The sequence below is a fragment of the Micromys minutus genome (genome assembly GCF_963924665.1).
Source record: "Micromys minutus genome assembly, chromosome: 31".
NCBI classification, from domain to species: domain Eukaryota; kingdom Metazoa; phylum Chordata; class Mammalia; order Rodentia; family Muridae; genus Micromys; species Micromys minutus.
This window is the reverse complement of record NC_137966.1, coordinates 19087314-19159402: the sequence shown is the minus strand read 5'-3', so window position 1 is coordinate 19159402 and position 72089 is coordinate 19087314.

Here is a 72089-nt window from a genome sequence, read left to right as displayed (position 1 = left end):
ACTATACATACACTTTTTCCCCTTTTCTATTGGCTATTCTCTGTATTTACACTTCAAATGTTATTCCCTTTCCCCCAATCCTATCCCCCATCCCCCTTCCATTACCTCCATGAAGGTGCTCCCTCTCCCACCCACCCTCCGCCCTCAACACCTTGACATTCTCCTACACTGGGCAAATGAGTCTTCCCTGGACCACATACTTACCCTCCAACCATACACACCTGTACCCATCTCTAACACAGGGAACTAGCAGATTCAGTCAAGAGTCTTGTGGACATTGTCCCTGGCTTCCACTCGCTTTCTTTCTACTTTTCACTGAACATATCATAGAAAATGAAAGCTCTGCCTGTGCCATTAGAGACCCAGCATTTGATTATTCAGATCCAATATCCCTCATGCTGTGAGCTGCGCCAATAGTTCTCCTGGTGATTCAGCATGTCACCTCCTAACCTCTAATTATCATCATAGTCATAAAACACTGATAACCTTAACCATCATCTTCTCAGTGACCTTGGATGCATCTTCTGTCCCTTGTTACAGATGAGCAAGCTGAGGGTGGAGGTAATGTTATGGGTTTAGTTCAGGTCTGCTTCAGTCAAGGACCCAGGGGCATCTTGACCTTACACTCCACAGGCACAAGGCCTGTGGGTTTCCATGTACATGGGCTTGTCCTGATTTTGAACCCACAGCTTCCTTTTGCGATTTATTTATTTGCATATATATGTATACACATGCAGGTGTGCCTTCAAAAGCCCAAAGAAGGTATCATATCTACAAAACTGGAGTTACAGACTGTAGTAAGCTAGAAAATAAGCCCAGATTCTCTGCAAGCATAGAAAATGCTCCTAGCCACTGAGCCATTTCTCCAGCCTCTACAGATTCTGTTCAGATCAGATATGCCCTTTAAAAGAAAGATGTTCAAACCCCACAAAGAAAGCATCAGGGATGTCCCAGGAGCAGTCCACACAAAGAAAGGCATCCGTGTGTGTGTGTGTGTGTGTGTGTGTGTGTGTGTGTGTGTGTGTGTGTGTGTGTGTGTGTGTGTGTTTGCTTATTACCACTGCATGCTCAGGTTTACTTGTTGGTGCTTGTGTGTTTGTGTGGAAGACAGACAGCAACCTTGGTTGATATTTCTCAAGCATCATCAACCATTTTTTGAGCCAGGATCTATCATGTGTCTATAAATCACCATGTAAGCTAGACTGGCTTGGTCAGGGAATCTCCTTAGAGATCCACCTATCTCTGCCTCCCTAGTGTGGGATTATAAACATGAACCATCACACCTGGTTTTTCAAACATGTTTCCTGGGGACTGCAGCTGACTGTGTGTGATGACAGATTAAGTACTTTAGAGCTGGGCCATCCCTCCAGCCCTTAGAAGGGGAGTTCTTTAATCAAGCCCTACAACTCACTGCTCTGTGTCTTAACCTACCTTGTCTAGCAATGTCTCTTTCTCATTCTTCAAGTCCTCCTTAGAGACTCTATCCAACTTGTGTTCTCCTGGAGACACAGGGCCCATCTCCATGAGCTATGGCCCATGGACCATGTAAGGAGAGCCTTGTATGTGCTGTGTGATATAAAGATAGGGAAACCAGAATCACCACACACTGCCCAGCAATTTTCAATCAAGCACTTGGAGCAATGTTTCAGGATAATTAGATTCATGGCCTGCCATAGGGAACAATTTCTTCTAACTCATCTGGACCACAGATACAAGCATAAACACCCCAGTGGGGCCTCTAAATTCTGACCCAAACTTGAGCTGAGCTGGCTTTCATCTCATGTAAGAAGTTTCTCTCTGAATTATGGCAGGCTTTCTTGCTTCTAGCCTGAAGTAAACAGGCCTCTGGGAGTTGCAACATCCGCTTACGAATTTCTGATGCAGATATACAGGAGGAAAACAGCGGATAGCAGAAGAGAGAAAGTATAGGGGGCAGATATAGGCACACAATGAGAACATTTGTGCACAGGAGGGAAAGACAAAGGTGGGAGGAATATATGATAAGACACAGGGAAATTAAGAAAATTGGTGGGAAATAGATAAGTCTGGAATGTATTATAATGAACATGGTAACCCAGACTTTGAGAGACGAACAAAGAATATCCTGTCTTATACATGTATCCTAGCTTCTAATGTGCACTTGTGTGTTTGTGCACCTCTGTGTTTTTCTGTGTGTGTGTCTGTGTGTCTATGTGTGTGTGTGCATTTTGTGCATGTGTATGTGCATTTGTGTGTATGAGTGTGTGTGTGTGTGTGTGTGTGTGTGTGTGTATGTGTGTGTGTGTGTGTGTTCATGTGTGCTAGCATGCACGTGCACTTATGTGGGAATGAATATAGGCACAGCCCAGGAGAGTAGAAAAAGAGCCATGAGAGGAGAAAAGCAGAGGCTTTAAGGGGAAAGAGTCAGCTGTTGGCAGAACACAGATGATATCAGAGCAGAAGGAGGAACGCTGGGCATGAACAGGTTTGTACAGGATGGGAAGCAAGATCCTGAAGAGCAGGGAAGGACCAAGACAAAGCATGTCTACGTGAAAGTACCACAAGGAAGCCTGGGAGCCTGGGAACTAATTAAAAACTTTGTAGAAGGGGGGGGGGGGGGGTAAGTCAGCTGTTCTTAGCTGCTTGCTGGTGTAAGTTAGTTATCAGAATCTCGATCAATTACGTGAGTCCATTGGATTGGTTCGTATGAGAGGACATCTATTTTACCTTTTGACATAAACCCTGGTTTTATTAGTGTGTTCCATCAGCTCTGTTAGAAACCTGAATCTTCAAAGCATCCCCACCACCTGACTGGGTAATAAAAGAAAAACCACAATGGATATTATAAATTTAAATAAAGTTGAGGAAGTGTGAAAATTATTTAGAAACCCTCGGAATGGCTCCTCACATGCAAGAGAGGCTTATTAGCATAAAGACATTCAACCATCTAAATTAAAACTTTTCTCCCTCTTTTGAAGGGAGCAATTTCTGCATCATCTTAAGCTCCTCAAGGGTTCTGAGAAGGAGCTGCAGCAGAAGCATAAAGGGTGGGGCTGTTGGGTGATGTCCCCTCCCCACTCCCACATCCTCCTCGGCAAAGTCAGAGGGACAAGTGAGCCCTAGAAAATGAACGTGCTTGAGTCTACTTCCCACCCACTCTGTGTTTCTCTGGCTCACAGAAGAAACTTGTTAGTATGTCTCCTCTTCGAGCAAACAGCTCAGTTTCTAGGCGGATAATCACTTGGGCTGAGAGCTATTAACTAGAGAAGACAGCATAGATTACACAAAGACTGGGGAGTGGGGGATAACAATACAGCTCTGCAAAGGAAACAGTTTCCAGATTTTTGATACCATAGGAGGTACAGGGATACCATAGGAGATGTCTGCCTTGTGGCTTGCAGAGAGAAGAGCAAAGAAGAAAAGGAAGCTACTGAGTTAGAAGCAACAGCTGAGCTGTCAAGACAGCTCTGCTAGTAAGCAACAGCCTTGTAGCGTGAGGATTGGAGTTCAATCCCTGGAACCCATGTAAGAGTTTGGATTGGAGTAAGTGACGCACACTTATAATCCAGCACTGGAGGCTGAGGCAAGTGAACCCTGGGGCTCACTGGCTAGTCAGTCTAGCCTACTTGGTAGGTGCCAGGCTGATGAAAAGGTCCTGTCTCAAAGGACAAGTAGATAGTTTCTGAGGAATGACACTCAAGATTGACATACATATATACACACAAACACACACACACATACTCACACACTCTCACACACTCATGTGCATTCTCATATGCACACTCTCATTCACATTCACACATTCATGAACACACACACACACACACACACACACACACACACACACACACGAAACCCAGATCTCAACACCTGTATCCTGTACTTACAACTTATTTGTAAACTTCATAGGAGACCCTTTGTCTATACGTTTCCTGGGGAATAAATATTCTAGCTATCTAAGGGGAGAAAGGACCCTGAGATAGCTTAGAGGGACTGGGAAGACCAAGAGACAAATGCAGGAATAAAGGTAGCTCGGCCTTATGTCAAACCAACTAACTGATCGTTCATGGGAAAAAAAATCTAGGCACGGAAAAGCAATCCCTCATTCACATACAGAACTGCTTGAGAATTGGTTCATTGTGTGCTAAACATGGAGTTGCCTCCTAGTTATAGAGCAATGAACTTGAACTAGACAGTTGCTCTCACTGCACACTAGCGACTGGTGTCCCTGGAGACAGGGAAAAGATAATAACCATAAGATAATTTCAGATGGATGTAGTATGCCGTGCATGAAAAAGAAGTAAGGACCGAATAAGGAGAAAGAAGTGACATCCTCTTTCAAGGTCCCCAGCCACTGGGAGGAGGAGGAACTCTGAAGGAATATGTCATCGAGTGCAGGAAGTAATCCTCAAATGTTAATTTTTATAGTAAAGAGATAAAGTTCTAGATGCTGAGGTTCCAGCCTTTCTTGGGCAGTGTTTATCTGTTCCTCATGACTCCTACCATTTTATGCTAGCCCTGGATCTCTCTGGCAGCCCTGACAGAGTGAGGCAGTGGAGTTCTTGGCCTAGTGAAATACTACAGCTTGCAGGGCCACCTCCGTCGTGGGGTACTTACCCCAGAAACACGCATGCCCTCAAGATCTTCCTTGCAACTCTCTCTGACCACACTTTGAATATTCTCCCAGAATCTTTTCTGTCAGCCTCAGCTTTTCCTTCCCATAAGCCAGAACTGTTCTCAGACACCCCGTGCCCTGCCCACCCCAGAGCACAGGGCAGAGTGTTGAGCTCAGTCTTCAGGCAGAAGGAATGTTCACATGTAGATGCAGCTGTGGATTTGAATGCCAAGAACTCATCAAGCTTTGACGGATTTCTTTATCTCCACCTGCGCCACAGTTACTGTTCAAGAAATCTTTTGTTCGGTGCACATAATCAGGACGTAATTTGTACGGCAATTTTCATCTGGTGAAGTGCTTTCGTGGAGTTTCTCATTTCACCAAGCTATTAGGCCGTCAATGTTCTCCAAATACTTTTTATCCTAGCGTTGCTCCAGAGCAAGTGTGAAGCCCTTCTCCTGTCTCAAAGACAACGGTGCCTAAACTCCTTCTCTCTCTCAAGCAGCTTATATGGGAAAGCAAGCGAGCAAATCACAGGTATCTGTGCTCTCAGTTTTGCCCAACAGAGGGGAGCAGAAACTGCACACGGCTGATCAGATGCGGAGGCAAAAACAACGAATGGGTGGAGGGATATTAACAAGTGGCCGTTGCAAGCTCATCACATCAAACGGAGCTGTACAACTTCAGAGGCTAACGCAAAATGAAGGAGCAGGATCTGCGATTAGAAGATGGTTTAACGGGTCCAGCTGAAATGTCAAGCCAAGCTGGGGTCATTCTAAAAACAGAGATGTGGTGCGCCTTGTTGGGCATGCACAGTGAGCTGCACCGTCTCCGTCTTACCCGAGAAGAAAGGTTATGGCATTTATCCAAGGACAGCCAGCTAATAAAGAATGCAACAGACCGTGAAGTCCGGGATTCTGCCCAATCTATCTCCTGACTCTATAAGGACACACACACACACACACACACACACACACACACACCACCTAACAAAATGAGAAGTCTTAATGACTTCATGCCCCTTAGAACTGCTAAGTATGTGTTTGTATTTCATTAAGTTTGCAAAGTAAAACTTGATTTAAAATTCCAAGGCCCCATTTGAATGATCAGCATTAGAGGCTCCAAGGCAATGGTTGGAACAGATGAAGGGGGGAAGGGCCCCCTTTCCTTTTTTCTTTACTTTCTGAGCCTTGGAATTTTTTAATGAAAAAATTTCATGGCTCATGAGTCATTACTTGGGGGGAGGAGCTTGATCCTGAGTTCATTATTGAATTGTAAAACTCCTTCATATTCCATGGAATGATTCCAAATGCCAATGGATGCCATCCCAACTCAACCCTTAGATAATTGATAGGCATCTCTCCATTAGATACAGCAAGACCCTTACAACACCCCTTACTCTGGAAATCTCCGGCTCTACCTGTCTTCCCTTCTCACAGTGCAGCTCCAGTTCTATTATCAGAATTTTTCACAGCACAGTCACTAGATGAGGAATTTATTCAGAAGGCTGCCATGTGCAAAGGTCCTATGCCAGGCATAGGGCTCTTTTCAGCCCTAATCACATAGGCCTCTTTTATCTGTAGTACAAAAGGATCTGGGCTGGGGAGAGGGAGAGAGATCTCGGTGGGTAAAGTACTTGTCTATAAAATCCTTGGGGAGTGGGACAGAGGAACTCACTTGCCAGCCAGTCTACTATGGGAATCCAAATCTCTGAGCTTCAAGCTTGGTGAGAGGCTGTGTCTTTCACATTAGGGAGTGGAAGTGCAGGACGATATCCAGACATCAACTTCTGGCTTCCACATGAGTAGACACAGGTGAGAGAAATAACGCACAAGCATACACAGATTATACACACACATATACAAGCATAAACGTGAACACAACACTTGCATGATTATTCTTGTGTGCAATCCCAGTTTGAGAGAGGTTGAGGCAGGAGGATTACCATGAGTTTGAAGGCAGAATGAGATACAAAGTGAAAATCTATAATCTGTCACAAAATACAGGTATGCATTCATATATGTGTATATAAATATATACATATACACACAATAATACATACATAAAAAGAAAGCAAGATTTGATCCAAGGCCTGAAGAACCACGAGACTTCCATGTAAGCAGCTGAGCTTGGGTGTTCAGGAAGCTTGGGAAGAACAAAATAGAGGGCTCAAACAATTTTGGTGACCTTGAGGAATGGACAGAAAGGTGAACACAGAAGTATTATCAGTCAACTTTCTGTAGCTGTGACCAAATACCTAAAGAAAAGAAATCGGCTTGAAGGAAGAATTCTATATTTTAGCTCACATATCAGAAGTGTCAGTTCACTGGACTGACCTTACTGATTTTAGGATTTTGATGAGGAAGGGCAGCGGGCTGAGAAGAGAATTGTGGGCCAATACTGCTCACATTGAGGCAGCCAAGAAGCAGAGGAAGAAGAGGTTGCACATAGTGAGTCTGGGGCAACATGACACATCCTCTCTGACCCAGATCCTCCACCTTCTAATAGCTTGCTCAGGAATGAGCTTGACCCTGGATTCCTTACCTGTGGTTAGTGCCTTCAAGCTCTAATTACCTTTCAATGAAACCAGCACCTAGGAACTCAGATTTCAACTCCATATCCAAAGCACAACAAAGAAGAGGAAAGCCTCACTAGCAGAGTGGTAATTGGGAGACTCAGTGTTCACCTAGCAGCCCGTCAGCCCCTGGGGACAGGTAGAGGAACAGATCCAGAAGTTGGAAGCATTGGGAGACCTGGAAGTAGATGGGTGTGGGAATGCTTCTTAAGGTGAAAATAGTGGGACCCATTGACACACTGGGAGGGGGAGACATGGTCAGGTGATAAGGGCCAGGTGATAGCCCAGCAACTGAGTGGGTGGCAATGCCACATGAAGAACTGGGGATAATGCAGGGCTGCACACAGGGGCTTCTAAGTCACACACAGCAGACAAGCATTTTATAGACCCTGTTGTTTCTCTATTTATCTCAGACCTGGCTCCAAGTAAAAATCGTTCCCTTCATGTCTTTTTTGTTGATGCCCTTGCTTGGGTTCACTTAGGATTTAGGCTTTGTTTTATTTTCTTGTCCATTTATAGTGTAAAGGTGTGCACATGGGTTCATAGCCATGTAGACACACACGTGTGTAGATAAAAAGGGACACGCTAACAGGAAGCCATACTGCTGTATCTGGGGGTCATGAGCCTTGTTTCATGAGGCACACTCTCTGAATTTGCCTGGAGATCACCAAGTAGGCTGTACCAAGCAGGCTTCTCAGTGTACTCTTAGGACCCAGTTGTCTTACCCAGCCCAGCACCTGGATGACAAGCTTGTGGCACCAAACCTGACTTTTATCGACTGGGTTTTGGAGACTTAGGTCTTATGAACAAATACTTCTCTGACTGAGATACCACCCTAGACCCTTGAAGATTTTATTTTAAGTTTCTGGGGATTCTTAGGGTTTGGTGGCCAAAGTTGAACACTTGAACATGCGCGCGCGCGCACACACACGCACACACACACACACACACACACACACACACACACACTTTGATACTCCTTAGAATACTCTGGTTTATGAAGACTTCTACATATTTCTGTGCACAGAGAGTGTAGATTTCTAACTTAGGTTAAGCCAGATTCCTATATGGGAAGGGCCATCCTGCCATGACTCTGGATTAAAGGGAACAAGATGGCCAGTATTTATGAATGTGAAATGGGGTATTCTGTCTGCTCCTGTCCTACAGCACACAGAGCACCAGACAAGGAATTTGGCACAACAAGGATTTAGTAACTATCTCTTGTCACATGAGTAAAAAATAAGAGGGGGGGTGCTTCTGTCTGTCTGTCTGTGTCTGTTTGTCTGTGTCTGTCTGTCTCTGTCTCTCTGTCTGTCTCAATCTCTCTGTCTCTCTCTGTCTGTGTGTGTGTGTGTGTATGTATGTGTGTGTGTGTTCTATGTATGTGTGAGGAACAGCACCCACACACACAGACATGCTTATGTAGAGGTAAGAGGTCAGCATCAGGTTCATTTCTTTCTCTCCACCTGATGTCTTGAGACAGGGTCATGCACTGAACCCAGAGCTCACTAATCCAATTAGATCCACTGGTCAGTGAGCTCCAAGAATCCTCCTGTCTCTGCACCTAACAGCGTTGGAGGTGAAGAGATACACAGCCACATCTAGGTTTTCACAGGGATCAGAACTTGGGTCCTTCTGCTCGTGCTCCAAGCACTCTATCCACACAGCCAACTTTCCAGTTCCCAATTCTGGCTTCATAAGCACCATTGCTCCAATACATCACAGTCCCTCATGAAGCCAATCTTCTCAGCCCTATCAAGTAGCCTTGGACTATCATCTAACCTTCAAGCCTGCTACAGAGCAATACACATCCTGGATCATGGAGGACACCCCAGGACAGAGGTCATAGGTCAAATAAGTGCAAATTCATCCTAAGTTCGGTGAAAAACAAGTCAGAATGCTTGTCCCCAGAGTGAGCCTCTAACCAGAGCCACACACAAAGTGCTACAATGTCATTAATTACTTTAAAAATTACAAAACCAGCTTGCCAAGTGTTATTGTCTGTTTGTAATTCTATTACTGTGTCCCCCCTGAGGTTTCAAACAACAGATGTATGTCAGCAACCTTGACAACGGGCAAGGCACAAGAGGCTCCCATTTGCAGGTGAAAGAAAAAAATGCTCAGGTTCTCTGAGAAGAAAACTGGCTAGCTTGAACCTAAACCAAACATCGTGAATAATGTACAATGAGCTATATAAAACTCAAGGCCTCATCTCCCGGGCTCATACACATGATGCCCTGTACAGCTCTGAGTTCCTCCACTGGGAAATTCACTTACCATAGCATATAGCTTTTGTTCCAACAGGCAATAGACCTAGTAGGGGCCACAGAACAAGGGAGGCCAAACTCTATATTCTACCAAGTGCTTACACAGAACGAGCTGCTCACAATTTGTTCCAATAAATATGTGAAGTCAAATGTCAAGCATTGAAAACATTTATATGAGCTGTTGGAAATGAAGGGACCCATTGTTCAGGGGACTGTGAATAATGGAAAATACATCAAGGCCATACAAAGAGATCTCTCTGCCCCCACTCTACAACAAAAGCTGACAATATGCTTTTTCCATCACAGGGTGATGTGGGGCTGGGGATCGGGTTTGAGCCATGACACATTTCATCTCCCTGGGCTACAAAGGTAGTAACAGGAAGTTACATGGACTTCCATCAGAAAATCAGAAATCCAATTAGAATCTCACTTTATCACCATAATTCCTCGGTACTGTTCCAATCTCCTACAAATGAAAATCCACATATAGCTCTGGAGGCTAATGGAAGGCAGGACATGTTTGTTATAATTTTAATAGCTGTGCTGGGAGATTTCCTATTAAAACATACTTTCAGGAGAGTAATTTGGAGAATCTCTGGATTGAAAGAGATCTTCAGGCATTCACCAAAATAATAGCCAGAATTTTGTACAAAACTGATGAACTTTGTCCATTTCCATGACTAAGACACATTGTGAAGTACCTTAAACCCAAGACTTCAGATAAAAATAAGAATTGCCTAATTATGGTGTCCACATGTTTAGGGTATTAAATCTCACTAGTAGAGGCTAATCTGAACCACATTACATAGGGTGTGATGGGTAATACTGACGGTCAGATGGACAGTATCTAGATATGCCAAAGAGTCAATTCTACCAGCTTATCTATAAACAGTTATCCAGATCTGGTTAAGTGTGCTAGGAAGGTCCACTCTTAATATGGGCATCACAGCTCCATAGGGTGAAAAGATGCAGTGCGTAGAAATGCATCTGTTATTTGGTGCTGGCTGAACCCCAGGGTAGGATTAGAGTCTGTGTTGGCGTACCGGCTTCCTGTTGGAGGCACTACTGCAATCTTGATGAGAGCCACTACACAACAGGGTCCCTTACAGCCGCAGCATACCAAAACGCCACCCGCGACGACACTCAATGCTCCATAAGAGTTGTTTAATTTTTATTAGCAGTATGTAGGATGTATGCATGATTGGAGGAATTAGCCTCCGAATGAAAAATCAGAGTAGGCTGTGTGCCTGTGGTGAGTATCCTTTTGCTAAAACCCAAGAGGCTCCATCTCAAGAGCAGAAGGAAGAGGCATGAGTCTACAGAGCCATTTTCTTCCACAAACAAGAGCTGCCTTCACTGCGTTAGCACTGGAACCAGTTCCTGCGAGGGAAGCACAAGAAGGTATTGAGATTTGATGAAATAATACTCCAGGCCATCAATCTGACTTATGAGCGTAATGGTATGTTAAGATAAAGCACTTCTTGTCGAGTACACAAGCCCATCTATAATGGCTGAGGAAATGTTTTCATTAAAACATGCGGGGATAGAAAAACTCTGAACTCAACTCTGTTGCCATAGCAACCTGCAATTCAACTTTCCAGTGTGCCTGACTACAGCTCCTTTCTCTTCCATGTTACTCCGAAAAGTGTTGGTAAATAATAAATGGTAGAAGGACAGCTAGAACAAAGTGTAGCTCAGAGCCGGACTAAGTGCAGCTTAGCCTCTCTGCTTTCATCTGTTCTCCCTAGCTCCATGGTGTTTGCCTTATTAATTCACCTACTTACCAGACTGGAAGTTGAGGATCACTTATCTAAAATGCATGAGTCCAAAGGTTCGGGTTTTAGGTGTTGTAAGAGTTAGGAAGGTTTGCATATTTATGAGATAATGTAGGGATAGAACCCAAGCCTAAACATAAAATTCATTTATGTTTTATGTATTTCTTTCCCATTGTGGTCTGAAGGAAATTTCATAAACCACTCATCCAAATTTTGTGCATGAAACTACTTTCTGTCACATAGAAATTCTCATGGCAGCTTCACACTGGGCACAAAAGTGTTGATACTCAGAAGGAGCCTCTTTTCCTTCCCCTCCATCTATCATTTTCTATTATTCTCCATCTTTCCAATGCTGGGGACCAATCCCTGGTCCTCACGTCCCTGGGCAAGCACTCTAGTGATGACTTAGTCTTGGGACTTCTGAGTGAGAGGTGCTCATTCTGTGCTTATTAAGTGTGGGGCGTGATCCTGTTATCAAATGTTGCCACAATTTTAGATCCAGAACCAAAAGAGACTTAAAGAACCAGAGAGGAAGAAGAATCTCGTCCACTTAGACAATTTGAAGGGCATTTTTGAGGAAGCAATAAAAATGTGCTGGGTCCTGAATGACTGACACAACTCATAAACAAAATGAGAAAACTTTGGGCAGGTAAAATTCAGTAAAAGCAAATAGGAAGGAGGAAAAAAGACCAGAGAGATTGGAGGAAAGACAAGGATTTGGTTAGATTCCATCAGGAGTTAGAAGAGAGGAATGAATTCACCACCTATACACGAAGTCACTTGGCCACTTATTTATGTGCTCAGTAAGTTACTCACCCATGCACTCCTTCATTGATTCAAGCACACACTCATTCATTTGTTCATTTACCCACATGCTCATTCATTTTCTTGCTGCTTAAGAAATAAGAGGGCCCCCCCACTCCATGCACAGGGTTGCTAGGGTTAACACTAATATGCCTGACATATTTGGAAAACCCTTGGGTGTTAAGTGAACAGGGATGGAAAGCTGTAAGGACACAGTAAGAACACAGAAACTGGAAGATGTAAAAATTGAGGTGAGAGATGGCTGAATGGTAGACCAGTAGCAGAGCGCTTGCCTAACATGAAGGAGTCCCTGAGCCTCTACTCTTAGTAGTGATGGATACGTTAAATGATGACAGAAATATACTGTAGAGCATGGGACACCCAAGAAAACACAGGCTGACTGCAGATGGAAGGGCCATGCCTGTGAGTGTGGTCTTAAGGGTAATTTCTTAGCAAGTCATGCCATTGGAGCTCTGAAAAGACAACCATGAGCATACACCAGGCTATGTCTATAGACATGAAGGCAAGAGATGAGCTTCTCTCTTCTGAAAGATGTCTCCTGTGAAATGGTAACCATTGGCTTTGTCTAATAACGAATTGCAGAAGGTCAAAGGTGTTGTTGTAAGCAAATTGATATTAATAGATGCAAATTGAGAGTCTTTCAAAGAAGCCATATTTGGTGAGGGGCCAAGATGCTCACTGAGCAAGCCAAAGAGGTATTCAAGTTAAGAAACATATTTCATAAGGATGCCCATGCCTCAGAAATAAAAATTTAGGATGAAGAAATAATTAGGAAGGAGTCAAAGGTAACACACAGCCTTGGCTTCATGAAAAACACAAAAAGGAAGAAGCTGTAGATGCTGGGTGGGTGAATGTAGAGAATGTAGAAGTGAGTGCTGGGATGAGCCAATGATCACAGAGGAATCCCTTATGTACTTGAGGATGGCCTAAGAGTGATAGGTAGAGAATCTGAATAAAGGGACCCATACAAACATTACAGACATGGTAACTCAAACCACAGTTGGTGTGTCCAGATGCCTGAAAGAAGAGTAGCTGAAAAAACCCAAGACTCTCATTACAGAGGAAAGAGCTGCTGGACACAAGGAGAGAACCACCAGAAGGAAGGAGGTTGACACAGCCTAAGAGAGAGAGGATGATAAAAGTGCCAGATTGTGATCACACAGTGCTCAGCTCTCTTCCTCCTTTTTGTTTTCTTTTAGATTACTGCTCCTCTCACCAAATGAATGGTTATCCAACCCAATGGAAAGAATATATTTAAAGATTTGGGTGAATGTATTTCTGCTAAGTCTTACCCCTAAAAGAGAAGTTCACAAAGTCAACAGAGAGCAGAGGTTTAACAGGGGCTGGATTAGAAGAGATTCTCTATTGTAAGTAAACAATTATAGAACTATATGCCATTTAGATAATTTATCAGTCCCAGGAAAAGGAGGAAGGAGCCACTTGGGAAGACATTAGAGAAGTGGCCATTTTGGAAAATGTTAGAGAAGAAGCTAGCCATTGGAATATACAAGCTAAGAAGGGAGGGAGAAGAAAGCATTCTGGAAGACTTTAGAGGAAGTCAGAACAGTTTTGGAAGACAAGTTAGATGATATGGCCATATTGGATGCAAGTTGGAGGAAGTAATCACTTTTAAAAGACAAGAAGGGTATAATTTTTTATTTAAAAAGCTATTACTTTATCCCCATCACTATCTTTGAAGAGCCTCCTAGATGTGCCTGCCAAGGCCTTGTCTACTTAAGATACTGGATAAACTGTGCTCAAACCTGCCCTTAGTTTGTCCTCCCTTGCTTCCTTTCTCCTAACTGAAAAGAGCGCAACAGCTATCAGAATAAACATAGAGAATGTGATAAAGGAAAGAGGGATGAAAGAATTACTGAGTGGAGGAATTAGGAAGAAAGGGGACTCTCTCCTCCACTTGAGCAAGATGCCCAAAGGAAAGACGGCCAAGGAAAAGAAGGTGGCCCGGCCCCCACCATCATCAAGAAACAGGAGGCCAAAAAGGTGGTCAATCCTTTGTTTAAAAAAGGTCCAAGAAGTTCAGCATTGGGCAGGATATTTAGCCCAAAAGAGATCTAGCACACTTCCTCAAATGGCCCTGCTACATCAGGCTTCAGAGGTAAAGAGCCAAACTCTATAAGCAGCTCAAAGTTCCCCCTGCCATTAACCAGTTCACCCAGGCCCTGGACAAGGGAACAGCTACTCAGCTGCTTAAGTTTGCCCACAAGTACAGGCCAGAGACAAAGCAAGAGAAGAAGCAAAGGCTACTGACCCATGCTGGGAAGAAAGTTGCTGGCAAAGAGGACATTCCAGCTAAGAGACCACCTGTCCTCCAAGCAGGAGTCAACACAGTCACCACTTTGGTGGGGAACAAAAAGGCTCAGCTGGTGGTGATTTCCCAGGATGTAGACCCCATTGAGATGGTGGTTTTCCTGCCTTTTCTGTGTGGAAAGAAGAGGAAGTCCAACCACATCATCAAGGGAAAGGCCAGGCTGGGGTGCCTGGTCCACAGGAAAACATGCACCACTGTTGCCTTCACATAGGTTAACTCAGAAGACAAGGTGCTCTGGATAAGCTGGTGGAAGCTATTAGGACCAATTATAATGACAGATACGATGCAATCCATTGCCACTGCCTAGGCAACGTTCTGGGTCCTAAGTCTGTGGTTCACACTACCAAGCTGAAAAAGGCAGAAGCTAAAGAACTTGCCACTAAACTAAGTTTTCTGTACATAAATATAATTACAATTGTTTTTTAAAAAGGAAGAAAGGGGAAACAGAAAATGCTGGTGGGGAAAAGGACAGACACATTCATGTCCTGAAAAATCTAGAAATGCATGGGTTCTAGTTCCTTTGCAGACAAGGTGCCACTGACTGTATTTTGTTGCTTTGTCTCAGATTCCACTGAAAGACTGAAACAAGGGTTCTCTAGAATCTGCAATGTGATAGCACTTTAAAAAAAAAAAAAAAATATATATATATATATATATATATATATATATATATATAGTCATTGTACAAAGTGATAGGTTTTCTAATGACATTTTTATTCAAGTATGTCACAGAGCCTGGCCATATTCCTTGCCCCTCCCCAGTTATACTCCCTACCTTCTCAGTTCCTTCTAGTCACCCATTAAATTCCAAAGAGTGGCCCTTCTCTGGCTGAGCTGTGTTGAAATTGTTCGCTGCAAGTAACCTTAGCCTTAATGTAGCCTCAACCCCCATAGACTGTCAGTCCAAAGCCCTACAGCATTCCTGATAAGGGTATGACTTGGAAGAGACCATAGGAAGAGGAATTGATAGAACCAGGCTGTCACCTGGGTTTATGTGACACTAAGTCCCATGTTCCTCATCATTTAGACTTTATTGCTTCCTGGACCGGTCAAATTACTCAGGAAATAACAACAATCGCCCCGTGGTTAATGGCCCCGAGAAGTGTAAATTCCAGTGCCCAAAAAGAGCAATCAACCTTGGATTCAGGCCTCCGAACCTTTATGGCTGGCTGCACTTGTGAATAAGTTAGACATTCGAAGAGCTCCTGGCCCAGCCTGGAACACGGGAAGTGTCACAGGAGGGCCTAGCAACGTTGACAATGATAACCACAACAGTGCATGCAGAAATATGACATGACAATTGCTACACAAGGGACTCAAGCGCGTCTCTCCATGACCTTGACCTCTCACCTTTCACACACTGTCTAATCCTCTACTAGTGAGGGGGAGGGGCAAGGCCTCTGTCGTGCTTCTAACTGATAAAGCATAGCATAGTTGGCAGATGCTGCCCCTGCCTCTTCTGCCTCACCTTAGACTCCACCTTGTTAGCATCCTTGCTTTTCTCCTCTTCCTTCATGGCTTTGGAGAAACAACATGCCTTGCCTACAATCACAAGGAAGTGAATGCCAGGATATGAGGAGAGAAGCAGACCCCTCACGAGACAAACTCGGATGTGACCCAACCCTGCCTATCACCTCGATTCATCCGTATGATATTACAAACGGGACCTACCTAAGTTGAATACAGACTCCTGAACACAGAAACCGCAGGACAGGGAATAAACAGACCTGGATACTGTGGCACTCTCTGGAATAGCTGCAGAATACTGAGAAATAAAGGTTTCTTGCTCGAAGCTAATTTCAAAAATCTGAATGGCAAATGCCCTTCCGACATAGGACCCAGACACATTGTGTTCATCATTAGCCAATGACATCTTGCCAGCAATTTGTCCATTTTAAATCTGTCTGAACAGCAGAAATAGATCTTCCATACTTCAGGGGCCTTGGAAACTCATATTGAGGCTCAAAGAATAAAACATGATGTCCCCAGCCAGACTCCATAGGTCTGAATCCACATCCAGCTCCAATTAGCTGGATGGCCCTGGAGTGCCAGTATACTTGAACATCAGATTGCTTGTACATAAAGTGGAGTGCATACAGCATTAAAAAACTGCTGTTGATGATAATGAATATGTCTGTGTCCAGCACAGAACTGGGGAGATAGTGCAATTTGTAAAGAACTTACTTTGAAAGCATGAGGTTCCCAGGAGCCATGTAAAAATAAAAAAATAAATTAAACAGGCACAATGGTGCACACTAGTAATCTCAGCCCTGAAAAGGCAGACATAGGAAGATGCCAGGCTTCCCTGGCCAGCCAGCACACCCAGCTTAACTGGTGAATTATAAGCCACTGAGAAACTTGGCCTCAAAGAACTAGTGTGGGGTTTCTCAAACTGCTTAATGGCAAGACCCTTAAGTACAGTTCCTCATGTTGTTGTGACCTCCAACCACAGTTATTCCATTGCTACTTCCTAACGATAAATTTGCTACTATTGTGGATTATAATATAAATATCAACTATACAAACCCCACAAGGGGGTCTCTGTGGTTGAGAACCACAGAGCTAGTGTTTCTGTAAGGGACACTTTAAGTTGACCTTTTACCTACACACACACACACACACACACACACACACACACACACACACACACTTATATATGAACCTCCATGAGTCCACATGTAGTAGCATGCACATACTTGCAGAAAAAGATGTCCGGTACACAGGAGGCATTCGGTAAATTGCAGACAAGCCAATCCACTGACTAACAGACTACTCCATCTTATTATTCACCTACGAAATTTGTATGCAACTGTGGCAGCTTGGTGGGATTTAGAAAATAATCAGCTATTGATGTGATTCAGTAAGTACCTGGATAGAGAAGATATGATAGATGAGATTCTCCAAAATGTCTCAGATCAGAAGCAAGACACCGAAGCAAAGGAGGATTTCCAAAGGCAGAGGGGTGCTAATTAACAACTCAATTAAAAAAAAGCAAATTAAACTTTATGGTTCGCTATCCTCCGCTGCCTGGTAAATTGTTTTGTGAGGCGAATGATTAAAAATGATCGTTTCAGAAGGCTGAAAGAGCTTCCAAGGAACACAAGGATTTTTCAATATTATACAAAAGGTTTTCACCGCAAAATAAACTTCCGTGATTAAAAGCAACAGCATTGCTCTCCGCATGGAAGCCGGCAGCACAAATGTCTGCTTGTGATGCATTCGGTATTTTGGGGAACTGTGTGAGAATTTTGAAGAGCCGTGCTTCCTTATGAATAAAACACACTATCATTTCCTTTTGTGCTCTGTGTCTTCGTGGGCCTCGCACAGGTTATTCTGGAACACTCCTTGCAAATGTATAATTTACATCAAATTAGTTTATATCTGAGCTCTGAAGGAATGCTCGGAGCTCGGGCGTGCTCAACGGCGGGTCGTCCCAGCGAATCAAGTGATGGGTGGGAAACGGGCTTCAGAGCAAAGGGAAGCGGAAGTCTCTGTGATCCATCTCTTTCTTCTGTTCACTCCATTGTACGCTAGCCTTTTCTACTATGCAACACTTGAGACAACTGACAAAGTAGTACCGAAGCCATCAGTGTTCAGGACCATCCAGTCTGCCAGGGGACAGGTTAGATCAAGAGGCAAATCCGGGGCATCTAGGAGTGAAAAGGTTTGGATGCTGTGTTAAAGACTAAGTCCATTAGGTGGCGCCATTGAGATGGATGGATCGTAGTGCTTCTTCGCTCTGATGCTTGGCAAATGGCAAAGGGGAGACCAGGAAGTGGCGCCTAGCTAGGGGTAGTAGGTCACTGTGGAAGGCAGCATGTAGGGGCACTATGCGCTGAAGGGGACAATTTCTCTCGATATCCTTCCCCTTTCTGTCTCCTTGCTGCCATGAGATGAGCGGCTTCCACCCCTGCCCATCACATGTTACTCTGGTTACTATTCCGCTATCTCAGTGTAGGACCGCAGTAATGGGACTTTAGCTCATCTACATCAGGTATTTTGTCATCCCGACGGGAAGTTGGCTGATAGAGGGGTGAAAGCATGATAGTGACCCAACCCAGGGAAAGTAGGACATAGCCCTTCGATGGCTGGAGTGGCGGGTACGGGTTGATCATCCCCGGTCAAAGTACCGCAAATCCAAAAGGATCTGAAACCGAAAGCATTTTGAAAACCTACATGATGTCATAATTAGAAAAAAATCGTACACGAGGCGCAAAGATGGAACAGTTGCTCTAAAACCAACTAATGGAACATGCTCGGGCTGTGTGCACATGGACTGCATAGGAAATGCGTGGGTTCCGTTATTAGATGTGGCCTCACCCGATACAACTTATTATGTACATTTGAACATTCCAAAATAATGCCCAGGGCAAAAGAAGTACTTGGAATGTTAGAATTTCAGCCTGACCAAAAGGCCTCCGACTTTACTTTTTTTGTGTGTAGGTTTGCTACATACCTTAATGACCATCTGGTCCATATAGCTTTCCCCTCAAATTAAAAGCTGCCCCTCCCAAAATAGGTCCTAATATCAACAGAGGTCCTGCTACCTCCGCCACTTGGAGTTTCCTATCATGCAAGCACACCACTACCACTGAGGTTAGGGCTATGGATCAAGAGGGGAGCAATGCACTACGTCCTAAACCATGTCTGTTGCTGTGATCAAATATCCCGACAGAAAGCAACTGAGGAAAGAAGGAGGCGTCTCTCAGCTTACAATTACAGCCCATCATTGTAGGGAAGCCAAGGCAGGAACTTAAAACAGCTAGTCACATGACCTCTTGAGCAAGGATAGGGCAGATGATGAAAACATGCACAGTGGTTTGCTGGCTTGCTTTTGTTCAGCTAAACCAATTCACTCTTACTTAGTAGTCCAGGATTGCTTGTCTAGATGGTGGCATTCCCAGTGGACTGGGTCTTCCAATATTAATTAACTGGTTCTCCTACACTATAGATATGTCCATGAGCCAACCCAGTATAAACAATCTCTCACCTTCACGGTGATTTTAGACCATGTCAAGTTGATAATTCAAAGTAATCATTTGATTTCTTCCCCAGCACTAAGAGTAACAGCATATACATACTGACTTCCCTTGCCTCGTGTTAAACCCACTCAGTGAGCTGAGACGCCCCCCACACACCATGTGTTCTTCAGATAGGCTTACATTCCTGCCCTGAAACACACTGACTTCTTCTCTACTTGTTGTTTGCTATGGGTATACAGGCTAGTAATCTTTTCCAAGTACTCAGCACCATGGCTGCTGCTTGCTGGATTCATGACCTTCCTGTATGCCTCAGAAACATGATGGCAGTCAAGACAAGGAATGGCATTTTATGTACTCCCAGTAGTCTTCCCTTTAGCAAAATGTCAGAAACAATGGCAGACTTTACCCTGGGCACCACGGTTTCCCACCACCTCATGTCACCAGAAACAGCTTGAGTCCCAGCCAAGAGCACCAGCTCGTCCACAGGATGAGGTGCTTCCAAGTACAGTGATGCTCTGGATGCAGGTGCTAGCCTCTTCCATGACTGAGTGACTAGAATACTGTCTAGAATTAAACAGGTGAGATCCTTCTCTGAAGCCTGAGCCATCCAGAATTTAAGGCATGGCTTCTAAAGGCCAGTATCACTTACCTAGGACCGCAATCCTAAAAAAAGGACCCCATTATAGATTCAAGCAGTACCCTGGGACCAATCACTAGGATGATGGGAACCACAGGGAGTATGGCAGGCTCCCAATTGGTCCCTTCTACCCAGACTTTGTCTCTCTAGCACAAGGAGTCCAAGCAGAGCAAGACAAGGACTATGTCTTTGGTCCCCACCAATTCTGCAGTAAGCATTGAGATTCCCTGAGTTCAGGGAACCAGATGGGATTCTTTTGAGTCCCTGGTTATCAGTGAGATACAACTATACCCTTACATGAGCTTCCTAGCTGAACAGAGTATCTGCTATATATTGTCACAGGCTTCAGGGTTTAAGGCTAAGAAAAAAAGCAGAAACCTGCACAGCCCTGGTAGACTGGAAGCTAATCACCAGGATGCAGGATGATGTGCACAGAACTGCAGTTGGCATATGTAGATGTGTCCTGAGAACAAGGGACACTTGGTAACTCAGACACTCTAAATGACAAAGAAAGGTTGTCTTGTCATTTTGTCTGGAATCTAAAAGAGACATTGGAAGAAGCTGTGATAATGAGTATGAGACTTGGAAGCCATGACCCGAGGCTCGTGGGAGAACAAACTTCATCAGAGCAGTCTTCATGGGTTGTGGAATGAAAGCGGGACAGGGACTCAGAGGTGTGGTCCTGCTGTGTGGTCCTGCTGTGTGGTCCTGCTGTGTGGTCCTGCTGTGTGGTCCTGCTGTGTGGTCCTGCTGTGTGGTCCTGCTGTGTGGTCCTGCTGTGTGGTCCTGCTGTGTGGTCCTGCTGTGTGGTCCTGCTGTGTGGTCCTGCTGTGTGGTCCTGCTGTGTGGTCCTGCTGTGTGGTCCTGCTGTGTGGTCCTGCTGTGTGGTCCTGCTGTGTGGTCCTGCTGTGTGGTCCTGCTGTGTGGTCCTGCTGTATGGTCCTGCTGTGTGGTCCTGCTGTATGGTCCTGCTGTGTGGTCCTGCTGTGTGGTCCTGCTGTGTGGTCCTGCTGTGTGGTCCGGCTGAGAGGCATCTTCACATACAGAGCAAGTGGGAGCCCACAGAGGGCTTAAGCAGGAATGAAACTGTGGTTTACTTCTTTATATTGAAACATGGTCTCTACCGGAGATTCATATCCAACTCCAGATGTGGCCACGGATGACCTTGAACTTCTGATTCTCCTGCTCCAAGTCTTCAGAGCTGGAATGACAAGGGATGCTTCTGCTCAGGGTTTATGTCGCTCTGAGGATCAAGCTCGGAGCATCTTGCATACTAGACAAGTCTGCTGCCTGCAGAACCCCACCCTCAGCCCACCAACCACAAACTTTAGATGGCTGAAGAAAGGCAGGCAGGGTGTCCTCCTCCCAGATAAAGTCACTGTCCTCCCATTGTTGGCCAACCAGGCATGCTAGCTTTGCTTTTTTGAAGGAGCACCCCGAATCAAACAAACATGCTCCAGGCTCTGATTTCCCCAGGGATGGGTAAACCTGGGCCAGAGAGCAGTGCCTTTGTCGGGAGAGGCCAGACTATGCTCAGTAACAAACCCACCCACTCTCCAGAGATTCCAGGAAGAGCGAGGAGCACACAGGGTTATTTAATGAATGCACTGAAGTGTGCTCAAGCTACTGGGTGCAACTCAGCAGGAACACAAAGACAAGCTTAAGGGTGTCTTCCTTGGCATGAGTGAAATATCAGTGTTATGAGGAAGAAGGGGCCAGACACAGGATCACAGTAGAACATAGTGCTATATAATAGTCAATGTTGCACAGAAGCTGAGGGTGGATCGTTCAAAAGGGGCATTGCTTATGTAGGTTTGTGGTCAAGTTGGGAAGAGAAAAATGGAGGATATTCAAATGTCCAGATTTGATGAGAATGCTAGCTGAGGTGCAGTCTACACAGTCATCAAACTCCAATTGCTTTTGCACATGTTCCCTTGTATGTATATGCTCATGTGTGAGCAAGTACTTATGCATGTGTGTATATGGGAATCAGAAGACAACCATAGCTGTCATCTCTCAGGTACCTTTTATTGAGATAGAATCCCATACTATACTCACATAGAACACATCTAGTAGCTTGGGCCGGTGAGCTAATAAGCTCCAGGCATCCGCCTTCCTCTGTCCCCAGATCTATGCCACCACACCTGGCTTTCTTCCACATTATAGGGACTGAACTCAGATCGTTGTGCTTGCAAGCAAGCACTATATTACAGAGCCATCTCCTCAGCTCCAATTGTTCTTGTTCTCATGATCTTGTGATCTATACACTGCGGGGCTGGAGAGATGGCTCAACAATGAAGAGCACTGGCTGCGCTTCCAGAGGTCCTGAGTTCAAGTCCAAGCACACACATGGTGGCTCACATCTGTAATCTATAATGGGATCCAATTCCTTCTTCTGATATTCAGATGTGCACGCAGACAAATTACTCATATAAATAAAACATATAAACAAAACAAGTCTTTAGGGGCTATGGTGGTGACTCAGAGGTTAAGAGCACTGGCTGCTCTTGCAGAGGACCTGGGTTCAATTCCCAGCATTCCTATGGCAGCTCACATTTGTCTGTGACTCCAATTCCAGGGGATTCAACATCCTCACAACAGACATACATGCAGACAAAATACCAGTGCACGTCTCATGTGCACATACACGCACATACATACACACAATATACACAAAGATCTATATGTGTCCCACACAATGATCTATATGCATTCTATAGGTGTCTTCTACTACATTTAATATATATATGTGTGTGTGTGTATGTATGTGTGTGTATATATATATATATATATATATATATATATATATATATATATGGTTTTAAGTGAATACCGTAAGGTAGAGGTCAGCAAACTTCAGCTATTGGAATGCTACCTGTTGGTATAAATGAGTTCTTACTGTTTATACTTGTTTAGCTACATATCACCTGCATCTGGGTTCACACTGGACTAATCACCAAGAAGCTGATGTTGAGGCTGTGTAGTGAGTGAAGCCTAAGATATTTGTTATGTGGCCTTCTCTATTATAGGGCTTATTACCTACCAATTGCCCTAGACCTAGTAATGAAACTGTTTCTTTTGTGTGTGTCCCTGTGTATGTGTGTCTCTGTGTCTATGTGTTCTCTCTCTCTCTCTCTCTCTCTCTCTCTCTCTCTCTCTCTCTCTCTCTCTCTCTGTGTGTGTGTGTGTGTGTGTGTGTGTATGTCTGTGTGCACATTACAGGCTAGGGGTTTATCTCAGGTTCCTTGGGCACCACCCACCCTGTTTGGTGAGATAGTACCTTGCACTGCTGCAGCACACTAATTAGACAAGACCTAACTGGCCAGTGAGCCCCAAGGGCCCTTTGTGCCTCTATCTCCCGAGAACTGGGATTGCAAGCACATAGCACCATGCCCATCTTTTTAGTATGATCCGTAGATACCTGAACTTGGATTCTTTTGCTAATACAAATTATCTCCCCATCCCCTTAATGCAGGTTCTGAGACTCACAATGTGCAGGTGGCTACAAAGCAGAGGAGAACAGGCAAATACGGTTAAACCTTCAGGGCCTACCACATCAACACGTGGCTGCTGTCTTTGATCATAAATCTACGTCACTGGCTAATCTAACTTAACCATCCCCACTTTGTAAAAGGCCCATTTCCTACTGCAGGCTTTCTGAGGAGAGAGAGGAAGAAACTTCTGCTCACAGTGATATAATCACCCTTCGTGGACTTCGAGAGTCTGCCACAGGCTGGGGTCATCAGCATACCCTAAATTGACCTGCACTCTCCTTGAGGAGCTAAGAGACTCGGGGTTCAAAGTGGGAAGCACATGCATGTCCCTTTCCCCAAACATCTGGTAGATGATGACACTTGAGCTTTTCTTAAAATTGATCTGCCTTCATGCTGAGCTAGCTTGTTAATTGGTTTCCAGGAGCCGGTAGTGTTTAGTATGATTACTGAATGTGTCCAAGTTGGAACTTTTAAAGGCACAAGTTTACAAAGAGTCTGAGGTACTTCCCACCAGCCTTTACCTGGGGAAGAAGGGGGCTTATTGCTCTGGCAACCTTCCCCCCACAGGTGGGCTGGATTCCTTTGGGATTGAGAATAATTTGTATTCTTTTTGTGTTTTTCTTATTCTGGAGTCTAAGGTATGCACATGTGCATGTGTGTGCAAGTGTGTGTGTGTGTGTGTGTGTGTGTACATGTATGCATGTGTGTGGATGTGTGCCCATGTGGCCTTAGAACTGTGAAAATGTGTAGAGGCCAGAGGTTGACAAAGTATCTGACTCTATCACTTTCTACTTATATTTTGAAACAGGGCCTCTCACTGAGCCTAAGACTCACCAATTAGACAAGACTGGCTGGTCAGTGAACCCTAGGACCCTCCTGCACTAACTCTGCAGTGCTGGAGTTACAACACGACACCTAGCTTTTTATGGGGCTGATGGGAATCTGACCTTGGGTCCTCCTGCTTTTGCCAAACTTTACCCAATCGAACCATCTCTCTAGCTCTGGAAACAGCTAACAATGTATTAAATTTGGCCCAATATATCCCTGGACTCTCATTTTCTTCTGCCATCAGTATAAAAGTAGAGATTTTTAAAAGATGTATTTTTATGTATGTATATGTGTGCCTGTGTCTGTGTGAGCATGTGTCATATGTGAGGAATGCCTACAGAAGCCAGAAGACGGCATCAGATCCTCTGGAGATGGAGTCAGTGGTTGTGAACTGCCAGAGACGGGTGCTGGGATGAGCCTTCTTCAAAAGTAGCAAGTGGTTCTAACAGCTGAGCATCTTTCCAGGCCCTCAAATTAAGATTTTATGTTGCACTCTGACTATATCTTTAAAAGAGCATGTGCGTTTGCTGTTTAGGTTGTCCTTCCGTTCTCCTGGCCAATGCTGAGAAGCCACAAGGCCAAGTGGCCACCCTACTTGCCAACAGGACTCAAAAATCCTTCAGCATATTAAAATATAAGCATCCTAGGATAATAGAGGACTTTGAGTAAATATCTGGTACCCCCATATGCATCCCAAGCTTCTTAACCCCAAAGTCCTTCCCCACTCAACTCTCTAATGAAAAACCTACTCAGGTTAAAAAACAGCATCTTTTTTATCATCAAAAAAAAATTGACATCTTTTTGTTAACGTTTTAGAACTGGAAATAAAAGTCATTGGTAAGAAGATAGGAGTTAATTCACTCAGCTGAGACTTCATTATTAGCGCCTGTCTCTTGACCAAGCATCAGACATTTATTTAATGGCGTGCCCTTTCTCAGGTCTTGATTTCTAAATCTATGATGTGAACAAAGCAATAAACTGGCCTTGCTATGCTGCAGGATAGTTTGGAATTGACTGGAGCACAGAGTGATCTGGAAAGGTCCCACATGAATCTTTTTTAGCATCTTGCCACCATCCAGTCTGCTATTCACTTCCACAAGGTCAACTTAATTTTCAGTTTTAAAATTCAAAAGCTCCGTGTTTCTAACGCTGGCAGACACATCAGGACAGTCTCTGAGCCCCTGCCTGGCCTACCTCAGGGCTTGGCTCAAAGATTTCTAAAATTAAATGGCCCAGATGAACGGAGTTTGATTAGGCAGAGCAAAAGGAAAGGCATGCAGAAAGGCAAAGTCACACATTGTTCTAAGAAAGGAGAGGGACATCATCTAGCCTGTATTTTTGTTCTGGCTCTTCAAGCCTAGCTGTGGGATCCCAGAGTATTTACTGTCCTTTAGTTTAGTTCAAGCCTCACCACTGTCCAGTTTATCTATTTATTTGTATGTGTGTATACATGTGTGCATTTGTGTTTGTGTGTGTGTGAGTACATATGTGTATACAGGAGTATGAGTATGCAGATTCATATATTTATGGAGGCCAGAGATAATACAGCTTATGCTATACAGCCAGGGTCTTTCACTAGGACCAGAAACTCACTGAATCAATTTAGTTGACTAGTTAGTGAGCCCTCCAAAATCAGCCTTTTTCTGCCTTCCCATGGCTGGGTTAATAGGGATGTGTCCAACTTTCCTTACATGGGTTTCAGGGATCCGAATCAGGCCCTCACACTTGCAAGGCAAGGACTTAATACACTGAACCATCTTCCCTGCCTTGGAGTTTTTGAGGTGACTGTCCTTTGAGTTGGAAACTTTATCCATGGCACTTGGCACAGCTTCCCACTTCTCCCAAGGCTCAGCAATAACTCCGTCTTTCCAGGAAGACATCCTCACCTGATACTCTTGTCCATTTCTCTTCTAGCACTTGGCACAATCCCAGCTCCTCATCTGTTTCTCAGATTTTTTTTTCTTTGACATCTACCTCCCCAGGAGAGAATAAGTTCTTGGTACTGAGAGAGTTTTCTTTAATATACTAAAATTCTAGTTCCTAGGTCAGAACTTTTTCTCTCTCCAGAGCCCCTCACAGACATATATGTTTATTAACGTATGGTTGCCATGCCCATGAGTTTAGCATTTCTTCAGATAACACACATACACAAGTATCACATCACACACACACACACACACACACACACACACACACACACACATTAACACTACCCACATATCCTATACACATACTACACAGAGACAACTACATACATACTGCACACCAAAACTCAATTCACACATAGTACACACATACCACACACAAAAAGCATTACTCACACTGAGCACCAAAACACAACATGCACACACATTATACACACCATTCATAAAATCCACTATACACACAAAAACATTATGTGCAAAATACTACACATTAAAAACACTAGAGAAACACTACATACTCGAATACACTACACAGACACACTACACATGCATACACACTACACACACAGACACTACACACATAAACACTATACCCATTACACACAAAAACTACATACATACACAAACTATATCACACACATGCAAACACCATATACACATAAAAAGAATACCTACACTCACAAAGAGAGAGAGAAGGTGTGTGTGTGTGTGTGTGTGTGTGTGTGTGTGTGTCTGTGTGTCTGTGTGTGTGTGTGTTCTAAGTAGCCATGCTGACTTATTCTTGAAAGCCCAAGGACTTAAGCTTATCTCCAGAACAATGCATGTGATGTAAGGTCAGTATTGAAAATGTGGGAAGAGGGGCATCATTATGCTTTGCTGGACAGCCAGCCAGTCCTACATACCTAGTGAATTCCAGGCTAATGAGAGACTTGCTGAAAGAAAGAAGGAAGAAAGCAGGGGGAATGTGAGAGGGAGGGAGGGAGGGAGAGGGAGAGGAAGAGGAAGAGGGAAAAAGAGGGAGGGAGATAAAACAGAAAGGGAAGGAAGGAGGAAAACTGACAGAAGGGGGATAGTACCTGAGGAGTCACAACTGTGGTTGTCCCTGTTTTTCATACATATACACACTCCCTTGTACATGCATGTGTGCACACATCAGCACACACACACACAAATCAAATCAGACAAAACCAGCTCCTTTCTAAACAATGGAGCAATCATATTTCTGTCCTATCACTGAGGGCAGCAGGAGCTCCCAGAGCCGATGATGCTTCTGGGAACAACCATGTTTGCTAACTGGCCATGGAACCTGGTGGCATACAGAAGAGGGTTCACACTCTAATCTTTGAGTGCCTTGCCTGTTCATCAACATGTCTCATCCTCCTTCTAAACCAAGACAAAGGAGACATCTATTCTAAGTCGTTGTAAAATTCAGATAAAATCACGGAGAGTGCGTACTGGGTTTGGCATAGGGACATGTTCTACACTTGACCTCTGTGAGGCCTGTGGATTATCACTATGTGAATTCTGGTAGCTGGTGTAAGGAATGAGGGCTGACAGAATGACCGGGGCCAGATAATGTTACCTCTCAACTATCAGGTAGTGTGCACAGCTATCCAGAAATCCTGACCACCGTCACTCTCACATGCTGGAACTTTCTATTTCTACATAATTCTCTATTACATTTTCAATGGAGTATTTAATCCTTGGGATTGAATTTCCTAGCTGGAGGAGACGCAGAGAATCCAAGTAAACACCATATTGGAAATCTGTTCAACGAATCACAGAATTCTTTTCTCGTTTGTCATAGAACAAAATTTCTTTGAAGGATGGTATTAAATTGTTTACAAGATTGTCAAACTGAACACTTGGGCACAGTACAAAGAGTCCCCTGTCCTCTGATGCCTTTAATGGTAACAGGTATTTAACTAGAAATCACTTTTTAAACTATCAGCCACATAATCCTTTATAAAATCTCTGCCCCAGTGTTATCAGTGGGAAGATTTGTGGACCTCACCATAGCACAGAGAAGAAAATCGCCTCTCTACCCTCTGCCACTGATGTGTAAGAATGTCCCACAGGGAACCAGCTGAGGACAGTAATTGCATTACTCTGGATCCCGCAAGCCCTGATCAACCTCAAATATCAATCCAGGTTGGGGACCTACTTCTGCTGGCTCTAACCAGCTCCTAGCTCCTGTTCACCTTGCATCCAGGGTCTCCAAGAGGCCAGCTCAGAGTTTAGGCTTTCTCATGATCTTGACCTTTGACCAACAAGACAGACACATCATTCACATTATGTTATGACTCACGCTCTGTCTTCACCTTAGAGTTCTGGGGAATATATCCACATGCCAGTGAGGATGAAGACTCAGCAGATCCCAGTGTCCACAGTTTATTCTAGCAGACAGCAAGTCTTCAAAGCCTAGACTATCGCTTCTCTTATCTCAGTGGGAGAGGTCACTGTGCCCTTTGAAAGGCCTGCTTTGGCATATCATTCTGGCCTCTTTTAATGAGTTTTGTTTATATATTCATATAAGAAAACAACTGGGGACCCAAGGAGTTGATACGGTCAGTAAGTACATCGCTCGCAAGCCCAAGGACCTCACTTTAGGTCCCTGAACCCACACAGGAAAAGCTGGGCATGGTGGTACCAATGGAGTCCAGTCTTAGGAAATGTCCACCTATTTTGACCCAGAGTCTCTCACTGGACTAGGTTACGCAGGCTTTCAGCGAACCTCAGGGATCCATCTGTCTCCACCTCCCCAGACCTGGAGTAAAAATTATATATGCTGTGGCTGACTTTCCCACCGATGCAGAGATTAGAACTCTGGTCCTTGTGCATGGATCAATTGTGCCATCTCCACTGTTCCATTTTTATCACTTTTTAAAGTTAAGTTTTCATTTCTTTGTTTTCACTTTATTTTCTTTTATTTCATAGATGGGCATACATGCATGGCATCAAGTAGAGGTTAGGGAACAGCTTTCAGAAGTCAGCTCTCTCTTTCTACCATGTAGGGTCTGAAGGTGGAACAGGTTCTCTTAGGATTTTACTGCAATGAAAAGATACCATGACCAAAGAAAGTCTTATAAAGAAAATATTTCATTGGGGCTGGCTTACAGATTCAGAGGTTTAGTCTGTAGTCATCAAGGCAGGAGCAGGGCGGCATCTAGGCACACATGGTGCAGACAGAGCTGAGAGTTCTACATCTTCATCAAAACGCAGCGTGGATGACAGTCTTATAGGCCACACCCACAGTGCCACACCTACTCCAACAGTGCCACACCTTCTAATTGTGCCACTCCCTGGGCAGAGCATATACAAACCATCACATGGGTGGTGCCACCTCTGAGCCACCTCACCAGCGCCTTTATCCCTATTTATTGTGGTAAAATAGAGCTCACAGAAAACGGGCCTATGAGTTTGTCTTGAAGCATAGAATGCAGTGCTGTTTTTCATGTAACATTTCATGTAATTAGTACTAGTACTAGTATTAGTACTAGTATTGGTATTGGTATTAGTACTGGTACTGGTACTGGTATTGGTACTAGTAATAGTAATACTAGTACTAGTATTAGTACTAGTACTAGTACTAGTACTAGTATTAGTATTAGTATTAGTATTAGTATTAGTACTAGTATTAGTATTAGTATTAGTATTAGTACTAGTACTAGTATTAGTACTAGTATTAGTATTAGTACTAGTACTAGTACTAGTACTAGTACTAGTACTAGTATTAGTATTAGTATTAGTATTAGTATTAGTATTAGTATTAGTATTAGTATTAGTATTAGTATTAGTATTAGTATTGTTGCACAGTCATCACATCCACCCTTGCCTCTATCTAACTCTCTCACCCTTTTGAACTAAGATTTTGTGCACCATCACCAAGGAAACAAACTCCTTCCTCCCATCCCAGCCCCTGGAGTGTTGCAGCCTGTTCCCGTCTGGGAATCCGACTACTCCACTGTAAGAAGAATCGCATTTGTTCTCTGCTCCCTGGCTTCTTCCACTCTGTGCTCAAGGGTTAGCCATGTCCTTCCTAGCATAGGTCTTATAGCTCACCAGTTTCCCACTGTATGCGTGAACCATGTTTGGTTTATTCAATCATCTGTGAGTGGACAGTTGAGTGGTTTCTACATCTTGGCTACTAGCAGCATGCTATACTTTAACATAGAAACATAACACTTGGCTCCTAGTTTTCTTTTTAATTTTTGTTGCGCAGTTCTGGGGATCAAATGCAGGGTCTTGCATCTGCCAAAAACTGTCACCAGTTACCTCATGGCCCCAGTTGTAGACTGGCATTTTCAACTTTGAGTATTTTAGAAGTAAAATTCATTAATCCTATGGCAGTTCTATTTAAGTTTTCTAAAGTTCTCTTAAAATTTTATAATACCCCCAAAGTATTTCTCCAAGAGACAACAAAAACTTTCCCAAGAAGCAGTAGGAATGAACCTCATTTTTTCTAGACTTGTTTTCTTGGTTTGTCTTGTTTTGAGACTAAGTTGCATGTGACCCAGGCTGGCCTGAAACTCACTATGTAGCTGAATATGACCTTGAGTTTCTGATCCTCTTGCCCTACAACCCTGTGTGTCTGGTGCTGAGGAGTGAACCCAGAACTTCATCCACACTAAGCAATCTGTAGGATTCAACAGTCTGTTTGTCTGATGAAAAATACCTCCATTCTTCTAATTGTGATGTTCCCCCATTTTACATAATTAACATCTATTTATCCTAAAGTTTCTCAGCAGATGCTTTGAAAATCTGGTTAAAAAGGCAGATTCTTTTTAACACACATACACACACATACATTCACACACACTCACACAATCACAAACATACATACACAAAACACATACAAACTCACACAAGAACACACACAACACACACTGACATATACACACATACGAACATTTATATATACAATACACACACCAACACATGCATACACACTCACACAATACACATACAAACACACACACCAACATTCACAAATACAATACACACACAAAAACACACACACATGTGCGTGCACACACACACACACACACACACACACACACACACGGGATAGGGATCACATTCTGCAATCCTGCAGAATAAATGACAAAGGCTTTGCACCTTTCTCATTCTATTAACTAAAGAGATAAAGTTACTTCCTTCCTTCAGTTCTTCAATGAAAGAAGCACCAGGAAGCCTAGGAGTGCCAAGTCAGCACAGCTATCCACTCTCCACTGTCAGTCAATCACTAATGAGAGAGGAGGATGCTAGAAGCTCTGCATAGCACTATAGAGCCCGAGAGAGACCACAGCAGCCAGCACAATGCTGAAGAGAGCTGCAAGGCAGAGTATTCTATCTTAGAACTGCAGCAGAGAAAACGGTAAAACCTCTAAAGAAATGGGATAGGAAATTCATCTAGTTCATTTGTTCACCCATAAATTTTCAGCAGGTAAAAAACTGTGTGTGTGTGTGTGTGTGTGTGTGTGTGTGTGTGTGTGTGTGTGTGCATGCATACACATATGTGTGCATACCTAAGCACTTGCATACAATCGGTTTAATTATCCATTAGACACCAAACTTGGTGATGTATGGAGATACATAAATTAATCGGAAATTTCCTATAACATTGAGATTTTAGACTAGCAGAGGCAGTAATAAAAATATTAAAAAACAGCAGTGACATAGACTGAGCCCTAACAGTTTCTTAAAGCACCCAGAGACATCCTCTTGAGCAGTTCCACAGTCATCCTGCAGAGGGAGGTGCTGTGAGCAACTGCTGATTATTACATAGGTATATGCAGTAAATGCAGAAGGTGCATTGCCTCTAAGCCCATATTACTCAGAAATCTACAACCATGCAATGCTATCTACTCAAAGGCGAAGAAACACACACTTAATCTGAGTCCTGGAGGACAGGCATAGCCAGACAAGATAGGACTCACCTATAAACCTACCACTCCAGAGAGAGGAACAGGATGATCGAGAGTTCAAAACCCACCTGGGTTATAGCAAATGAACCTAGACTCCACCCACTGAAAGGGTCAAAAAGCTGAAAAGGAGCATTTCTTTGTGCAAAATGGTTTTGTGATCATCCTAGCAAGATGGAGGTTTTGTGACCATCCTGGCAAGATGCAGCATTCCCTGGCTAGCAGACTATTAGAAGAATGGTCCCCAGACAAGGTCTTAGACTGACCCCAGAAGTCTCATGCTGTGAAGAAAAAGAATGCTAAAGCTTAGTACCAACTAGGAGGGAACCTGTCTCCAGAAGGAGATTTCATGTAGTTCTAACAACTTATCAAATCAGCTTGCAAGAGAAATTAGAACAGATAAAATGACAGGGCAGGATCACACCTTGACTGGAACTGATTTATTATATATACCTCTAGGTCTCTATTGAAATGTAGATCTTTTTGTCTGGACCCCAAGTGTGAACTTAGGGGGATCACTGGACCTCTGTTTGATCTTCTCAATGTGGTCTTATTAAATAAACCTTTCTCTGCTTTTCACTGTGATGTGTCTTTGCAACTAAACCTAATGGCCCAGCCCTCACTTATTAGGATTGCAGCACACAGGTCTGACCTCAACAACTCTAGCATCAGCCTATTACACTGTCACTAACAAAAGGCACTTCCTGATATGTGAGCCGCCCTGGAGACAGCACCAACCATGCGGAACTAGGCACGTTGGCCACAGATGTCAATATGTTCAGTTGCCTAGTGAAGGCGGCTTCTTCTGGAAGATAAAAGCTTTGTGCTTCATTTGAAGGAAGGCACCAGGACAAGACTGTGTGCTATGTGAAGCCTCCTTTACAAGGGCTTTAGAGCATTGTTCATGGAAGAGAAGCTTTTGGGCCATCATCAGCCTGAAAGTCCCACTTAATGTTTTCACACTGGCAACCGCCAATGGTGGAAGGAACCCATTACAACCTAATGCTCACATGTAGATTTTACATCTGATCATTTGAGATGTTTAACCAACACATGGATAGAGGGAACCTGTCATGTGATTTCTAGAGGTAATGCTCACACACTTTCTGTGGGTTTCATGTCCCTACAGCTATGTCCACAAGTTCCCAGCCGTGGCACCTCATAGTGATCTCTGGATTAATTCTCCATTCTGTGATTCTAACCTTTTCCAAGGGGCTCCTTATACCTGCAGTGAACTTCCTCCAAATGGAACTCATTGTCTGAGCTCTTAGTCACAACACTCCCAAGACCTTGATGGGAGAACTAGACTTAGACTTCACTGGAGATGATTTGAGATGTCAGGAAGGTTTTACAGCCCTCGTTCTTCCAAAGAGTTTTGCACCTATATTAGGAGTCATCACATTGTCCTGCATGTCTGACAGTGGAGCCCATCTCAATTCCTTGTCTGCAGTATCTACTTCTCTCCTCCCCTGTATCCCATCTTCCTTTCATCCATCCCCTACTATCACTCTTCTTTAAACTCTTAGTAATATCTTACTTACTCAGTGTGGTTAGTTACTTCTCTCTTGCTGTATTAAAATGCCATGACTAAAAGCAACACATAGAAAGAAAAAGGGGTTGACTTAAGATTATGCTTTCAAAGGAAATGCATAATGAGGAGTAAGCCAGGACGGCAGAAAGCTGAAGCAGGAACCTGACTGGTCACAATTTATTGACATCCTAGGAAAGAAACCATGAAGCAGAAGTGGAGAGAGGCTATCAATTTCCAAAGACCACCCTCAATGACATTTCCTAAAGCAATGCCCCACCTCCAATGGTTCCATGGATTCCCAAGGCAGTGCCACCAACTGGGGCGGAATAGTCCAACACATGAATCAATGGGTGACTCATGTGAGACATTTCTCATTCCAACCACCACACTCCAAGAGGTGCCATTTCCCTCTATCAATTGAACTGTAAGTACATGTGAGAAGCAAAATGCCAAAGTTAAATCTGATCGAGCAGTCATGAAATGCATCGGCTTTAGTGAATGCTCAACTGTGTTTAGCTCATATTTCTATGGTTCTCTTCATTCTGTTCCTCTCCCTGTCTATTCTGCTTTCACCTGTAGGCATGTGGTAAGGGGACTACCACAACTGTGACTGTCAACCCATAGACAGGAACCCTCACTAAAATGCAGTCTCTTCTTAGGTCTTTTGGGGGATGAACAATGGCAGGTATCTCTAGAAAAGGACATTTATGTCTTATCAGTGTTCCAATCTCATTCCTAAAACTACCCTGGTAGGTAAAGGCAGTGTCATAGCTCAGGAGAGCAGAGCACTGGATTTCTGAGAGTTATGTGACTGTTGGATTAAGGATGGGTCATAAGACACAGAAACCAAACCTACTTCATATTCTATAAATAAAAACTTTTAAAGCTTTTTTTTTTGCTAGCACATATAAGTTATGCCCTGTGGTTTTCATTATGACATTTTCAAGCATGTCCATCAGTAATTTTGATTACATTCACTCTGCTCTTCTACTCTTATCCCACTTTTGTTCCTAGTGGCTCTCTTACTCTCAGATGACAGACAACATGCACCCACCGGTATCACACTGCATACCCACTGCATCACATCGGTAGAGCTAGTTCAGGGTTAGCACAGCGTTCTGACTAGATCTAAGACCATGTGCACTGGAAAGAATTCTTCTCTACTATTGTATACCTGGTTGGTAAATAGAGTTTTGCAAGAAACAAATACTTTTAATAATAGGTATTTTGAAGAGGGATTGCGTGCTTTGAGGAACAACACCAAACACTGGTTTGGCACTTGGGAGACAGAGGCAGTTGAATCTCTGTGAGTTCAAGCCAATCTTGGTCTACACAGTGAGTTCCGGGCCAGCCAAGCTACATAGTGGAGCAGACAAAACTAAAGTAGTTTACAGGGGAAGTGTGCTTACCACTGACTTGAGTTCAGGTAATGCTATTGCTGCATAGAAGTAGACTTTGTGTGCTATCTGACTGCTGTGTAATGCCAGACAAACAGCAGCAGCAGCAGCAGCAGTTACAGAAACAACAACAAAATACATTAACAGGAAACCATAATACAGTACAGTCTATCCCTTTGAGTCAATCAGCAGGCATAAATTAACTTAACCATCTCTTTGGAATATACTTAGAGTTTTATAAGGCTAAATTTTATTTTGTTTTATAAAATAATCATGACAACCAATAGCTTTTTTCCTAAAAATATATAAAATTTAGGAGTCTATATGAGTCCTTTTCAATGTCCACTTATTATACTTTATCTTACAGTAAAGTCCCCAAGTTTTAAGTTTTTACCTACAGTATATGAACCATTTCCCAAAAGAATGAAGATGTTAATCCTCAACTCTACATTTCTGAGAAAGTGTCAAGGGGGGTTGACAGTGATAGACAAGGCAGAAAATTCTCATCATGTTTGGCAGAAGCTGCATCAGGATACTGGTGATATTGTTCAGTGGGTATCACATTTGCTTCAAAAGCCTTGGGGTCTATATTTGAATCCACAGTGCCCATGTAAAATGCTTGGCATAGCTGCATATCCTGTAACCCATTCAGGGCAGGGACAAACAGGTGTCCAGAGCCCACTGGTCAGTTAGCCTAGCACAAACAGGTAAACTTCCAGTTCACCTTAACACAAGGCAGAGAAGGATACAGGAAGAAAATCCGTGTTCTGCACCAGTCGCACACACACACAATCACAATCACACACACACACTCACACACACACATACACACATTCACACACACACACACACACATTCACACACACTCACACACACACTCTCACATGCACACACTCATACACACATAGTCACACACACACATACACACCCTCACACACACATTCACACACACCCTCACACACACTCACACACACACTCACACACACACTCATACACACACACAGTCACACAGTCACACACACACTCACACACACACATACACTCACACACACACACACACACACACACACACACACACACACACACTCACACACACACACAAATTCATCAAGTCTCAGCTGAAAGCAACATTAGAGAGACACATTACCTTGAAGACCACTCTAAGAACACTTCAGAGTTAGAGCAGTAAACAATGACAAGGTCATCCACCTCACTAGGCAAATAATAAAAGTCACTCATGATACATATGATGAAGGACAATACTATTCACAGAGTTGATCCACTGCCTTCACTTTCAAAGACAGACTGAGATTTACTATAGGGGGTGGGGAGTTGGAATAATACTTTTCCAAGAATCCAAGTGGCCCATTTATAAGGTGACTCAATAAGGAGTCATTTCTCCAATGACATAAGATCATCCTACAGTAACACAGCTTTTCCTTCATGACTACTATAACAAACGAAGGGAAGAGAAAAACATATCAAATGCTTGCCCATCTAGAGACTGACATCCAGGAAAAGTAGTGACAAAAAGATCCTCTCCCTGGGTGACTGCAGTCTGAATACAGCTGCATTGTCTTAAGTGAAATTTCTTTGATAGTGACCTACTCTGTTTGGAACAGCAGGGCAGCAACCCGAGGGCTACAGACAGCCCAATCAGATGGTATTACTGTGTCAGTGGTGACATGGATCTCTCTGGAGTAGGAGCAAAGGCGAGCGGCCTGCAGAGGAATACCTGTACAGAGGGAGATGAAGCACTTAGCCTCCGAACCCTTCAAATAGATTTAACACAACAAATATTCTGAAGTAGGGTTGGCAGACAGTACACTGTCCATATCCTCCAATTGTTGGTAAATCCCAAGGTCCAGCTTCAAACTCTCCCTTCTTATCCCACATCAAATAGCATTACTTTCCTTAATTATCTACATACATTGAGTGTGTATACATGTGTGTGTGTGTGTGTGTGTGTGTGTGTGTGTGTGTGTGTGTGTGCACAGTGGATGTCAGAGGTCATCATCTGGTTATTACTCAGGAGCCACCCAAGTTCCTGAAATTTATCAAGTTACATTGACCATCTGGCCAGCAAGCCCAATGCTTTCACACTCTGTCTCCCAGCGCTAGGATTAAAGGTATACCACAGTGTTTGATGATTTTACTTGGGTTCTGCAGATTGAACCGAGGTCCCCATGCTTACAAAGAGAGCACATTATAGATTGCCCCTACTACTGATTTACATTGCAGTGGCAAGTGTGACTTTTGGGTTTATCGAAACAGCATGAAACCAACAGCTTCTGACCTCGCTTCAGCAGCTGGAAATTTATCCATTCCATGTATGGATGATGCTTCTAGTCTTTTTACTGTGCCCACAAGACTACTAGAAGGTTCACATCTATAAGTCTTTTCAGAAAATAGGAGGACGGGCAAGAAGGCAGAGCGAACAGCTTTTGTTTCATGAACACAAGGCTTCCCTGACATTGTGTTACTTATTGTTAAAACTTATTCTTAAAAGGTGTGGGTCAGCCCTTAAAGCACACTTTTAATCCCTCTACCTGAAATACAGACAGACACACACTTAGTACACACCTTTAATCCCAAACAATGAAGGTAAAGTTAGTTTAGTAGGAAGCACCCATGTTTGAAAGTGATATCTAATTGAGTGACAGACAAAGTGACAAACCAGAGAAAGATTTGACAGAATATGATATGCCCGACTCTCAAGTGGAGAGAAAAAGAGAGAAGGCACTTTTTACTGAGATGGTGTTACACAGACAGGTTGCAGAGAGATAACATGCTAGAAGTAGATGAAGACACAATAAGCCAGAGAATGAGAACGAGCTAAAAGATTAGAACAGTTTGCCAGAATTAATTGGAGGCTAAGTAGGGCAATTGAATAAAAGCCCAGAGAAGCCAGATTGAATCAGTTTGGAGAGGAGTTTGAGCTAGAACAGCTTAGATGAACCAGCTACCAGAGTTTAGAAAGAGCTAGAAAGAGTGAGCATATTTAGGAGTAAATTTCAGAGACTGAAACCATTCTAGGCCTAAATTAGAGTTTAAAAAGGAAAGAATCTTCCAGGATTAGGCCTAGGTTAGCAGAGACAGAAAGCCTCTGAGACAACAATTACATCAGGTAAATAAAAGTTAAAATTACAAAAATGCTTGAGAGCAATTTGATCACCCAAATCAAATACTTTGAATCCACTCAGAAAGAGAGAATAGATTCTTGCAATTTACCCTCTGACTTCCACAAAGGCACTGAAAGCTGCACATGTATACAAACACACACACACACACACACACACACACACACACACACACACACACAGTGGGGTAATCATGGGGGGTACCAATGCACTAGCCACTTCTCCCAGGTCTGAAAAGACATCAAGTTCATCTAGTTCACTGGAGAATGGCCTTCACCTAGAAAGGTATTTGATGTTGGTCGACTGAATTTATGTCCTTCTGGATCCATCTTAACTGGGTATATAGGAGGGTGGTTCTGTATTCAAACTGCTCAGCAAGTTTGAATCCACCATTAAGCCCACATCTCTGCACAAATGACTGCTTAAGAACACACGTGGTTTACACGCAGAACTGGATAGTAATTGCACCTGTTCAGCACTCAGAATTTGGATTCTCCTAACAAGCTTGAGATCTGAAAAGAAAATATTTTATTTTACGTGTTTCCATTTTTTTTCACATGTCCCTGAGATTTTGTGAGAGTCACCAGCAATCAACAGTTTCTGAAAGGAGTTATTTATGAAGCAATGGAGAACCATGGTGAGCCTGAGGAGAAGTCACGATGACCTACAGAGAAGTCAGAGCCTTGGAGAGCTGTTAGGACAAATGGCCTCAAAAACTAATGAAGAAAATAGAGAAAAACACAAAGCAGAGGGAACATAACTATTCTGATCATCCACAAAACAGGTTCTTAGTGATGGCTTCACTTGGGTTTGTGTTTGTTTGATTATGTGCATATGTATATGCAAGCATGAAGGTGTTTTCACCTGTGTGCACATATATGTGGAGGTCAGATTAGCATTGTCTTTCATTGTTCTTCACCTTTATAGTTTTTCTTTACTCCGTTACAAGTTTGTGAGCTCCCCACGAACTACCCTTAGCAGAGGAGCTATTGAGTTTGTTACCATGGTGAGTAGGGTCAGTTTTCATTAGGAACATGGCCATTGGTGGTTTCTCATGCCACAGTGGATGACACAAAGCTACATATATGTACATAGTACTAACTGGACTCCTTGAGCTTAAGACAAGAGAAGAAGAAGGAGGAGGAGGAGAAAAAGAAAAAGGAGGAGGAGGAGATAAAAGAAAAGGAAAGAAGAGGAAGAGAAGTAGGAGGAGAAAAAAAGAAGAAGGAGGAGCAGGAGAATGAGGAGGAGGATTAAGAATAAAAGATGGGAAGGAGTGATGAGAATTCTAATTGGTATTTAGAACAGAGAGTTGTGTAGATTAGCTCAAGATGCATTGTATATGTGCTCACTATAGCCCCGGATACCTACACAAGACCTATAAAAGATCTATAACCCCCTAGTTAGACATTCTTCTTGTTCTGTGTGTTAGGTGTGGTGGTCAAGTGTTTTAATCCCACAACTATGGAGATAAAGACAGGGGAATCTCTGTAAGTTGGGGACAGCTTCATCTTCATAATGAGCTGCAAGTCAATCAATGCTCTATATACAGACATATATAAACTCTACTTATTTTTTGAGAAGGTCCTCTCCTGAATTGAAGCTCATTGTTTTAGTTGGGATGCTTGGCCAGTAAGTTCTAAGAATCTGCCTGTCTCCTGTCCCAGCAGGCACACTAAGGGGTTATGGCATAGTTGGCCAGACTAAGCTTTACTACCAGTGTTTTAAAATCTCCAGCTTAATAATGAGCCACATGAGATAATTATTAGTCCCATGTGTAGAATCATTATTATTTTAAGAAATGAACAAGTGAAATTATTGGCAACTCAGACACAAAGGAATACCCAGAAAGAGAGGGTAAAGATATCACCGCCTCCAACTGGCCTAAAGCTCTGCATGCAATTTAGCTGAACATGCATTCTGCTCTTTAGTAAAAAATTTATATCACATCTTGTTTGATGTAAAATTGAGAGGGAAAAAAGAATGTAATTTATCCCCAAGCCAACTTTTTAAACTAAAATGTTGTACAAAGATTTCGGTGGCATTTTCAGTCACCCTTAAATTTTAATAAAAGTGATAAAATATTCTACTATCCCTGGCTAAGTAATTTTTTATCTTTAATTGGTAAGCCCTCATTTATTATTTCTAAAGCATAAAAATTCTAATATCTAGGATTTATAACGTGCCCAGGCAATTGTGACTGTAAATGTATTTTTAAGTGCACTCAAATACAGAGAAAGCAAATGAACACTGGGGAAATTTAAGTTTGGACTACAATGGAAAAGTTCTCTACAACAAATATATCATCTACTAACTACATTATACTTTATATATTGAAAAGCAAACAAACTCTCCAATCTTTGCTGCGGTAAGAGCAGGGAAAAAAGACTTTGAGGGACTGGAAAGATTGATATCTATGTCGGTAATGATGTCACCATACAAGTATAGGAATCTGGGCTCAACCCCCAGGACCCACATAAAAAGCCACGTGTAATGTCACACGCTTGTAATGTCAAGCCTCAGAGGCAAAGAGAGGAGAATCCCTGGGGCTCTCTGAGCAGCTAGCACAGGCTGATTGCTGAATGACAGGTCTCAGTGAGAGAGAGATCTTGTTCAAAAAATATATGATAGATGAGAGCTGAGGAAAGACACCCAAAGTTGACCTCAAATCAACATACACATGCACATACATATACATAAATATATACATGGACATAAATACCCATATACATATGAACACACATCTGTACATACACACACCTTCACAAGAGCACATAACATGCACATGAATATACACTTACATATACACACATACACATTCACCTGCACACGATCACAACTTCACATGCACATATATACCTGCATGTGAACACACATACCACCTGCACATGCACACACACCTGCACACATAAACACACACACACACATACACCATCTGTACATGAACACAACCTTGTACATGCACATGTAAAAGAAAGGCTTTTCGTGGAAAGAACAAGAGGAAATGAAAGCAGAAGAGGCCTGACATCTCTTACTGGGACATTCCTATAGCAGAGGGACAAAGACTGATGTTGGACACTACAGACAACTGAAGCTGAGTTATCAGCCCACATGTGACCCAGAACTGCTTTGTGCTGCAGGTTTTTTTTTACACCTACCATAGCTTCCTGGCTCAGGAGAACAGGGAGAAAGAAAGAAAAGAATTCCAATGGGAAACAACCAAGGAGTTTTTAGTCAACACTAGGTGTTGATCCTCAGATGCCTCCACTGCTACCCACACTGGTGATCAACCCTGTAGGGCAGAACCTTTGAAACATAACACTACCACCCTGGAAAAATGAAATCACGGGTTGTTTTTAACCTACAGCATCCAACTGAAAAATGCTCATTGGGGGCATTAGGTCTTCATTTCTAAAGCATGAGAAGGGTATCTACAAATGCCAGATCTTTGCAGGTATGGTGAGCAAAGAATGCTCACATGGATGTGGTGTTGCTGGGCTGTCCGAGAGTACCATCATGGTATCATCATGCATGTTCTTCTACAAGTGAGACAGGCAATGTGACATGTGCAGAGCAGAAGCTTGGACAATGAAAGTACAGACACTGAGACAGACTATGTTAGCAACCAAAAACAACAGAAAGCAACAATTGGCAGGGAGCCTTCTAGAGCTGTGGGTTCTCAAGCTGTGGGTCTCCACCCCTTTAAGTTTGGTGACTGTTTCATGAGAGTCACCTAAGACCATCTGCATATCAGATATTTACACATTATGATTCACAACAGTAAAAAATATAATTATTTTATGATGGTGGGGAGGGATGGGTCACTGCAATATGAGGAATTACATTAAAGGGTCACAGCACTAAGAAGGTTGAGAACCACTGCTCTAGAGTCTCCAGAATTGAGACCTGAAGATATATCAACTGTGACCCTAGCCTGGGAGATGTGAACCTCACGTTGTGATACAAGAGATGCCTGCTGTGTAAAGACACCGAATTTGCAATGATTTTTACCATACCAACAGAGCTTAATCTCCATGATTCCTGGAGGCTTGGTTTCAAGTCCACCTATTTATACCATTAGTAATGTTGAGAGTGTCGCCTAGCAGCACAGGAGTCCTAGCTGCACAGGAGTCCACCTGCTTATAGCATTAGTAATGATGAGAGTGTAGCCTAGCAACACAGAACTTTGTGCCCTGGACCAGGCACTCTGCAGAGCATTTGGATTGATGAATTATCTAGAGATCATAGTATTATCTCCCATATTACTGTTTATCTCCAGACTATGCTTTATAGGAGAGGGTATGTCAACTTTGTTCCCAGCAGTATAGTGACACTCCTCCCCAGGACACCAATCTGAAATAGGCCAAGACAGCATTATCGTGAATTCCAAAAGAAATGTGCAATGTGAGATAATTTTGATGAACAGAAATAAGAAGATTCTTATTTCCCCCTTATGAGCTACACATGTTAAAACAGCCTGACTCTCCATGTGCACCAAGAGTGCCAAGAGCCTTCTAGCAATTGACAAATTGTATCTCACAAATGGCTTATGTTTAAAACAAGTGACTGCCTTTCACCACCCTGCCTACCACCAGGTCTCATCAGACACTCAACAGTTCCCCAGAATGTCAACTTAAAAATCGAGGTTGTTTCCAATGGGCTCAGAAAAAAAAAAATCAATGTGTAGGAAGGAGAAAGTGTGAGCCATGGGATGTTTTCTCTCTTCAGTATGACTCAAGCTCCTTCTTAGTATCTGGATTTCCTTCTTTAACAGAGAAAACAGATTAAGAAAGAGAATATATGTGTCTTTGCATGCTTACCTGTAGCTAGCCACCTTTCACCTCTCTTACACACATCAGAATCTGCTACCTGGGGAATGGTACTGCCCACAGTGGGATGGCTGTAGCTTCCTTAATCCAGTAACAATCAAGACAAACACCCCAAAGATATGCTGTCAAGGGAAGTGAGCCTCCTATAGAACCCTACTGGGATAGTTAGTTTTAACCATCAACTTGACACAACCTAGAATCAGCAGGAGATAAAGTCTGAGTGCAGAATTATGTAGAACAAGTCAGCCTACAGTCAAGGTATTTCAGAGAGAACTTCAAGGGCTTAGGGATTTTTAAATGTAAAATAGAAGTTTTTTTTTTTTTTTTTTTTTTTTTTTTTTTTTTCAAGTGGAAGCCATGATCAAAATCAATGGTAAATTTCCACTTTTATGCATTTCATACACTGAGCCCTGTAACACAGGGTCTTTTAAATCCGACTCATATTAGCATAATGATTGTACAACACGTTCCAGAGTCCATCTAACTTGGTTCTTAGGCTGGGGTTCTTTTCTTTCTTTCCTTTTTAAAAAAATATGTCATTTCTTTTTTGTAATATAATTATATCATTTCTCCCTCCTTCTCTCCAAATCTTTCCATATATTCCTCCTTCTTCTCTTTCAGATTCATTGCCTCTATTTTTTGTTAACTTTTGTTACACATAGATATAATAATTATATATATAATCTATATATCTACAAATAGATTATATAGATTATATATAAATATAAAATCTACTTTATATATAAGATTTTACACACACACACACACACACACACACACACAAATATATTTTTCTATAAAGGTATAGATACAGATATAGATATAAAGATAGAGATAAAGAGAAAGAGATAGAGATTAGATATAGATATAGATATAGATATCGATTAGACATAGATATAGATATAGATAGTTATAGATATAGATAGATATAGATGATGATATAGATTAGATATAAATATATAGATAGAGATAGAGATAAAGATAGAGATAGATATAATCAGAAAGCAATCTCAGGTATAGGTTCACCTTCCACCCTGTTGACAATAGTGCATGCCAGGGATGCTGCCTGTGAACTCCCAGGGATTTTCCTATGTCCATCCCTTCTATCACTGTCACAGAGCATGGGCATCATAGATGTTTACTGTCACACCCAGATTTTCTAGGCTCTGGGTACCTAGATCCAGTCCTGCTGTTTGCAAGCCAAGTAAGTGTTTCTCCCACAGAGTTAGCTCCCCTGCCTGGAGTTTCCCATACTTTTTCTTTTTGTCAGTCTGTCTGGACTGAAGCAAATTCTATTCTATGGGCCCAGAAAGCTTTGCTGCTTTTCTGGCTTTTCACAGTTGGTCGGCATTGTTTACAGTGTGGGCTGTTTTGAATGAGGCTGCCAGGAACTGGGATCAGTGGTCCCCTGGAGCTGAAGGCTGGGGACAGAGATGGATTACAAATAGGCAGGAAGGTGCTCCCTTGGAGGACAGAACAGAATTCTAAAATTAGACTGTAAGTTTTCTGGAGATAATTGAATTGTGCAATGAAAACATGTAGAGTTTATGTTATGTAAATTATAGCTCTATTAAGCTGTTTTAAAAACCTGCTTTGGATATCACCTTACTTTCAACATGGCACCGCTTGGCTCTCAGAGCAGACATTGATCTCTTAAGCTCCAAGGGCTACTCTTAATTCTGCAGTGACAGCCTACACAGAGACTAGCCTTACACTTAAGTGGCAAGTTCTTGATGGAACATCCTATCTATATTGTCTCTCCATACCAAAATATAGCACATGTACTTGTCTGTCAGATAAAAACAGTATCAATTCCTTAAAGAGAGAAAGAAAAGATATATTTGTGTAATAAATAAATAAACCAGTTTCCTAGATAGAGGACTTAAGAAGCTGGAACTTGTCTTATAAACATGGGGCATCGCTTGGTATCCTAAGACGGAGGTTCTAGAATGCGCAATACTATGGTGTGTTTGAATTCTGGACACTGTATGCTGGGATTTCAGAGGCTGACCCTCAGAGGAGGAGGGAAGATGTTAGGTAATATCAAAAAGTCAGAGTTGTCTAATCTAAAATGGAGCAAAAAGGCCAGATTCATGCCCTCAGCCCACAAACTCGCACCGGGAATAAAACTCACTCATTTATTAGAATGGTGGTTCTGAGTCCAGAAGACCCTTCCCTTGCTGCTTTATGTGGGTCATGTGACGTGTTCTACACGGCAGACTGAACAGAATTGATATTCTAGATCTGACTGTATAAGACTGCCATCAAAACTCATGGCTTTCTTCTCCCGTCTGCTCTCTGGGTGGTTTCAGGATGAGTCAGAAGCCGTGAAGCCACAGAAGCAGGAGACAGAAGGAGCTGGTGCCTTTCTTCCAATCAGTGCTAGAGAACCAGTGCTGGGTTTGCACGAAACGGACACAGACAATGAGGCTGCTGGGCCCTCGAGACCCTGGCAGGCGTTTGCCACTGTGATGGCTAATCCTGACTTGATAATCAGTACAGAAATGCGATACATAGATCATCTCTTGTAACTTTCCTTGAAAAAGTTCCTAGGAGACAGTACCAGAATCACTTCTCCCAGTGTTTGTCTATAGAGGATACCAAGGTCCAGGGAGCCTAGTAAGTTGCCCCAAATCACAAAGCAATGACTGTCGTAGGCAGGACTGATAGCAAAGGTTCTTTACTCTTGGGCAGCAGGGCATGGTTTGAACCCATAAATCTCACACACTGAATTCGAGTGCATGATCTCACACGTGACACATGACTGTGTCATCCACCTCCTACATTGACACCAGGGACACCAGACTTAGAAAGGGCTAGCCTAGACCAAGGTTACGACTAACTCTCAGGAAACAATTAGGAAATAGTTGAACAACTACAATCACAGTTCAGGCAAAAGTAGCAGACTTTGGAACTGAGACAAACTTGATTATCAACTTTTGTATCAAGTTCAGAGAGTAGAAACAAGCCTGTCTTCAAACAAAGGTAGGAAAGAAGCCAAGGGGGAGGGGCAGAAAATAAGCGTGTTTGAGGAGCTGATGCATCAGAGGGAAAATAACCCTTCATCTTTTGAGCTCACCTAGACAGGAGTTCTATGGAGGAGAAGAGGTCGCCAACAGCTATCTCTGCTACTGAAAACCAGCCTCCAAATGACCAAAAGGGACAGTGATGTGGGCATTAGCTTATGTCTGACCAGGTAAGAGTTAAAAACCCAAGTTTGGGGCTGGGAGTGTGGCTCAGTTGATAGTGCTTGCCTAGCACTCTGGAAACTCAGGTTTGATCCCTAGCACCCCATAAGTGTCCATGGTGTCACACTCCCGTAACCCCACCACTGGGGGATGGGGATAGGAGGCTTAGAACTTCAAGGTCTTCTTGTCTGCATGGGGAGTTTGGCAATGAGAGAGCCTGTATTGAAGATCAAACAAAAGAGAATCAGGATTATACACTGTTATAGTATGTAGGAACTGGGGGTATGCCTTATTGAGTACTGTGCAAATCCAGCAAGCACAAGGCTCTTGGTTGATCCCCATCACCACATAAACTAGGTTTGGTGGCACACACCTATAATCTCAGCTCCAGGGAGGCAGAGATAGAAGTATCGAGGATTTAAGGTCACTGTTATACACAGTTGAGTTTGAGGCCAGTGTAAACAATATGAGACCCTATTTCCAAACAAGCAAATGAAAAACAGGTCAATACATTGTCAGAGTTAATTTCTTAGAGAAATTAACAGATGTTGTGGGTCTAATGATGCCTTAATATTTAAGGAAGGAAGAGAGGGAGGGGGAGAAAGGAGGGAAGAGAGGGAGGGGGAGAAATGAGGTGGGCAGTATAAACTCTATGCAATTCTGGGTGTATGCCTTTGCTGTCAGAGATCTTTCTAATAACTTCTTTCAGGTCAGGACTCACGCTGCCGTTCAGAACACTTTAATTATGAGGAAATGAAATCGGGCCACTGTGCTACACGTGTAGGAAACAAATCCGACAAGTGCAACAGTCACAGCATCTTAGGTTTTAATTATGAGGAAGTGGAGCTCTCAGAGAACACTCCCAAACCAGAGCAATCAACCCCACACCAGGCCTCGGCATCCGGCCATGGCAGCATGCTTTATTTCTGGGCTGGCACACTCATCAGCTTCCAGGAGTGGCCAGCCTGGCCCTGCAGGTCTCACTGCTCCTGCTGACGAGGCCAAAAGAGACTGGGGATGCATGTATGACTGGGACTTTGGTTTTGGTTCCTGGGCAGTAAAACTCATCAAAAAAGCAGAACACGGCCCACAAGCATTACTATTGCTAAAGAAATCTATTTTAAAGACTACCTTTGAATGTATGTATAAGGGAGGTGTATATGTGTGTATATGTGTGTGTGTGTGTATGTGTGTGTGTGTGTCTATGCACATGCAGATGCACACATCCTATGTATCTCTTTGCAAGAGTACATCATTTATGTGTGTACATGTATTTTGTTGCTAGAAGTCAACACCTAGTTTTTCTCAGTTGCTCCCCACCTTGTTTCTGAGGCAAGGTTGGTCTCTCAGTGAACCTGTAGCTTAGTGAGTCCATTAGACTAACTGGTCACAAGTCCCAGTGATCCTCCTACCGTTGCTCTCTTGGCACTGAGATTACAAACGTACACAACCACCACCAGGTTTTATATAGGTTCTGGTGACTGAACTTGGTCCCTCGTGTGTGTGGGAAAAGGGCTTTACAGCTCAGTCATCCCCCACTCTCAGGCAGCTTGTAATAAAAGCAAATTCACACATGGAAGCCGTGAACTTCCTTATGATTGGGATGTCATATACACACTGATACTCTGACACCTACCATCCCCCTCCTTGGAAAGAAGGAACCCAAGTGGAGAGGACCACACCAACAGGGATGGTTGTGCCCACAAGGTCATTTTTGGAGGTAGGAAGTGAGAGAGAGAAAGCCAGCTTCTATCAGCTGAGAAAGTCTCTTAGCTATCAGCATTTTGGAATTCTGATACCAGCCCAACCAGGAAGTCACTGTTTGAGCACATTGTGGAAGAAATAGATAGACAAATAAATAAATAAATAAATAAATAAATAAATAAATAAATAAATGGTTTGCAGAACTTAGCCAAGGTCTAATTCCTAACAACTGGCTTGAATGAATGATAAAGTTGGAACTGAAGTGCTAGTGGACTCTGACAGTCTGAAAGTGGAGACCCACCTTGGAACAGGAGGTACATTCACCATTGTGAGCAGCAAAGTCCCCATGTACCTGTAGAGAAGCTCACTACCCAATATCTCAGGGCACTCCAGTATTTAAGTTCGTAAGAACTGTTTTACAATCCTGATGTTTGGGCCACCTGGAATTCAAATGACCCTCTTGTTTTACCTAGTTTTGTCAACTCGGGTAAGTTCATGGTGACCGATAGATCTTAGAGCCTTTAAAATGCTCTCTCAGCCCCCCCCACTACACTGTTGGTCCAGCCCTGAAGTTCATGATGCCTGTAAATCTTGGGACCTGCAATAGAAATTCAATAGATACTGAATATTTCATGAGAACAAAATGAATCTGAAATGATTGTTTTGAGCTTCAGACGCACCGTAAATTCCCGTGCACACAGCACGGGGTATGAGTGGTGACGGAGGAGGCCGAGCTCTCTCAGAGCATTACAATATTTGTTAGAGGTACAAAACAGTAAAATTGGCTGTTCAACTGAGACTCACCAAAGGCTGTCACTCGTGTCTCATCCCTCACTCCTGTGTCAGCTGCCTTAAGAAAGAATGCACATACAAACTTTTTGGAGATCCTAAGTCCTACACTACACTTCCTTTGACATTGCCCTCGCTCCCGAATCCTCCGAGACTCCAAACGGGATCACTTGCTTGGAGAAAGCTCAGACACACTTCATTAGGTTGCGGATGTCACTCGGTGGCAGAGGGCATGTTTAGCATTCACAAAGGAATCCATTACCTTTCTCACTGTGACTAAGAATCTGACAGGAAGCAAGGGAAGGAAGGAAGGGCTTGCTTGGGCTCACAGTAGAACCTGACAGGAAGCAAGAGAAGAAAGAAAGGGCTTGCTTGGGCTCACAGTGCAGGGTGGAGAGAGATGCTCCCATTGTATCCTGTTCTCAGGAAGCAGCAAGCAGACAGGAAATGAGACTTAGCCTATGACACAGTCCCCTAGTGAAGGCCACCACCTAAAAGTTCCATAACCTTCCAGAACAGCATAGTCAGCTGAGCACCCAGAGTTTAAACACTCAAGCGCTTGAGTGACATGCTGCTCTCGAACACCAACAGCAGGGCTCTGCAGGCAGTGCTTGCAAATCGAAGTAAAGCTTCACATTTTAATTGTAATTGCTTTCTGTGATGTCCACTGAGGGTAAGACGAAAGACCTCTGCCACGGCGGAAGTGAGGATGCCATGATAAAGTCCCTGTGAAAGAACAACGTGACAACAGTAGAACAATGAACAGCAGGGGTTTCTTTCCACCAGGTTTGGGATTTTTCTAATATTTCATGTTTAATTCTCGATGGGTGAAGATGCTCTTCCCTTTTATTTTCATTTATATCATGACTGCAATATTTCTTTAAAATAGATTTAATGAAATTGAATTGCTGCCTTTCCCCTCCATTTCCTTTCCTCAAGCCTCTCCCAGCTTTTGTAGCTCCAAACATTTCTATGTCTTTCCCCCTCTATCAGTCCAATAACCTTTTCCTCTTATCACTGTTACATGTGCACATGTGCATGTGTGTGAGTGTGTATGTGTGTATACACATATATAAATTCAACCTGCCCAGTCTGTTTTTGTTGTAATTTTGTATGTAGTTTTAGGACCAGCCACTCTGAACTGGCCTCCATGACCCCTAGATACCCAAAGCAGTCCTGAGCATAAAGAATACTTGAGAGGTCATTAAGTCCAGACTTCAAGAGGAATTAGAGAACTATAGTCGTATAAACTGCACGGTACTGGCACAAAAGAAGCCATGTAGGTGAATAGAACAAACAGAGGACCCACATTAGTATTCATATCTAGAACCATCTGATACTTGACAAAGAGCAGGACGTACACTGGAAATACGACAATTCCGTCAACAAAAACCAAGGAAGAGAGAAGCTGCCCTTCCACAGGTAAAAGAATGAAATGAGACCTGAGTTTGTTAGCTCCCACAAAAATTAGATTAAGTGTACCAAGGACCTCCATTTGAAACCTGAAACACTAAGATTGTTAGAAAACAGAGGCAGCCCCCTACACAGCGTAGGCATAGGAAAGAGCTTTATGAACAAGACTTCATTTACCCAGGAATTAAGGTTGACAATTGACAACGGGAACCTCCTCAAACTAAAATGCTTCTGCAAAGTCAAGGAAACAATCAATCAAGGAAAAAAGAGACGCACACAATTAGAAAGAATCTTTTCCAGCTATACGTCGGACTGAGAATTAATACCCAGGATAAACAAATAACTCAAAAAGCAAAGAGCTGGGGAAACAAATGATCCAATTAAAAAATAGGCTAGGGATCTAAACAGAGTTCTCAAGAAGATACAGAGTGGCTAAGAAATACCTCAAAAGGTATTCAAGATCCTTAGCAGTTAGGAAAATGAAAAAAAAAAAAAAAGAACCCATCTTACCCCAGTAAGAATAGCAGAGATCAGCAAATCAACTGACAACAGATGCTGGCAAGGTTGTGCCAAAAGACAGCCTTCATTTACCATCGGTGGCAGTGCAAATTGGTACAGCCACTCTGGAGATCAGTAATAAGAATTCTTTAAAAAAAATGTAAAATCCATTTCCATATGACTCTTGGGCATATGCACCAAGGTCTCAACATCCTACCCCAAAGACATGTCTGTAGATTGTAATGGTTAAATGAGTAAGACATAACCCTCACTATTCAAAAGTAAAGTTCAGTTGCAACAAACCCCACCCAATTTTAACACCCTACAATCATTAGATGTATCTCTCCATTTCCTTCCCCTCCCCATTACCTGATAAGCAATCTTCTACATTGGTTTTCTACAAGCTATTTCTTTGAGATATTTCTTATGAAATTTTGACTCAAGTATCATAACCAAACCATGGAAACAACCATAGGTAACCCTTTTGTGTCAACACAAACCACAATAGTTCATTAGGTGTCGGTTTCCATGGCATTTGTTCCTAGGGAGACTATGGTGGCATCACTAAGTCACCGATATGCCAAGTGGACCAATACACACAGTTCAACTCAAACAAATGGAAAACTATCCTAATGCTTGCCTCGGCCAATCTCCACTTTGACAGAACCAAATGGCCTTTTCTACCCCACCCCCACCCGGACAGGATGTATGCTGGCTAATGAAAAGAAACAAATCAAGCTCAACTGCATTTCCTTTTATGTAAATTCTAAAGCACACTGACCATCACAGTTCAATAACTCGACAGACTCTCAGCCAGATGGAGGAATGTTCCTTGCCTAATGAGGAACTGGGAATCTGCCTACCCAGCCCATGGTCTGTTGAATTAAACCGTCAGAATGACAGGGTTCGCAGAGCAACCCCAGCCTTTTCCTGACACAGGAGATCTCCCCGGCTGCACACAGAGTATCCAGAAAAGGCAGTTTTCTGAAGCCAGTCCACCTTTTTCTACTTAGCAGCTCACCAGTATGGGTTTGAACCAAATGGCTGCATGAGTTTATGAAATGAGTATTTTTATCAGCCAACCTTATTCTCTTCTGAGCTGGCATCTGCAACAGGTGTCAGCAATGATCATGTAAACAGAAACACACCAGATTCAGAGATACAAAGAAGAGGGGAATGTGGAGATTCACTAGGCCTTTTGGTAGCAGTCAAGACACTCCAGCGAGGCAGCTCTTTGGCAGAATTAATGTTTTCATAAGTAATTGCTCTTGACTTGGAATTATTACAAAGTGCATGCTACAAGGAACTCAAAAGATGTTTAGTGCTAACCTTGAACGTGAGTCTCAGGGGTATAGGGTCAAAGAAACAATGCTAATTTTGGAAGCAGTGCTTGTGGCTATGGTTCGAGAGGACATGAAGAGGTTTGGCCAGTGTGTAGGCTGCAAGGTTCACAGGAGCCAGAAGAGTATAGGATTTGTTGCAGGTGACCGAGTTTCTATTCTGGGTTCATCCCAGGGACTCACTGGGTGACCTTGGGCCTGTCACATCCCCTCGGCATTGCTGCCTCTCCATCTGTGAAATAAAGGTAGCAGTGTCTGTATCACAAGCCCTCCCAGAGAGGGGAAGATTAATGAGGTGAAGTTTGCAAAGTGTGTAGGACTCCGGGAGACGAAGGGCAGAGAGGCACAATGTTAAGATACCAACTTCCTCCTCCCCACACACTTACACTGCTACTTTTTTTTTGCCTTTGAAAAGTAGAATAAAATCTTAGTACTCCAAGAGAAGGCTACAGACCCACAGCAATCACTTCAAGTGGGGCTGATTAAAAATTCAAACTCTCAAGTCCTCCCAAGTCTGCCAACCAGGCATGTTGGGGTGGAGCCCAGTTACTTACCTTTCCAGGACTGGCTGATGCCAGCTAAGGGTTCTAAACATAAAATAAGGTAATAATGCAAGGGGCATACGAGGTAAATCCACAGTTTCCAACAAGCTTACATTCTAATGGTAGACAAGGCAATAGAAACAAAGAAAATATTTAAGACCCTGCAGATTCACAAGCCTGAAGACTTGAGTTCAGATCTCCAGAAAACACAGAGAGATAAACACATCGCTGTGTATTTGTAATTGAGCAGTCCCTGTGGTGAGAAGGGAGGTGCAGACAGGGGAATTCCCAGAGGATTGCAGACTAGATACCCATTAATGAACAGCTAAGGACCCTATCTCATGAAATATGTGTGGAAAGCAAGGACTGACCTCCAAGGCTGTTCTTTGACCTTTAAGTGCTCCCCTACCTTCTATTCTCCCTCTCACTTTCCCCTCTTTAGACATATCATAGATAGGAATGCGCATGCTTACAAAGATAAACATGGAATTAAGAAAATAGAAACGGTGCATCTGAGAAGGATGAAGACACTGAGGCATGCGCTAGGCTTCACAAAAGGTGGTAAGGTCTCAGCTAGAGAGTCACACTCCCTAGGTTCAAGCCTCGTCTTGGTCGCTTACACAACCTAGGCAAATTGTTTTCTACCCATTGGATCATATTGTTTTATGTGTGGAGTGAAATAAATGAAAGCAGTTGTGAAAGATGGGCTCTCACACTTGAGCACAGGGAGAGACCACCCTGAGTACCAGACTACCAGGGCCCACCCTACTGAGTCTCATCGGTAACTCTAAACAGAGCATCCATTTTAGGTTGGGAAGCAGCTTAATTGGTTAAGAATGAGAACCTGGAGGCTGAGGCAGGTAGATCCATGAGGCCCACAGACCATTCAGCTTTATGTCCTTGGTGAGGTCCAGGTCTGTAAGAGACCAAGCCTCACAAAGAAGGTACATGTCACCTTACAGTGACGCTTAAGAGAGTTTTCAGATCCTTACGTATATGTCACCTGCCCACACAAAACCAAATAGAATCTCCCTTGAGACAGAAAATATTTAATATTCCTTCCAACTTAGCCAGAGACCCTATGCAAACATAAGGGTGACTTCAGAGGGCCTTCTCTCTACTTCTCTCTACTCATTCCCAGTGAGGCAAGGCTAGCACACTGATAATAAGCTAGAAAATATGGCACACAGTGGGCTAGCAGATGCAGAGTATGTTACAAGGCTCTTTATCCAGATCTTACCCTTGGTATGATGAGGAGACGGGGATAGACCATGGATGGCTCAGGGATTGAGCAGCTTTTGGGATAAACCGGAATATTGCTTATGCTACTGCATTGAAAAGAGAGTGACTCGTGTATTCAAGAAGCTTCTTGGCCCAAGAGTCTTACTTCTATGAAAAAGAAAAGAGGCGGAGGATTCACAACACCAGGTTTATTTTGGAAATCCCAAAGTGTTGCTTAAACTACACCCCAAGTGAAGGTGTGGAACACGATGCTAAGCGTGATCATGGCCCCTCAAAGCCCCTAGGTACCTTTGAGAACGACATGGAGGAGGAAACAGAACCTGACATAATTCTGGAAGAAAAATGCATTTGGAATAATTTTTTATTATTTTATTGGATATTCTCTGTATTTACATTTCAAATGTTATTCTTTCACCCCCGACACCCCTACCCTCCACTTGCTTCCATGGTGCTCCCTCTCCCAATCACCCTCTCCACCTCAGTGCCTTGGCATTCTCCTACACTGGGAAAATGCACCTTCACTGGACCAAAGACCTCTTCTCTCACTGATGCCAAACAGTGCTATCCTCTGCTAACATGCAACTGGAGCCATGGGTCTCTCCTCATTCAGAGACTGCCTCACTTGGAGATCCACCCCATATGTAGTCACCAAACCCAAGCATTATTTCTGATGCCAAAAAGTGCTTACTGGCAGGAACCAGATATGGCTGCCTCATGAGAGACTCTTCCAGAGTCATACAGATACAGTTGAGGATGCTTGCAGCTAACCATCGGACTGAACACCAGGACCCCAATGAAAGAGCTAAAAAAAAAGGACTGAAGAAGCAGAAAGGGTCTGCAATTTCATGGGAAGAAAAACATTATCAACAAAACAAACCCTTTAGAACTCCCATAGAAGAATTTTTTATAATAATTTAATTTAGTTCTTGAGGTTTTCATTCTGTCTGTCTTTCCTTCTTCCTCCTCCTCTTCTTCCTTTCAGGAGAAAATTTGTTCTTCCCCAGAGAACAATTAAGCAGAACAATGACCCTTTCCTTGGACTTCCTGCCATCAGCTTATAAATAACTCCCTCACATAACTACGAGCTCAGAGGAAAGCAATGACAGAGTCCTTTACTATGAGCGAGCCATGTTCTGTTCCCATGACAACATGGAGTCAAGAGCAAATATGACATGGTGATGATACCTGTCCTCTTAAACTCTGGAAAACCCATCTCTGGAATACACCAGACACCTTCTTCACTCTGAAGCAGGTGCCCAGGACCTGGGACTCAAAGGTCAAAGGTAAAACACGAAGAACAGACTTTACCTGGACCAAGGTGAAAGTCACCGAAAGAGATCAAAGAGATCACGAGGCTCCTCCCTCCCCTAATTGAGGACACGCTCACAGTAGCCTCCAAAACACCAGAAGCAGGGTGATAATCCAAAGTCAGGATGCTGCCCCCCACCCCAGTCAGGCCTCCGCCTCGCTTTCTTCTAGGTGTTCTCCACCAGTGCCCCTGGGTGCCTTTCTCTATTCTTTCCAGAAAGGACTCGTGAGGTCGAGAGAGGGAGACACAAAGACAGAGTGCTGGGTCTTTTAGTTCAAGCTTGCTAGAGGGTCGGCCTTTCTGACCGAATGACATTATGAAGCACTAGACCCTTTAACCAGCCAGCCTGGAGCACTCAGTTTAAATCTGATGTGCAGGTGTCACCTGTGACAAGACTAAGATGGGTGAATTTCATGGCATCCTAGCCCCATATGTCCTAGGTCCTAGGCACCCACTCCAGAGTGAAGCAGGTGCCTGGCTGCCCCAGAGCTGCTTTCCATATACAAACTCATACTCTGACTACCCCACTTCTCCCAGAGCTCCACAAGGCTCCACCATCTTGACTTTGCTCATTTGCATATCCAGCCTCAAAATTTACTTTCAGTGTTATGCTTGGAAACCAACCCCACATCTACTCATTTATTTTAGCCCAAATGACCCCAGTCTCTGTTCAAGACTCAGATAACAGAGGATGTTACATGAGATGTGACTGGACCCTGACCAGGCATCAAATCTACACACCTGACTTCATAGAAGGTTCAGTTCATGCTGGCACCGTGAGGTCCACACAATTACTACCTCCAAAGATCAGATGAAGAAACAGAGATGTGGAAGGGAGAAGCTGCTGGTGATCTGTGCTGTGAACATGGTGGGACGTGGAATCAAAATTCCAAGTGACCCACAATTTCAGAGTTCTCAGCTCTGAACTGCCTGCCTTAGAGCTTGGAGGAGCGCTGATTAGAGAACACTTTTTTATTTTCCCCCTTGTACACTAATCGTCTCCTCCCTTCCTTCTCTCTCTCTCTCTCTCTCTCTCTCTCTCTCTCTCTCTCTCTCTCTCTCTCTCTCTCTCTCTCTCTCTCTCTCTCTCCTTTTCTTATTTTTAATTTGGTTTGGTTTGTTTCGAGACAGGATCTCAGCTGGCCTCAAACTGGCCATCCTCCTATGTTTGGTAGCTTTATATTCTGAATTCAAACTTTTCCTCTTAGAGAACAAAGGAAGCACCTAAGACTTAAAGAAAGTTACAGGACACATGGGGAGGATTCTCTCCCAAGTTGTGTAAGCAGTAGCCAATTGCTGACAGTAGGGAAGACATGTCAATCAAACTCCGTGCAGGTCATCTGTCCTATACAGAATCTAATGTGTTCATTTCTTTAGCAAGCTTGACTTGGATAGATATGTGCCTGTGGTCAGTAATCAGTGTCCCATCTGAAATAAAGACAAATTTGCTCATCAATCCCAGGGAAAAGTTGTACCATGTCCTTCCCCTGCCTTTGGTACTGAAACTGAACACGGGTATTACAGGTGTGTACCTTGACCTGATAAATCCTGCCTCTCTCACACAGTCCAGGCATCTGCAGACTTTATACAGCAGCCGACTCTACAGCTCTGTGCTTCTTTCTGAGAAGAAACTAGAAGAAATGAGAGGGAGAATTTTCACTCAGGATCACATCCTTAACACTTCCTTTCATCTGGAAGGTGACTTCTGGACACATGACCAAGAAGGAAGCTGACACGGAGAATTGCCTGGTCTCTCTTGTCCATGCTCAGACACAGCTAGAAGCTTCTTCCTGACTCAGTTTCTCAGCTGTGCTCCAGATCTGTCTTGGGCACTATGGGGTGATCAACCTAGAAGACCACACTTGAAAATCAACTTAGAAGTGCTCTGCAGAATATAAGCCACCCTGAAAAAGAAAGTATAGTTTTAGCCTTACAAAGGTCAAGCAGGACTGGGCAGAGGAGAAAAGGGGCCGAAATGTGCACAGAACTTGGGCACTTCACGGCCCTTAGAGTCATTGCCCCTAAGAAAATTACAATGAGATTTCTAATACAAGAATGCCTTTTCTTTACTAAAAAACTCTACACAATATTAAAGTTACATTTGATCTCTACCTCTAACCCATCCATCCTGTAACTTGACATTTTTTCTTTGAGTTTCTTGACACACTCTTGTCTAGACTTGAACATATGTTGGATTTTTTAAATGATTTCTACTACCTATGATCAAATAGCATGTTGCTCATTTTAATCAGTTTACATTAAAATCCCAAACCATGAGTATAACTGCAGCTCCCAACACCTGTTTTCCCAAGAACCTCAATGAAGACATCAAACAGAGTACCTTTTTAGAAGCAATCAGTTCTCTTGAAAAATGAAGAAACCAGAAGGGTAATAAGCTATGATGATGTTGTATAGTATTCAAATTCACTGAACCCTCCCTTTATTTAGGGAAACTTACGCTATATCAGAAGGAACAAAAAGGCAGCTGAGCCCAGAGATAAATCAACCAGGGCTGTGTCACCACCTCTAGACCTCACAGACTTCAAAAGGGTTTATGGCCAGTTTTGACAACTTTAAGACAGAGATACTTAGATCATCTGCTTCAAAATGATTTTGTAATTATCATCATGGCATGTCACTGTGGTCTTTAAAGTAAAGCAAAAAACAGAGAGGAAGATGTGAACATTAGGAATAACTATCCATGTGCTCTCAAGCCTTTGAGGAGGATAAAGAGATGAGTGGGTAGGTTAATTGTCAGATAAAAATGGCGGATGGATGGATGGATGGATGGATGGATGGATGGATAAATTGCTTTGTGGATGAGTGATAAACTACTGGGTAGATGGATAGATGATTGGACAGCTATGTAGGTAATGGGAAGATGAGCCGATAGGTGGGTAGATGCATGGACAGGTGGATGAAAAATGAATGGATAATAGGTGTGGGAAAATGGCTGGATAGTGCATGGGTGAACTGATAAGGGTAGGTAGGAATGGATGGATAAATGGATGGATGGATGTGTCTATATTGATGGATAGACAGGTGGATAGATGTGTAATTAAATAGGTGGTTAGGTAGATGCATGAATATGGAGATTCAGAGGTGGATGAATAGCTGTGAACAAACAGATGGGTAGATGAATGTATAAAGAAACATACTGAAGAAACGTCTACTCAATAAACATTGAGTCCCTCATGTAATCAGCTGAAAGGGTCAAATGTCAATTAGTAGACAGAGACCCGTACTTCTGTAAAAGAGATAAAACACTTATGAGTATATTAACTATAAAGTTGGTGAGATCTAGAAAGGGAGGGAAGAGTAAAATGAAGATTCTGGAAGGCTGACTTTGTTTAAGTGAAGAAGAGGGAATTAGAAAAGTGAAAACATTATTTGAAAACCCTCTAGAGCAGTGGTTCTCAGCCTTCCTAAAATGTGGCCCTTTGATACAGTTCTTTGTGCTGCGGTGACCCCAATCAGAACATTATTTTTATTGCTACTTCATAACTATCATTTTGTTACTGTTATGAATTGTGATATGAATATCTAATACAGGACTCTAGGAAAGGGTCATTCATCCCCAGTGTGATCATGACCCATGGGTTGAAGACCACGGTTTTAGATTATTGAAAACTCATAGTAGGGAGACTGATAAAACTGCCCTGGGATAAAGAATCAACCTTCGCAGGGTCAGAATAAGGGGTGTGCATTGGTCACAAAAGGAGGCATAGTGATGTGCCTTGGAAGAGGGCTAGTAGGGGTGTGATGAAGCCAGGGAGAAGCCTTTATTCTCAAAGACAGAGATGATGAGGCCTGGCAACTGGGCAGCCCCTCCCTCCACCAAAGACCCTCCATTTGCAGAGCTTTGAGACCCAAGGGTAAGAGAGTTGAAGGTTTCTTCCTTTTTTTTTTTTTTTTTTTTTTTTCTGCACTGAGAGACCCTGGAGCTAATTAGAGATGTTAGCTTGTCAAAAGAAGAGAAAGCCCTGCCTTGGGGGCTGTGCTCTGCATCTGAAGAGGAAGGGTCAATATGGTAAGCTCCAGCTTTAGAGCTTGCAGTAAAACTCATTGATTTATGAGAGCATCAGAACTGTAAACTTTTCTGGTTCCCTTGATCATCCACATCAGGCTGAGATTTACCTTTTAGCACCTGCTGACTTTGGAGACAGACACTTAAAGGTTCAGATTTCACTTTTAACCCTCAGTAGCTGATAACAGCAAGGTGAGAGTAGAGAGATGATGTTGCATTGTCTGTAGAAAGATGTTCTCTAGAGATGCTATTGGGTAGCTGTTTGTGAAAGTTTAAACATCCCTTCCTGGTAGAAGGCTCCTTAAGACTCAGAAATTAAAACAGGTGAATGAAACTCACAAGTCTCAGAAAGATACTGAAACTTACAAGAGTCATGAGGCCCTTCCTCATCAAGGTTATACAAGTAGTAAAAGAACTGTACACAAGAGCCTCTCAAACTTGCTGAACTACATACATATCAAGTTGAGTACTCAAAGGAGGCATCTTTCATGAGTCCTCAGCCCTCTTAGGGTATCATTTTCAGTGACATGGCTACTCTGATTTGTTTATGCTCCAGGTAGTAACTTCTCATCCATATTCCTGCACTAATTAATCCTCACCAACTTCCTATTCATCCAATTATACTTGGACAGAATCATTGCTTCTCTGAGTTTTCTGTTCCCTCTCTTTGGTAAGTAGATGTTTCTTCATGTCTTTCCAGAAGTCCTACATTATATCTCCCTGTTGCAATCCCAACCCTGTTGAGACTAATAGGGATTTGAGGTCCCTACTCCATTAACTCTGTGATATGCTGGGCTACAAGGGGGAGACCAATATTATCACCACTCTCTGAAAATATAGAAGAGGGACATAGGGGAATTAGGGGTTATGAGGTGAGACTCACTTGACCAACCCTTTTGTGCTTTCAGGTTGAAAGAGAAGACAAGAGCCTAGCAGAACAAATGGTGTTCACCTCTGCCCAATATATCTCTGTATTTTTATCAGTCTGCTCCTCCTCAATAACAGACACCTAACCCAGCCCTCAGGTGTCTGTCAGAAAAGCAGGAGACTCAAGAACCTTCCAGGAATATCTGTAATTAAAATACAAGCATATTGGGTCACTCTGCCTAATATCTTCTAGTTGTTCAACATCCCTTTTAGAGGGTAGCAGACAATGAGATGGATAGGTGAAAGAATACATGGATGAGGGAGGGAAGATGAAGGAACAGAGAGATAGAAGAATGGATTACAGAATGATGGATAGATGAACAGACAGGTGGATGTGACTATACACAGATGGATGGGCAGATGAAAGAGGAAGTGGGGGCAGCTAGATGAAGAGATTAGTGGATATGTGGATGATTGGATAAAGTTAAGGATAGATGACCACTGAACAGAGAAGTGAATGATTAATGTGTTTATGTATCACTAGGAAAACTCATCTAGAGAATTTCTGCTAATAGACAAATGAAGATCACTAAACCACATCAGAGAGGGAGATTAATCACACTGCTCTCGGTAATCAACACATGTGACAAAATGGCATCTGTAAAGAGCCCTTACAGACGGCATGGTCCATATTGTTCTAGAGCTGCTGCAGTGTTCCCAAGGAAAACAGGCACAAACCATCTGATGCAGCCAGGCTGAAAAGAGGAGAAACAAAATAACTCAAGGGTAAATGTTCTGGTTGAATGAGTCAGAGGAAGGAACCTCACGATCACTCTATAGATAACAAGCTAGAATTCCAGAGATGATATACTTAGTATGTCCGTGCCGTTATGTTGTGTTACAGCTGCTCCAAAAGCTGTGAACCCCTGAGAGTACAAGATAAATACACAAGCATTAATGTGAGTAACAACTGAAGTCCCCAAGAAAGGGGGAGCAAGCTCTATAATATGGAACACTTTGAAGATATTCAAAATAGCATGGTCTAGAAGCATTTATGGCATGGCGATATACGCTACCTTTTGAGGGACCTTAGATAAATGGGGTTGAAACGGGGTATGTACCTCTAGCCCCCAGGTTAGCCTGCTTGGTACTCACTATCTGGCCCAAGTTGGCTCCAAACTGCTAACAGTCCTCCTCAGCCTCGGCCTGTGGAAGGCAAGGATTTTAAACATATCCCATAGTAACCATCTTCTCCAGTCTTAAAAATACAGTAAGTGATCCAAAATTTTCCAATGAAAAATATATATACAGATGTCAAAGTCACCTCTGAAATTGGGACTTTTTGTCATGGCTATATCTACATGCACACACACACACACACACACACACACACACACACACACAGGGCAAGGGGGTGGAGGTTAAGGACACAACAAGATGAATCACTGTGTTAAATAGGAATAGCAGCAGGGGTGCACACACGGCAGGTGGGCTGTGTTTTAATTCTTTCCTTCTCATCAGATGGAAATTTCCTTGAAATGTGCCTCTTGCCATGTGTTAGTTCCAAGGACCTCATAGGTGGAGAAATCAAATCTCTCCTCATACATCTATCTTTTCCTCTCATGATCCAAATTTGCTAAAAGATATTAGATTCCCATCCAATTTGCTTCTGTTCCTCCTGGGGCAAGCCTCTCTCATTTCTTCCCCTGTGGCCTCCTTTTTCTGCATCATCTTCTGAGGCAAACCTCCCAGGGATCAGGAGTCTTAACTTACATGGTTTCTGCTACAGGTTTTTCTCAGGTCTCAACTCTGTATTTTCTGGGAGGTTTAATGTGTTCTTTCTGTAACACCCAAATGCTTCTAATACAGGAAGGCTGGGAAGCAGAATGGTGCACAGTGGGCTGTCTGTTTTTGTCCCACTGAACTACATTGTACCTTAGGGAAGGGTAGCTCCTTGGACCTACCAAGCTGAGAAGGGAGAATGCTCAGCTAGTTAAGTGCATGTTGCATAAGCGTGAAGACATGAGTTTTATCCTCAGAACCCAGGAAAAGATAATACTGCACACAGTAGGTCACACACAAACATCTACACTAGAGGGTACCTGGAGCTCACAGGCCAGTCAGTCTAGCCTACTTAGTTAGCTCCAGGCCATTGAGAGACAAGATCATCCTCTGAACCCCACATATACATACACACACAGGCAGGGCACACTGATTAAACATAGCTTGGCTTAGCTTGGAAAACACCTATTTGTTGTCAAAGCAGTAAGATGGACTAAGAGCTGGGTGTTGTGGCACACAACTTTAGTCCCAGCACTCTGGAGGCAGAGGGAGGGGAATATCTGTGACGTTGAGGTCTAGAACTACAAGGCTAGTTCCAGGACAAGCAGAGCTATACAGAAAAAAAAAAAAAAAAACCAAAAAACCCAAACAAACAAACAAACAAAAAACCTGTCTTGAAAAACCAAAATAAATAGGTCCACTGAAATACACATTACAAACAACATGGTATCCTTCAAATTCCACACTTTCCTGGCAAACAATAATAAATGAACCCCTGACAATGATTTCAGACACAATGCAAACAGCCACTTCTACCTTACCCAATTTCACTCCAGCTAACACAGACTTCAATAGGTCAGCAAGTCGCACGGCTGTGAGCTCTGTGCTTTACAGGAACCAAGGACTATACACTCATTCTTGATTTATGCTTTAGCAGAAATTCAAGAGTCCTTGGTCCTCAATAAACAAGGATGCTATCATCATGAGAAGCATCAGAAATTTCTCTGCATAGCAGCAAGAGCATTCCATCAAAGCCAACAGAGACAGAGGATGGCAGAGGTTTTTCAGAAAGACTCATCAGTAGGCGAAGCATGGGCAGGGTGAACAGTAACAGAGCAACAGTGTAGAGACACGTGCTATTCAAGTAACATACAGCATCCCACTTCCAAATATTGTTTCAAACCTGAATGCAAAAGAAGAGGTCCAGGATGGAAAGGATATAGGGGCAGGATACAGGGAAGTGCTACTAAGCCCAGGGATACAACATGTAACACAGATCCAAACCCCAGCACTGTGCCTAAAATTACATGAATGTGTGAGCAATGAATGAACAGAGATCAAGCTGGGAACGGAAGTAGATTTAGGCAAATTGATCAGGGAAAGAAAACCACTCTTGAAAATGAGTTCTGATTATTATCTAACCCTCCTCCCCCCCCCACACACACATCCGCCGCCGCACACAAGGAAATGGAAAGGAAACTGAGATATCATCTCAGAGTCTGGCTATTCAGCCATTAACCACTTCAGTCAAATAAATAGGTCAAGGTCAAAATGAATTAGTCATTCGAGATTTCAGACTCTGTAACAGTAGAGTTTCAAGATGTTCCCCCTGACAAATGTAAAATGCTGAAGCCTTCTACTCCATGCAGAGGTGTGCCCATCTGGCACCTCGAAGTGAGTGATCTCACTATTGACCTCCGAACCACAATGTCAAGACAGAAGAAGAGAAGGGGTAAGGGAGAGAGTGATGGAGAGGCTCTTCCACCATGCCACTAACTTGGGTGTCAGAAGCTATTAAGCTAACTGAGAAGATCCTTGATCTTTGACAGCCAAAAGGCTCAGAGTTAAGAAATGACAGTAACCGGGGAGGGTTAGTGAGAACTGCAAAGTCCCGTGCACTGTGAAAATTCACTCTGCAAAAAGCATCTCAGCATTCACGCTCCCAGGAGAGAGGTAACGTTATACTCACAAGATTAAGTTGTCCAAGGTCAAAATGTGTTCATAGCCAGAACCATGGCACTTGATCCAATACACCAGCCCTTTTCTCATTTTCTAAAGTGTGACATCATAACTGAATAGGGGATATTTTTAAAAAGGCACCTAACACCTTGGTTCATCTCTCCTTTCTCCCCTAATACATTGCTGACTCCGTTGGTGCCAGCTCTCCTTAAAGGAAGCCAGTGCTCACTAGGGCTGGGAGGGTAGAAAGAGGTTAAAAAAAGGTCTTTGGTTGGCTGGGATGCAAATTTAAGAGGAGAAGAAGGCAGTGGAAGATGGCTCCATCATTTCCACTATTGATCGAAAAGCTCAAGGACAGTCTGGTCGTTATAATCACCTTCTAAGCGGTGCTTAAAAGCCTGGCACAGTGCTGGGTTTGTGGTTCCAGAGCAGAAGAGAAGCACAGATAGTGTATCCTTGGGGCTCCCTAGCCAGCCAGCTCACTGCTTAATAAACTCCAGGTGCAGTAAGAAAGTATTGCCCTGCCTCCCCATTCACACATACACACAAACATGGCCAGTGTGTTGTGTCATCTGGCCTCCACACATAGAGCATACATACATGATCATTCCCACACATGAGAATACACATACATACAATCCAATACAATAAAACAGTAGAAAGTAAGCACATCTTTCTGGCCACTGGTCAAAAGAAAGACTCTAGCTGTCTCAGAGCAGGTGCTTCTGTGTGGTTGAACGTCTGGGTCCCCTAAATCCTACTGTCCCTACTAAAGCTTGGCCACGAATCACACAGCAATGTACACTAACTTCCTACCCCTTCCTTGAGTATGTGACTCTCCTCAGTATGTGGTTGCATAAACAGCATCATGTTAATGGTCAGTAGCTCTCAGAGAGAGCTGTTTTGGACCAGATTATGTATTAAAAAGAGGGTGTTTGTTTAGAATCTTCTAGAACATCAGTTTCCTCTGATCTGAATGTAAGAACTGTACCCACAACTGTACCCACAGTCAGGAAGTACAAAACAATAAACTATATCAATAACAGTATCCACAATCAGAAAGTATAAATGAATTGATTATATTCACAATTGTACCACAGTCAGGAATAGAGAAGAAGAAATTTATGCTGCTGCTCGGCAACCATTCCTCATTTATACAGTCCAGGATCCCATCTAGGGAATGGTGCCACCCATGGAGAGAGTCTTTGATGGTGATTATATGAGAATATAATACCTAGAGCTGTGGTGGCCTGGAGCTGAGGCAGCCCTCTTCACCGTATCTGGAAGCCTATGCTCTGAGAACAGGATGGTAATTCAATATGAGTCTCAGCCATCTTCCCGCATTAGCCAATCAAAACAACCCTGTGGCCATTTACCTTGAAGGAGAATGACAGAAGACGATGCCCCTACACACCCTCTTCTAGTGAGTCTTCCAATGTATGCAGCTCCAAATGTTTGCCAGCCGGGTCATCTTATTGCCACTCAGCTTCTTAGTTGGGAGTGAGAGTGGCTCACAGGAGCATGGTGAAGATTGAAAAGGAGAGAGGACAGATATGCTGATTGCTTCTTACCCAAACCTGAAATAAGATCCTATCAGAGCTCAAATGCACAGAGATACCCAGGGAGCTGACGTGATGTTTGCAAGTCATACAGATTCTTAAAGGCTTCTCCTTTAAGCAACAATCTGAAGACATGTGATAATGTTAGTTGTCAACTTGACAAAGTCTAGAATCAGACTAGAGATGGGCCTCTGGGCTTACTTGTAGGGATTATCTTATTACATCAATTAAAGAAAGAAAGACTGGCCTACTGTGGGTGGCACCATTCCCTAGATGGGATCCTAGACTGTATAAATGGGGAATTGGAGCCAAACAGCAGCATGAATTCCTTGTTCTCTACTTCTTGACTGTGGGTCTGTACAGTTCCTTGGATACAGTTCCTTGTTCTCTGTTTCCTGACTGTGGGTAAAATTGTGAATACAGTTCATTGTGCTTTACTTCCTGATTGTGGATACAGTTGTAGATACCATTTATAATTTTCTACTTCCTGACTGTGGGTACAACTGTGGATACAGTTCCTTGTTCTCTAGCTCCTGGATACAACTTGACCAGCGGCTTCAAGCTCTGATTGTTTTAATGTCCTCACAGGATGAAAGATACCTTGGACTAGGAGACAGAGTAAACCCTTCTTCCCTTGAGGAAACTCCTTGACAGAGTGTTTCCTCAGCACCACAGAAAAGAAACCAAGACACTACAGAATGCAAAACAGTCTCACCTCAATGTACAGCTCTGCTCCCTCTACCGCTAGGTTCTAAGTCAAGACCTGGGAAACCGGGAATAAGAGGTTATCTGTGTACCTGAAGGGAACCAGATATGAGGACCCTAAAACAACAGAACTCAACAACAGGATAGGGGCTCACAAGCACCCACATTTCTTTTTTAGGTGTGTGTGAGTGCTGGATGTCTCCTGTGTCTGCTGGCCTTCTCCATGTTTAGCTCAACTTTCATTTGAAGTCTGTATCACTGGCCAGGCAGCCTCTGAGCAGCCAGGAACCCAATGTCCTCCTTCACTGAAAGGCCTTCAGTCGCTGTTATTTTAAGAATTGCCTTCAAAGGAAACCCAGTTGTTCTCAGTCAAAAGCAACAGGGGGCAGCAGAGAGCACAAACAGCTCGGCACCTAAAATACCTAAAAGAGCTAGAGAACAAAAGAGTAGCAACTAACAACCTTGTTCAGCGGCCCTTGAGTAAAAATATCCCGACATAAATGGTGGGCAGATACATAGTTCTAAGAGAGAAAAGTATAAAAATAGTGACAGAGGCCTGAACTCCTGAGCATTTCATCTGTGGTGGCAACCTTGGGTGGGGTAGGAGGTAGTTTCAGATGGTCCCTTCAACCTTGTTGTACTTAGGGGTGCCCTTGGATGAACTGAAAAGGGGGGGTGCCAGGATCCAGTCCAAACTCACTTTGGATGACTTTTGTTTTTCTTAGATTCAAAGCCACCTGAGTAGCTGCCTACCTTCCTCAGTCAATGTCGGTGCATCTGAGACCCAGTAGGAGAATTTCCTGGTCTAATTTTAAACTCCCAAGGCAAAGGTGACACAATGCTCTACATTCACTGAAAATCGTCTCCCAGAACTGAGGACTGACCCGTCTTGTAGAGCATTTGCCATTCACGCACAGAGATCCAAGTTTGGTCCCCAGAACTCAGGTAAAAGCTGGATATTGTAGGACATATTTGTCATCCCAGAGCTGGGAAGCAGAGATAGGCAAATCCCTGAGGCTCGGTGGCCAACTAGACTAGCCTACCTTGTGAGCTACTGGTATCAAAAATCAAGGTGTAGAGCAAATGAGGAATGATAATATTGTACACATACCTGTATACACACACACTCACAAACACACACTCACACACACATACTCATTCACACAGACAGTCACACACACACACACACATACACACACACTCACTCACACTCTCACACACACACTCACACACACTCATACACACACTCACACACACTCATTCACACAGACACTCAGTCACACACACTCACTCATACTCTCACACACACTCACACACACACACACACACTCACACTCTCACACACACACTCACACACAGCACATACACACACACAAGCACACATGCATACATATACTCACACACTCTCACACACACACACACTCACTCACATACACACACATGCACATACACATACACACACACTCACACACACACTCACACACACATACACACTCACATACACAAATACACATACACACTCACACATGCCACCCTTTTAACTACAATGGGCTCTGAGAATATAAGATAAATAAAACTCCACTTCCGGAGCTCAGATGCCTCAGGTCTTAGGGATTCTTATGTAGTTTGGTCTTGAGGCTGTGAGAGACTTCAAACAGAAAACAAGGCTGTGGTTATCTCCCTGTGTACTTTTAAGCTAAGTGCCTTAGAAAAATAAATCAAACAAGCAAACAACAACAGCCCCACCAGAAGAAACTTGGCCAATTGCCCCAAGTTATTTTAAAGCATCCAACCATTTGCCTAAAATGCCTGCAACTTTATTATATTATTTAAATTCAGTTTTAATTTTCCAATTTTGGATGGACACATATTTTAGATGTTTTCCACAAAAAGGAGTCATACTTCCCAGTTTGTAGGTGAATCATATTTGGACCCAACCCATCATAGCTCTTCCATGTGCTGTTTTATCTCAAAGAATCATCACATTTTCCCCTTAGAATATTGTTTTAAGTTGTCTTCTGAATTCAAAATGTCCCCTTGGCCTTTCAGAGGCTCCCCAAAGCTCCTCAAGGGTCATTTTTTATTTTGCGGGTAATGGTACTGGGTATGAGGTTCAGGGTGGAACCAAATCTCTGCATAAAAAGACAGAGAGTTCCCCAGCAGGCTACAAAGAACACACACTGGCAATGGGAATGGGGTTGGCAAGGCTAAGAGCCCAGCAGGATGAAAGACTTGGGTCCCATGACTCAGGTAAAGCAGAAAACTATGGTGGGAACATCCTCACACAGGAGGTCGTATACAGAAGGTCAGAATCACCCGCTCGCCACAGAAAGAGGCTGGGAACTTAAGAAGCATAACTATGGTGGGATGGCAGACTTTGCTCCTATAACTGACTCACCTCTTGTTCCCCCCCACGTGCTCTGAACTATGCTCACTTGAACAAAGAGCAGAGATTACCCCTCCCACAATAACATCACTGTGCTGGCATCTTCCCCTATAGTTTTATGCAGTGTTGGTGATCCATCCCCGACCATACATGTCAGAAAAGAGCCTGGCCAACCAGGCTATTGTGCTAGTTTCATTTCTGTTGCTGTGAGAAAACATTCTGAAAATAAAAGGAAACTTGAGACCACGGAAAAAGGTTTATTTTAGCTCCCAACTGCAAGTTACAGTCTGTCACTGTAGGGAGGTCAGGGTGGGAAGAACTTGAAGCAGCTGTTTCTATCATACCCACGGCCAACAGCAGAGGATGGATATATGTTTCCTGTGTTTAACTCCGCCTTTTACATGCTAGAACCCAGACCAAGGCAGGGTACTCTCACAGTGGGCTGCATCTTTTCATAATTAAGACAATCCCCAACAGACATGTCCATAGACTTACCTGGTCTAGACAGTCCCTCACTGAAACTCTCTTCCCAGATGCTTCTAGATCATGTCAACCATTAAGGATGACTACTGTAATGGTTTGTATATGCTTGGCCCAGGGAGTAGCACTATTAGGAGATGTGGCCTTGTTGGAGTAGGTGTGGGCTTAATAAAGTAGGTGTGTCACTGGGTGTGGAAGGCTGTGCTTTCAGACCCTTGTCCTAGCTGCCTGGAAGCCAATATTCTTCTAGTGGCTTTCATATAAAGATGTGAAACTCTGAGCTCCCCTTACACCATGCCTGCCTAGAGGTTGCCATGTTCCCACTTTGATGATAATGAACTGAAACTCTACAGCTGTAATCCAGTCCCATTAAAGGTTGTCCTAACAGGAGTTGTCTTGGTCACGGTATGTGTTCACAGCAGTAAAACCCTAACTCAGACAACTACCCTAGTTGTTTCTCCCAACATGTATCAGCACGCTACACATAAAAACCTGAAACAATACACTGGTGGCAGACAGCATCAGTATCTTATGGTAATTTTCATTATGCTTCAGGTATATCTAGGTTTAGGACAAGACTCTTCCAACAAGTGCAACAGCTCTCTCCCAAAACTATTCCAAACACACTGCTTTCACTTCTTCAGGAGACTATAGAAAAATATCAGAGTCTGGGCAATTTACACACAGTAGAAAAAGATTGCTTAGACTTTGCCATGTTGGTAAGTCCAAGGTGAAGCTGTGTACTGATTCAGCATATGGTGGGGGCCTGTTCTCTAAAATGGTACCTTCCATGAGCTGTCACAAGTGTCTTTTCTGAGGACATTAATCCGGTAATGAGAGAGCAGTTACTGTGGCATATCTGCCTCCTGTATGAGTTGCTCATCTCGCTGCTGTAACAAATGCCTGACAAAGCAGCTCAAGGAAGGGAGCGAGGGAGCGGGCTTAGGTTGGCTCACAGTTTGAAGATGCAGTCTGTCAAAGCAGGAGAGGAGCCATGATGGCAGTGGTATAAGGCTGGCCACAATGCATCCACAGCCAGGAAGCAGAGAGATGACTGAAAGTGCTCATATCACTTTCTATTTTCACTCAGACCTAAGACCACCAGAAGGTGCCAAACACTTCCCTCCATTAAACTTAGAAATGCCCTCAGGGACAGAGACATCCAGGGATGTGTTTCTATGGTGATTTTAAGTCCTGTTGAGTTGGTTACTAAACCATCATATGCCCTAAAGGCCCCATCTCTTGAGTCTAGTAAAACTGACTGACTCCCAGTTCCTGTGGATTTGGGTATGAAAGAACACAGGAGCCGCACGAAGCGTCATTTGTCCTAAATGTAGTTTATGAGGGAGGAAGTGAGAGAATGAATGATAAAACATGCAGGCAAATACGAGGCACTGGCTAGCCTTTCCCGGAGGGATGCATGTGCATAGCATGTGGGGTCTCCCACTACCACAGTGAAGGGGTTTGTCTCCTCCTCTTTCTGTCCTCCCAGTACTCAGCAAGGAGGCCACGAGACTCCTCTAATTCCAGGAATAATAAACTGGCTCACCCCAGCCCTGTGTTTCCACACTCACATAGTCCCAACCACGTTGACCTTTTAAAGATGTGATTTGTTTTTTTTTTAACACCTAGAGCACTAAATGCTGTTGTGTGTGAGCTCATACCTGGCCCAGTTGCCATGTCAACTGTGACACTACAGTGGCCCCAGCCATCTCTAAAAGGCAAGCAGAGAACAGAGGCTCTAGCAGATGTACCATGTGCTGCAAGCCTGAAAGGATCTGAGCCCAGTCGTGCCTGCAGGATCACCCATAGAAAGATGCGAGGCAGGCTTATGGGGCTGCGAGTGAGACTAACCTTGCCCAGGTCTACAGTCTTGGGCATGTTTGACATCAGATGTTGCTTTCCTAGGATGGTGACCTCCTGGAGAATACCATCATGATCTTAGACCCCTGTCCACTGCCTCTCCTCTTTGGACAGAGACTATGGGTACATTCATTCAGCATTGATTTCTTGTTCCCTGGCTTGGTTCTGTTCTTAAGGCATTCACTTAGAATGTTTTAGATATCCTCATTTGTTCATTCTGTTGAGGTCAGGAACTTGACAGTGAGCTTGTCCATCTTCTGTCTCTCTGAGGGATACTTTTCGTCCTAGGTAGGGAAGAAAGGCTATGTTCCCACCTACAATTAAGATGGGTACATTTTGTATATACAGAAAGTCTGTGTGTGTGTGTCTGTGTGTTGTGTGTGTTTTAAGCTGCCTATCTGTGTGTCTCTTTATGTGCACATGCATGTTTGTACTTGTGAATGTGTGTGTGCCTGTGGTCACACATTCATTTAGGTGTGCACATAGAGGCCAGAGGTCAAGTTCCGTTTATCTTCCCTCATGATATCAGGCTATCTTCCAATATCACTCTATACCTTATTATTTTTTAGGAAAAGTCCTCAGGGGACCTGGATCTCACTGACTGTGCTAGCATGGGACTAGCAAGCTTTGGGGTCAGCAAGCTTCAGGGATATGCTTTTCTCTGCCTCTTCAGTTCTGGGAACACACAAACACACACACACACACACACACACACACACACACACACACACACCAGAGATTACTCAACTTTATGGTGAGTGGATTGGACTAAAATGTGTGTGAGAGAGAAAGGGATAGAGAGAAAGACAGAGGAGAGAAAGAGATCCACATCAATGTTACAAATCATTTTTAAAAGTCTCACCCTTAGTTGAGGAGTTATTGCCAGTTCTTAGCTGCAGGGAGAAAGGGTGTTGGGTAAGTTTTTTTTAAACAGAGAAGCCCCTGATAGGTCCACAGCCCTCCAATGGAACACTATATATTCAAAAACACAGTGCTCCACTGGAACAACATATATCGAAGAACACTTGGCAACACAAATCAGCCTTGATGAGAAAAAAACAAAAGCCAAGTTTTTATGAAGGGAATCATGCATATTTGGGAAGAGTTGGGGAAAGGAGGGTAGGTACACTCACAAAATTGTATGACAATCTTAATGAATACTTTTTAATATTTTAAACATTTATTTATGTGTGTGCATAAGCATGTTCCTGTGAATATGTACACATTAGTCTGCAGATGACAAAATGTGGCATCAGATCCCTAGGAACTGGAGTCACAGCCAGTTTTGAGTTTCCCAGTGTGGGTGCTGAGAACCAAAGTCTGGTTTGTAAGAGCACTCCACACTCATAACTGCCAAGACATCTGTCCAACCCCAAGGGCACAA